Here is a 72,089-nt window from a genome sequence, read left to right as displayed (position 1 = left end):
TCACCCTCCCCTGTGCCACTGTTGGAATGAAAACAACATAAAACAAACAGCAATGGTGTGATTATTGATTAATAGAAAGAGTGATTTTCACATTGGTTGAGGAGAACCATACAGCAGGCCTTGTAGTTTTAGTTGTTTTGTAGGACAAAACAAAGGTTGATTTCTCATGTAACTCATCATTAAAACATGACAAAGTGCAGACTTCTACCCGAGAGAGACTTGGAGTAGAACCGCTGCTCCTTAACTTGGAAAGGAGTAAGTTTAGGTGGTTCGGGCATCTAGTACGGATGCCCCCCGAGCGCCTTCCTAGGAAGGTCCTCGATGCACGTCCCACTGGGAGGAGACCCCGTGGCAGACCTAATGCCTCATTCACACTACAGATATATAGTTGAACGTTTTGCTTGGTAATTCAATGTAATCTCAATGGAAACCAGCTTTAAAGATGCAGGAGATGCTCAGAACAAAGCTTTGAAAGCTTTAAAGCTGGTTTCCATTGAGATTACATTGAATTACCAAGCTAAACGTTCAACTATATATCTGTAGTGTGAATGAGGCATTAGACCAGATGGAAGGATTATATCTCCAGACTGGCTTGGGAACGCCTTGGTATACTCCCAGAGGGAGTGGAGGAAGTTGCGCAGGATAAGGAAATCTGGAAGTCTCAGTTGGAACTGTTACCCCCGCGACCCGATTCCGGATAAGCGGTTGAAGATGGATGGATGGATGGATGTTCAGATACTGGTTTCTGATTGGCTTAAAACAGTGGTAAATCAGTCAACAACCTTGAGTTGGCTCATGGACCCCGCCCACTGTTGTGGATCCCGCCCTCTTTTTGGGGGCTGTCCGGCCTGTCCGGGGGGGGTTTTATAAAATCCTTAAAATGTCCGGGGTTTTGAGTTTGTATAGCGTCTACTTTATCAGCGCACCACAGACAATTGTATTTACCATAAACGTTCAGTTATTCGTCTGGGAACACACTCTGAGAGGCGGAGTTCCACCCCGAACCACGGAACGTTTATTCATTCAATAAGTGCAGTGCCTCGTTCTCTGCTCCTCCTCCTGCGCTCTCCTCTCCTCTCAGTTCAGGAAAAGCCACTGAGTTGAACGCACGCACAGTCTGCCAAAATACCGAAACGCAAGTGCGACTTCACGGATGAAATGCGAAAAAAGTACCCGTGTTTTCGTCCCGGTCGTGACAAGTGAGAAGCAGTGTACTGTTTGCAAAGCAGGCACGTATGTATCGGTGGCTAGAGCTCGTCTGCAAATCTGACAAAGTACTTTGTGCGACCTGGGAAAGCAGAATATATGGTCAATGCAGATGAGGGTGCTTTAGCCTTTCACACTGTAAAACAGCCCTGCAGCTACAGGTCGATGGATTGCACTAGTAAATTGCTGAAAACGGCATTCCCAGATTCAAACAGCAAAAAAAAAAAAAAAAAAAAAATCTCAAGTGCACGTACCAAAACAGAGGCCATTGTCAACAGTGTTATAGTGCCACGCTCTGTTGAAATCGCGCTGGAGGCACTCAAAGACATACAGTACTGTGGCATTGCTACTGATGGTAGTAACCATGGGGCAGAAAAGATATTCCCAATAATAATCCAGTACTTTGACTGGAAGAAAGGTGGTGTACAATCAAAATTGATTGAGGTAAAAGACACACCCAATGAGACAGCAGACACCATTGCCCAGTAGTTGATTGACACATTAAAACAAATATTTGTCTGATAAATGCGTTGCATTTACTGGTGACAATTGCAAAACAAATTTTGGATGAATCAGACGTGATTTTCTTTCATTTATATGGTAGAAGTGGTAGAAAAGCAAATTACCATTCGAGAGTCGTGGGTTGTTACTCAGCTTTGCCTCGTGGCACAGCCCTGAAACAGTGGTAAATCAGCCAACAACCCACCCCTTCTCATGGTAAATGGCTTACATCCTCAACAGACTTCCACAGACAAGGATGTTACATTCAGTCAGATTTATTGCAGTTGTTCTTTCATCACATGTTAATGGTATTAGTCTAGTAAATCTAGGGAAAAAATACACTCAGGTTGGACACATTTTATTATTTAGTTTTTCAACTGATTCTGACAGGAAATTAGGTCTACTAGCCAGGATAAAAAATCTACCATGATCTGCTCACTGCAAATACCCACAGTGGGTCTAACTAGGGGTTTGACATGATGCTGAATCCATTGCAAGCATTTGTTTTGCAATGGCCCCAGAAAATGATGGTTTAGTGATTTTTCCACAGTTTTGTGGGCGTTTTATGGGGCCAATGAATGTTTTTGTGCAAAACAAATGCTTGCAATGGATTCAGCATCAAGACAAACCCCTAGTTAGACCCCTCACACTCTACTTAAAGCAGATTTATTTTTCTGGGTATTTTCCTGTATAGAAAGTCGATGGGAGCCCAACTTGATTTGGCCACTGTGGGTATTTGCAGTGAGCAGATCATGGTAGATTTTTTATCCTGGCTAGTAGACCTAATTTCCTGTCAGAATCAGTTGAAAAACTAAATAATAAAATGTTGTCCAACCTCAGCCTTATTTTTACTGGACTATATTTACAGTGACACAGAGCAGCTCATATGATCACAACACATCATGTCTGCTTGTACTTCTCCCTCTCATCCATGTGTTCTTTGTTATTTCTCCCTGTCTTCTCCCTCTCTACTTCCAGTGTCCATCAGAGTGTCTCCTGAAAGAGTCCAGTTCTTTAAAAAGGAGCTCATCTCACTGACCTGTGAGGAAGGAAACTCTACGCTGGGATGGTCTGTTAGACGACAGAGCAATGATGGAACCTGTGGCAAAGACTTTGGAACCAAAGGTAGAGAGAGAGAGAGAGAGAGAGAGAGAGAGAGAGAGAGAGAGAGAGAGAGAGAGAGAGAGAGAGAGAGAGAGAGAGAGAGAGAGAGAGAGAGAGAGATCGATCCTGGGCTCCCCCAGAGTTAGTGTGGAAGAGTCCTTGAGCAAGACTCTGAACCCCTAACTGCTCCTGATGAGCAGGTTGGTGCCAAGCATGGTTTCCTCTGACATCACTGTATGAATGTGTGTGTGTGTGTGTGAATGTAATGAATGTGTGTGTGAATGGGTGAATGTAATGAATGTGTGTGTATGTAATGCATAATCTATAAGTGCCTTGGATAAAAAGCACTATATACTGTAAATGCAACATTGATAACTGACAACTGATCTCTCTTTGTTTTCATTGTCATTGCAGAAGGCGGATCATCCTGTACCCTAACCCTGTATGATCCGGATGGAGGAGTTTACTGGTGTCAGTCTGGATCAGAAGTCAGTCCATCCATCAACATCGCCATCTCTGGTACAATCAATATCATTGTACAGCACATCCTTATAATCTCGATAATGTGTAGACATGGGTATACAGATCCATCTCAAAGAATTACTATATTGTTTAGTAAATCTTCTTGAAACTTTCATATATTTCTTGAAACTTTCATATATTACACATGTAGTGAATTATTCCAAAGCTTTTTTGTTAAAATGTTCTTTTTCTTTTAATGGCATACAGCTCATGAATATCAAAAGTCAAAATATTACAATATTACAAAAGACCACTCAAAACAAGGATTTATAATAGAGAAATGTCAACCATGATTTCAATTATGATTTGGGGTGCTATGGCATCTGCAATGATTTTCTACACAATATTCTAATCTTTTTAGATGGATCAATATGTATCCTGACTTTTTTTAACATTCAAAAATGTAAACATTTCAGGCGCACATGCCAGTTGTATTAAAAGCAGTATTTCTGTTGACAAATCCAACAGCTCATTAAAATAAAGAGCCTGCCCATTGGTGCTCAACACCACAGTTTGTGGGTTAGAATCCGTATAGATGCTTTGTTGAGTGTCTACTCTATATGAACACAATGGGCCGTGTTCAGGGGAGGGAAGCCAGGGGAGGTATTTTAGCACGACACGTAGGCTACTCCTACAGGCTTATTATGATTGTTGTTCCACTGAATGACAGCTGTGTAGTGAAATTATAAATATTAAAGCTATACTGTGTAAGTTGCTCAACCAGTGGTCAGTAGCTCTATAGCAAAACTCGGTCGCGTCCGCGTCTTTCGGCCGTTTTTTCGCCGCGGACCGGGCCTCACAACCCCCGCCGCGTCTGCCTCCACCTCGCCGAGATCTATCTTTAGAGGGGTCCCTGGTTCCTGTGCGTTCAGGCATTCCGGATAAACGACTTCTTCACCCATGCTTCACCGTTCACTCGAGTATAGAGACACACGGGAGACTACAAGTATGGCCACCCTAGCGACCCCACTTCAAGATGCGCTGTGATTGGCCGGCAGTGTATAACCCTCGCTGTGATTGGCCGGTAGTGATGATGACGCAATTTTGCCGCGAAATTCTCCCCCCCTCACGGCTCATAGAAAACATATAAAGAGAAGGCTTTTGAAGCTGAAAATAACGGAGTGGGTGTTCTAAAACTTTAGCGATTTAACAGTTAGGACAATTTTAAGATTTGTTTTATAAAAAAAGTTACATGGTATAACTTTAAATATAGCTGCAAGCAGCGATAAAGTGGCCAAGCCAGAAAAAGCAGGAAGCAAAAAAGCAGCAAGGGAAAGCAAGGGATAAGTGGGAAAGAAAAAAAAAAAAAAAAAAAAAAAAACTAGAAGCAGTGCTCTTCCGAGCACTATAATATGCAATTTAAATAGTCTGCATGAGGTGAGACTTGACCATCCGTGTTGAAGACACATAAAACACTGACTGGAACCTGTAAAACAACCTCTAAAATATCTTGTGCACATTACGTTTACAGGAGGAAAAATACCATGGTGAGAGTACCACCTTTTTTATGTAAACCTGACAGTGCTTAGCAAGTATGACCTATTTGTTCTATTCTTATTGCTTTGATAATACAATAAACGTAGGTAGATCAAGCTACGGGGGAATGCGTGTGTGTGTACAAAGTGCCAATTTTAGGGGTGCCGGAGAAATATTCAGCAGTGGTCACAACCCACAACAGTTCAATGAATGAACACCAAATAAATAAATGACATTTATTTATTTGGTGTTCATTCATTGCCACATGCATGTCAAGTTCCCACAGATTTTAGTTCCAAAGAACTCCAAGGTTTAACTCTCAATATCTTTATTTTCCAACTTGTTCATTTGTAGTCTTTATTGAAGAGTTGTATCAGGTTGTAAACCTTCAAAACAGAAGGTTAACACCTTGCCATTTTCAACAACGTAAGCATGTCTTTAAATCACTCAAGTCTTCAAAACAATGTTTTCAAATAATTCAAGTAGTACATGTCTTTAGATAAAGTTTTTAAACTAAGTATTGTGAAGTCTGAACCCAAACCAGCACACGGAAACAGTTCTCAAGGTGAAAACACAATTAGCATTGTTTTATTCAAGGGGGCGTTCCCCTAAAACATGAAATAATTATTCCCAAAACCGGGGCTTTTAACTCAAAATATGCTTCTTTCCAGAACTTAACAAACAGGTGTTACGTTCGAAACACATGTTTCACAGTATGCCGTTGCTTCCATAAACACATGCCATTTCTCTTCCAAGATTCAGATGCGGCTCCTAATTTGCCTACAATGGAAACAGATAGAACCACCATTAGCAATGTGGCAAAATACAGAGCAAATGTGCGACAGAAGAGAACAGGGAAGTTTTGCTTACTGCCCGATGGAAGAGTCCCTTCGAGAGCCAGCTACACAGTGAAGCAGAGCTCAGTGCTTAAGAGCCAAACATTTGGATTGCCAGACTCGGAGAAGCTGTGTTGCGGCCAGGTGCTGACATATCAACACAAAAATGTGTTTTGCAAAAAATGGTCTTATGGTGGCGCTAGAAGAGGTGCATGTGAGAAATCAGGGACAGAGGTTGTGATTTGCCATCCAATTTGCCTGATTTTAGGCCAACATCTGTAGAAGCAGTGTTGAAAAATGTGTTTTGCAAAAATCTGTCTGATGGTGGCGCTAGAGAGGGGCATGTGAGAAATCAGGGACGGAGGTTGTGATTTGACAATACATTTGCGTGATTTTAGGCCAAAATATGTAGGAGCAGTGTTCAAAAATATGTTTTTGTAAGAATCAGCCTCATGGTGGCGCTGGAGGGCCACGTGAGAAATCAGGCAGCCAAGGAGTGTGTGCAAAGTTTGGCATGGATAGGGGCAATGGTAGCAGAGATATGAGTAGTGTGATGTCACACGGACAGCCGGTGGAGGTTTCGATAGTAACTGCGACCTAACAGTCGCAATAATACTCACATCTCTTTAGTTAAATGCTTACATTAAAGAAAGAGATGAGGCCACACCCCAAACAATAATGGACACAGGCAATCATCCACAACTGCACACTCCTGACAATATAAAACACATTCTCACTGTAAACCATAGAACCAAAATAACACAGTAAAATGGTAAAAGAGACCATGCAAAACACAAGCAAACAGTCTTACTGGTTAACAGAGCAGCACACACATCCTCCTCTCTACATCATGCAACCAGCAGTGTTTTGCTTCAACTGTTCTTCAGGTGGATTCAATCAGCCGACGCCTAACAAGCAACCATCTTAGCTGCTGCATTCTGGGAAATGTAGTTTTTCTGAAAACCAAACAAAGCCATCATTTAGATTCAGCTCACAGGCAAAAAACCTGACCTGCATAAAAAAATAAAAATCAACTAATCAGCCAATCTACAAGGTTAAAACAAAATAAAGTCGACAAATCTGCTGATCTACAAGCTTGCCATTGAACTCAAAATACATCAATAATCAACATAGCAGCTTATCTACAAGCAATAATTACATTCCCGAGATGAATCTTTTTACATTCCAATCCCAAAACCAGATACAAACATTTCTGAGCCACATGTTCACTTACCAATTATCTTAGTCACACAGCCTCAGTGTCAATATCAGAGTTGGTCAGGTGGATCTAAAAGCCAAATATAGTGTGGGTTAAGCATAAATGAAGTAATGCTGTTAGAAATTGGAATAGCATTGAAATGAAATGTGTACAAACCTGCAGCAGCTCTCCAGTGAGGTTACTGAACAAACTGAAGAAAGACTGGCTTTATACAGGGTGTGGTGATTACCAATGCTCAGCAGCTGTGGCTGATTGTGACTTAGGGACCGTGGTCAAAATATTGCATGTGAAAAAATAAGAATATGTTCCATTTGAAAAATAAAATAAAATTACTGTAATTCCAGCTGAACCCTGGGTTACAGTGCACAAGTGCACAGTACACTAACCTACATTATTGCAAAATGTGATGAAAATGTGACTTTGCATGTATGTTTTAGAGGCAGAAGAATAATTTGCATAAGACTGCAATATTCATTGAATTATTAAAAAAGAACGTTTCAATAAAAAAAAAATCCGATGTGACAGATCTTTAGATATTGGTCCAAAAAAAGTTCTGTGCACGTGACGTGAAAATTTCTGAATAAAAGCGAGTTTAAGTGTTTTACAAACTGCTCAAAATGGCGGAAAATCTAAGGGCGGAGCTTACTTAACAAAGACACAGATGTCTTCCGCTTGTGTCAAGGCACGCATGTAAGCAAGTTGCATGTCTTCAAACGAAACGAGGCATGACTTATGCCCCTTTAAAGTTTGAGTTTTCAAACGCTTTGTATAGCGCCCCCCTTTGGCCAATTGGAGTAAGATTGCTTTCAGTGATATTTGGACTAACCCTCTACATATTTGCCAAATGCCATGAACGTGTCACTTTGCATGTATGATTTAGAGGCAGAAGAATAATTTGCATGCAACTGCAATATTCAGTGAATTATTAAAAAATAATGTTTCACTTTAAAAAAGATCCGCCGATACAGATCTGACCGTATTGGTCCAAAGTTCATGTAAAAAATGTTTTGCGCACGTGGCGCGAAAATCCCAGGAGGAGATAGATGTTTACTGTTTTTCATATAATTCAAAATGGTGGGAGAAGTAAAGGTCAGGGGTCAAAAGTCAGAGTGTAAAAGTTGTTCGGCATGAGGAGACGCATAAGTGGATTGATTGGTCAATCTGAAATCTGTGGTGTTATTTCTGCATAATAACTGATCAGCTCTATAACAATGTCTGATCAAAGACTCAGATCACCTGCTGCACTGCATGAATATAATGCTATGTTGGTTCTATAGTTGTTCATAAGTCACTGTTGCTGCTTCTAGGTGGAGATGTGATCCTAGAGAGTCCTGTACATCCTGTGCCAGAGGGAAATGAGGTCACACTGCGCTGCCTGTCTAAAGACCTGACCTCTGACAGTCCAGCTGACTTCTATAAAGATGGCTCCCTCTTCAGGGCTGAGTCTACAGGACAGATGACCATCCTCCATGTCTCCAAGTCTGATGAAGGATTCTACAAGTGTTCCATCTCTGACCTTGGAAAGTCTCCAGAGATCTGGATGGAAGTGACACGTGAGTCTTGAAACTTTTACAGATAATATGATAATCCTACTAATAAAAGACTGATGAATGTCTGTCTGATATATCTGACATGACTGATACTAAACCGTGCCCACATTTGGAGATACCGGACATCACTGATACCGCCGCCTGTACTGCGCATGCGTCTGTGCCATGGTAACAGCCACATGCTGAAACAATGCCCACATTTGGAGATGACTGACATCACTGATACGTCTGGGTTCTACAGCATTACTTCATTCAATCCCACCTACACTGTACACACCACATAACCCACACTCTGCACATAATTCAGAGCACATATTAAATGTTCGAACGGGCAAGGACAGGTGTTATATAATTGTGTCTGGAAACTGAAAGCAATTGTTGTCTCTACAGATCCATCTTCCACCTCTGATCCAAACTCTGAGCCTGCAGAAGAACCTCTCATCACAACGACCCACCTGATCATGAAGCTGCTGGTGTTCACTCTTTATCTGGTGTCAACCTTCCTCTACTTCTCTATCCTGAGAGACAGAGCTAGAGGTGAGTTCTATTAAACCTTCTACTAGAGACAGAGCTAGAGGTGAGTTAGAAAATCACATTAAAGGAGTAGTTCATCCCCAAAATGTTTGTTTTCTTTTTTTTAGATGTGTTTTTGGGCTTAAATGCCTTTATTGATAGGACAGTAGACTGACAGGAAATGGGGAGAGAGAGATGAGGAGTGACACGCAGCAAAGGTCATGGGGATTCAACACACTGTCAGGCATTAGACCGGTAGGCCAGCAGGTGCCCCAAAATGCCTTTTTTTCTCCTATTGATTACTCACACCATGGAGACTTGAGTTCAATAATATTTTGTGTTTTGTCGCATTCCTAAGAAGAGAATAATTTGATTACAAAAAATGTTACCCCCATTGATTCCAGATGGGGTCAATTTACTACTAGTAAGACACCTCAGGGTGACATGCGAGGTCATGCCAATTCTTGGCCATCTGGCCAGTGATGTGTATACGACCAGTTACTCATATATGGAGAACCCTGCATGCTAGTCAACAATGTTATGTCAAAACATGCCCATATATGGGCATTACCAAATATGGGCATTCCCAGATATGTCCTTAATATTGATAACATAATATCCTTAATATTAACTTTTTTGGCCTGGGATTGATGGCATCAGAAATCTCCATATGTGTGCATAAAAGGGATTTTGTTTCTGGGAATGACCATATAATAAATATATATTTGTTCTATCCTTTATTAATAATAATAATATGTATCCATATACATACAATATATTTTATGCCCATACATGGAGATCCCTATCTGAACCAGCCACACAGATATGGGCCATGCCTTTGCCATCTGGAAAGTGATATATATCAATGACATCAGGGATCTTCATATATGGGCGTAACACCCATATATGTCACTGTGATATCACCTGTGATGTCACAGTGACAGTATGAATATCCAGGGTTTGATCTTTGATGAGGTGATGTCACATGACATCACTTCCTGTACGGAAGGACGGAAGGAAGGACGGACGGAAGGAAGGACAAGCTACAACATTTCTCATGGTATACTGCGACATTCGGTCGCAATAATCAAATTACACACCCATGGGTTTGATATTCTACGGTTTACCTATAAGGCATACAAAGGCCAAAAATATCTAAATACAAATAAAACCCAACTGCCGTGCTATGCGCCAATACATAGCTGGTGTGGGGCCACTAGGATCTGTACTTGTTATAATCTGTTTGTACAAAAAACACATAGTGAATGAAATTACTCTGATTCTGAAGTTTATAATAAACTGTTATAGGAACTTATACCCGGCTTGGTTGAATGCTTGATTCTGATTGGTCGAGCGCTGAAATCAGCTGTGAATTATGAGCGTATAATGACCACTCCGCTCTATAATTCACCGCTGCCTAATCAAAGGCTCAGAGCAGCTGCAGCATTCAGGCTGCACTGCGTGGATTTCGTGCCGTATCCAACATGTCAGCCATGTAAACAAACACACAGCGACATTTACAACCAAACGTTGCTCTGAAGAATGTCTTTAAAAACATTTGAGGCGAGAAATAGACGACGCAGTAACAGAAAATGGATTCTATTTGATCAGCACTTCCTTGTTTTCCAAGGCGACGTGTTGCGCTCGGGGGGACGCACTTTCAGGCGTCTGTAAACAAGGAAACACTTTGTTTTGATTTTAGTTTTGAGTCAAATTGTTAATTTTATGTATTAGCTGGGTAATAAGTGCTATAAGGTCTTGCTGCTTGGTCATTACGGCTTATATGGACACTTCAGGCTGATAATTCCCCTCAGCTCCGCCTCTGGGAATTATTACCCCGTCGTGTCCATATAAGCCATAATGACCGCGCAGCAAGACCTTATTGCATACATAATAACTTCACTTGTTGCCAGAGTTGTAGCTATTAATGAAGAGAATATTCAGGATAAGTATGCGATAACGTCTTGCTGCGCGGTCATTATGGCTTATATGGACACCTCAGGCTGATAATTATCAGTCTGAAGTGTCCATATAAGTCATAATGACCGCGCAGCAAGACGTTATAGCACTTATTAATAAATACAATTAATAATTTGACTCAAAACTAAAAACAAAGTATTCCCTGAAAGTGCGTCCTCCCAGCGCAACACGGTCGCCTTGGAAAACAAGGAAGTGCTGATCAAATAGAATCCATTTTCTGTTACTGCGTCGTCTATTTCTCGCCTCAAATGTTTTTAAAAACATTCTTCAGAGCAACATTTAGTTGTAAATGACGCTGTGTGTTTGTTTACATGGTAGACATGTTGGATAGGCTACTGCACAAAATTCACGCAGTGCAGCCTGAATACAGCAACTGCTCTGAGCCGTTGATGAGCAGCGGTGAAGTACAGAGCGGAGCGGTCTTTATACACCTATAATTCACCGCTGATTTCAGCGCTCGACCAATCAGAATCAAGCATTAAACCAAGCCGGGTAATAATTGATAATATTAACCTTTCTGTCTGTTTGTCACATCTCTCTCTCTCTCTCTGTCCGTCTCTATGGCTCTCTCTCTCTCAGCGAGGAGGGAGGGAGACAACAATGATGTCATCATGGTGGTAGCTGTGTAGCCAATCAGAAGAGCACGGCATTATAAACGTTATTCACACCGCGGCCATCATGGATCACATGACCACATGGGGTGGCAACACATCTGAGCCTGCATTACAAACCATTGTAATGAAGTAATACACAGCATTATGGTGTCCTTAACATATGAAGTATTACAGCATTATGGCTGTCTGGCCCTCTCAATCAAGTCAGCATTACATTCAAATCATAATGTTTGCTCCCTCATGAGGGAGCACTTCGTTTTTTATTATCAACAATCAATCAATCAATATTCAATATTCTTTACCCACTGGTGGCGCTATAACAGGCCAATGTGAGAAGGGTGGCATCTGTTCCTTGACCTAGTGGGAATGTGCGTGCAAAGTTTCACGCACATCACAGGCTGTGTTCATGATTTGATGCGTTTTGGCCACTTTATCGCCGCTTGCAGCTATATTTATTATTATTATTTTATTTTTATTTTTTGTGTGCACTTCATAGGCATGTTAGATAAAGGTCCTTAGATTGCGTGTAGAATGTTTCATGCTTTCATTGCTAAACAATCCCAGGATAAAAACGGGTTAAGCGTTTCACAAACAGCTCAAAATGATATAGCGCCCACCTTTGGCCAATTGGGGTAAGATTGGTTTCAGTGATATTTGGACTAACCCTCTACAGTAGTTCATCATGGAAATGTGACTTTGCATGTATGTTTTAGAGGCAGAAGAATAATTTGCATAAAACTGCAATATTCATTGAATAATAATAAAAAAAAGTGTTTCAATTAAAAAAGAATTGATCAGACAGATCTTTAGATATTGGTCCAAAGTTCATGTAAAAAAGGTTCTGTGCATGTGACGCAAAAATCCCAGGATAAAAACGTGTTTAAGCGTTTTACAAACTGCTCAAAATGGCGGAAAATCTAAGGGCGTAGCTTACTTAACAAAGACACAGATGTGTTCCTCTTGAGTCAAAGCACGCGTGTAAGCAAGTTGCATGTCTTCAAGCCAAACGAGGCATGACTTATTGATTTTTTTTGCGCCCCCTTTTGGCCAATTGGAATAAGATTGGTTTCAGTGATACTTTGACTAACCCTCTACATCTTTGCCAAATGTCATGAACATGTGACTTTGTATCTATGATTTAGAGGCAGAAGAATAATTTGCATAAAACTGCAATATTCATTGAATTATAAAAAAAAAACATTATTTAACATACAAACTTCTCACCCCATAGTCTGTGTAGATATAGGTCCAAATTGTGAAAAAGGTTTTGTGCGCATAACGCAAAAATCCCAGGAGGAGATGGATTTTGGTTTTCATATAATTCAAAAGGTAAGAGGTCAAAAGTCAGAGCGTAACAGTTGTTCGGCATGAGGAGACGCATAAGTGTATACAGGTTTCATGGCTGTACGTCAAACAGAGCATGAGCTATACCTGTTCAAAGTTTGCACTTTCAAAGGCTTCCTACAGCGCCACCCTTTGGCCTATTGTTGTAAAAAGTAATAGCACACGTCACCACAGTAAGCTGAACACATTGATGTTTGAATGATGATTTTCTGTAGTTTTGAGGAGAACTTAATATAGTATAGTATAGTATATAAATAATGAGGATAACATACGTGTGCTCGCTTTCAGCGAGCCCACAATAATAAGCCTTCCCTTACCTGAGTTCCCTTTTAGTTGACCTTGTACCAGTGAACTGTATTGTCATGAAACTGTATCTTTCCCTATGTAAACTTATTGATAAATAATTAATTCAATCAATCAATCGATCAATTAAATCAATCAATCAATCAATCAATCAATCCTCCTAGACAACAAGCTGTGACATCTGCCACATTGTCATTATTTGCAGGTGATGAAACATATGAACTTATGTCCTTAACTAGTAGGACAACAGTTCTGTTGTGCCTAGCAAGCTGTGACTGTGGTCACCGTGCAGACAATGAGGAGCAAACTATTAGGGAACTGCAGGTTGAAGGTCATTGATAATTGAGGTGTTTCTGTATCAAATCTGCCGCTTACACCTTTAATAGCATTTACTGGTATAATGGTAAGTAATTTAGCAGGGAACCCACTGGTCTGGAACCCTCTCAAGGACCCCTGGGGGTCCCTGCACCCCACATTGAGAACCACTGAATAGTTTCATGGTTCATCATCAACAGGCATTCTGAGCTTCAATAATATTTCCATTGGCAGCCCTTGGGAAAATGGTTATTTGGTGCCACCTGCTGGAGGAACTGAATGATGGTGTCACATTTCATTTGACAGTGGATATTTGACCTGGGGTTTTTAACGAGGATTGTGGTCTAACCAGAGCGAGGAGAGGCGATGGTGGGACCAGGGCCAGATTCTGCGGTCGATAAGAGCTACTTTGCAGACAAGGATGAGCAAGTGCTGTACTTCACTGGGCTTGCAAGGTTTGCTCAGTTGATGCAGGAGGTGAACTACTTACTTCCCACCCTGGAGCCGATGAGTCGAAAACTGTCTGCTTTTCAGGTGCTCTTACTGACACTAATGCGACTTGGACTGAATATACTGTTCCTGTAAGAGCCATTTGGAGCCATGTCATTATTTTGATGATGTCAAGCCTATCAAGGCCAAGGTTGGGTTGCCATGGTTACAGGGCAGGTATTTAAACATATCCCTAATTAGACACATGTGTTATTGATAGGAGAGGCAAACAGTTTTGTAACTGTGTTCATTAGGCTGTGAGCTTCATTTGTTTGTTGTATTTTATGTTAATGCAAGTAACTGACAACTACTATGCTGAAACTAAGATCATAAATATCATCTTTTTTTTATAAATTCAACAGACATCTGGACAGCAGTTTCTTGGCACACGTTAACTTTAATCCCCGACTGTCAGCAGCCAGTAGCACCAAGTATAGGATTTGGGCGCAAATACCAATCGAAGCTCTTGCATTCCTGTTCGACATACAAGAACCACTGCATCCAGGATTTTTGACACGGTCATACATTTGCTTTACACAAGGCTTGGTGGGTTTGTGATGTGGCCAACGAGAGTAGCCTAGTAAACTAGACTCCTGCTACCTTCGAAATGAATTGGAATCAGAAGGCAGGAGGAGCCTGGTTTACGAGGCTACAACCAGAGGTTTTGTACCACAACATTCCTCCCCAGTTTGTGGGGGCGTTTGGCAGGAATGTTGTAGTTATCATAGACTGCTTCAAATATGCTAGCTAAAGCACAGACATTTTAACATTACAAACATGAGCACAGCTAAATATCTCACTGGCATCACACCATGGGGACTCTTGGGGAGCTGTGTGATTCATTTCCAACGGAGGTCGTGCTTTCTTGACAATCTACTGCCAGGTGACATTGTGTTAGCCGACCAAGGGTTTAACACGGAAGAGAGTGTAGGGATGAAATATGCAAAAGTACAAATCCCTGCTAAAACCAGAGGATGCTCTCAGCTCTCTGCAAAAGATGTGGAGGAGACACGAGGTGAGGTACTCACCTGTCGTTGTGTAACGACTGCCTCCCCTTGGCGAGGCAGCCCTTCATGAATTCCGCCCCCTGATAGGCTACTGAAGTAGAGGTCTTCGGACCTGCCCGAGATCCGAAATTACCCGGGATCCGACCCGCCCCGAGCCGGGTAACTGGGCCATTTCCGAGCATTTACCACGGGGCGGGCCGTTACCGTCTGCCCCTGGTTCACGGGTATCTGATAGTGAAATCGCCGCTTCCTGTTACCCGAGTGGAGCCGAGTCAGCCGAGATTGAATGAAAGAGAACGCACCAACTGCACCAAATAGATCAAGCCACAAGATGGCACTAAAGATGCAGCATGTAATCTGATGCATTGGTTGTGAGAAGTTGTTTAGAACTCACTCACAGTCACGACACTCTATGTATGGAAACTCAAAGCAGACAGATATAATAAACAACACATGCGACAGAAAATTATAGCATTAGCATTGGCTAGCCTAAGAAGAAGGAATAAAGAAAACATGGATTTATTTATATTTACAAACTGTCCGCATTGACTGGTCTGGGAAAAGATCTTTTTGCGACGAGAGGCACAGCGCCGCTGACAGCAAAAGCACAGCTGCAACCATGGTGACGTTATAGGTAAGAAAGACGTCTCATACAACTCTTAATATAATAACGTTGGCATTCTTTCATTTCGGGGCCACAGGTTCGGGTCTCGGACCTCTCTTTCTGCGCGGGTATCGGATCTAATTTGCCTAATAATAGTACGGGGCCGTCGGACCGGGTCCGTCACGTTTCGGGGCTGCTCGGGTAACGGTTCTGAAATTCCAAATTATAGACAGGTCCCTTTGGGTTCGGGTAGTTAAAATTGGATGCGTGAAGACCTCTATACTGAAGGCTGACAGACAGTAAAATGCACATTTTCTCAAAGCGCAAATGGTCTGAGAGTGAGAGTGTGAAATGAGTCTACCCTGCATGCCTGTTGCCTGCCCATTCATTAATTCACAGAACCAGTTTTCTGAGTGGGTCTGAGTGCCATCTATCTCGGGACAATCCATTTCATGAAGGGGACGTCCTGAAGAAGATATGAAAAACTATCTACTGGTATGTCCTGTTTTGTTCTACCCCGGGGGAGGGGGGAGGGGCTGTGGGCTCCTCCTCCTACATGGAGCAGACCCAGAGAACTCAACAGGAAATCACTGAGTTCATTCAAGGTTACACACACACAGTTTACAGTTTACAGTTTAGGCATTTATCAGACGCTTTTAATCCAAAGCGACTTACAATAAGCAGGTAATACATCACTATAATAAATGTAGATAATATAGATAATATGTCAGAACATCAACAGCAATATAACAAATGCATATGAATATCAATCTAGAAAAATAATATAATCAGTAAAGAAAAAAGGTATGGTTTTTTGTATGGTCATTGAGTGTTTCAGTAGTGCTATGGGTTTAGGTGGAGTCTTAAAAGGAGAGTCTTCAGTCCACGGCGGAAGCTAGCGAGTGAGTCTGTTGTTCTAATGGAAGCTAGTGAGTGAGTCTGTTGTTCTAAGTGCGACAGGGAGTTTATTCCACAGTTTGGGGGCCAGGAGGGTGAATTCTTGAGGAAAAGTGAATTTTTGTCCTGGGGTTTTTAGCCAGGGTTCTGTCAGCATCCCGGTGTTGGCTGATCTAAGTGCACGGGTGGGGGTGTAGGGGTTGATCAGGTTTTGGAGGTAAGGAGGAGCCGTACCTTTGGCTGCTTTGAAGGTCAGCATCAGTGTTTTGTATTCAGTGCGGGCCGCAACACACACACACACGCACAAACACGCACACACGCACACACGCACGCACACACATGCACAGACACAGACACAGTCTTCATGCGTGCTCAGTGCTTGCTTTCTCACACCAAGGCGGTCGATTTGTCAGGGGGGGTTAGAATTTGCATGGCTAAGCAAATGTTCCTTGTTGCTAAACTCTAATCAGCTCCTATATCTCTACTTGTACTTGCTGCTTTTTGGTGACACGTAAAATGGATCTACAAGCTCACAGCGTGCCACCATGCGACACGTTGTGAGCTTGTAGATCTGCTATTTAAAAAGGTTACTTTAGGCACTTGAAGTACATTCTGATGCCAACACTAATACTTTTACTCAATACATTTTGAATTCCAGGCTTTTACTTGTATCAAAGTATTTGTATGTTTCAGTATTGATACTTTTATTTAAGCAATGAATTTGAGTATTTTTTCCACCACTGTACATGACAAAAAGCTTACATTTTATTATGAATAGCACATTTAATCAATTGCATCTCTGTAGGCATCACTGTCACCATGTATGACATGTAAAGAAATATTTGTAATATTCATTGTTACTGTCGAATCTTTACTGTGACACACACTTTACTTTAATTTATTTATAATATTTTTTGTTCTGAAATGGAGGTTTCATGTCACTGCAGCGCAGACAGACTCTACTGCTGTGGAGTACAAACTACAAGTGAACACAGCTGTGTGGGATTGCATCATGGCCTTTCTCTCCTATTGGTTGGCAGTTGAACCCTGCCCTTCTGTCTCATCAAGTGCAGCTTGTCTGCCCTCTACTGCATGCTTACAACTGTCCCTGTGCGTGTTCTAAGCAAGTTGGATGGTGTTCCATGCATGCTCTGTGCAAACACAGAACACCAAAGGACTTGCAAAGGACTTCAAACCATGTGACTTCCATCGGGAATGAATTGTGCTGTCTCTGCCCCCCGCCTCCCCCCAGAACTCTGAAAGAACAAAAGTTCTTAATGTCTGTAGCCAGCCTCAGACACCTGGCCAGAGAAGAGAGGAGAGAAAAAAAACCTTAATATGCAAAACAATCCGCCCTCACCCTCCCACGCCCGCTCACCTGGTGTTTCGTTGTGCACACACGACTTCAGTAGCTCTGGCATCTTGCCAACTGAACCGGTCCAGCGTTTTTTTTGAGGTAGGGAGAAGTGTTTGTTGTCAGGTGTGTGTGTGTGTGTGTGTGTGTGTGTGTGTGTGTGTGTGTGTGTGTGTGTGTGTGTGTGTGTGTGTGTGTGTGTGTGTGTGTGTGTGTGTGTGTGTGTGTGTGTGTGTGTGTGTGTGTGTGTGTGTGCGTGCTGATGCACCCACATAGAATGAGCTCCTGATCATTTTCCTGTCTGATCAGAGGAGTGCCTCACTGGACCGGTAAAGTTACAATCCTTTAGGAAAGTCATGTTTACAGGAATCCAAGGGTTCATTTGAGGTATCTCTTTCTCTTTACTTGTATTCCATAAAAGTAGTTTCCATCTCAATCATACATTTGAGGGAATGTGTGTGTGTGTGTGTGTGTGTGTGTGTGTGTGTGTGTGTGTGTGTGTGTGTGTGTGTGTGTGTGTGTGTGTGTGTGTGTGTGTGTGTGTGTGTGTGTGTGTGTGTGTGTGTGTGTACCAAGACATCAGAGACACATACTCCCCACATCATAACCACCCAAGGAGAGTTTGAAAACTCAACCAATGATGAAAAACTCCCATACCTGCTGGGTGAAGTAAAACAATGTGCAAACACAGCAGCAAGATTCGTGAGCTGCTGTGATAAGAGAAGGATATCAAATGGAACCCAACCACCTTAAAAACCATTGTATATATCACTGCTCTGCCTGCACGTTACCGTGATGCATGAAAACTGTTTTCACCTGTACATATTTTGTTCTGATTATATTGTATTGTGTACACTTCTGCTTTGGCAATGTAAATGTATGTTTTCTCATGCCAATAAAAGCCCTTTGAATTGAATTGTGTGAGTGAGTGCGGTGAACGGGGAGGCGGGGCTACCGGGGGAGGGGCGAAACTAAAGAATGCCTGCCGGGGGGGTGAATCTGTGGGTGGTTTAACTGGAAACCATGGGTTCATTTGAGGTTTCTCTAGGCTATATAGCCTGCACTCAGCCTGCATTCTCTGATCTCTGTTCACATGAAGATAACGGCGCTTCAGGACTGCAGCTATAATTAAAGTTTATCTGCTTCGTGTCGTAGCTTTAAAATCCAAATCATGATGATGTGGATAAAGATCAACATTGTGCTGGTATTATGGACAAGCTGCTACACTTCTGTGTCAGGTAACGTTACGTTGTGTTATTGAAAAAACGTTGGTGTGCATTTATTTTATTATTCTCTTGATCTTTATGAACTATAGTCCATATCTGGGATGTGTGCAGTAAACTGTTATTAACATGTTATGATGACGTTGAGCATTATTGTGATGCTGGTTTGCTTTGAACTCACCTTTTTGAAATGAAGTGCCATGTTTTTATTTTCTAAAGTCAGTGTTTACAGAGTAAACTTGAACCTTTCCAAAAGACCAAGTGGGAATGTTACAGTTACACGTCTGTCTGCACTCCATACCCATATACACTAGGGGAGAGCCTGCACGATTGTAACGTTTTTCACATTTCAATATTTTACTCAGAGATTTTCACCTACATAGGCCTATGTAATATTTTCAGGCAAAGGACTTACACATGGACGCTGTTCCGATGTTACATTTGAAGCCCACATGGGATTAATTGTAACAGCATGATTTACAAATGTAACACAGCTAAAGAACCGCATTAAACACATTTAAACAAATCTTTTTTGTTTAAATCAATTATATTTCATTCAAGCAACTTTACATTGTTTTCATACCAAGGATGTGATAAAGATACTATATCATACTTTAGGAAAATATTAAATATTACAAGATGTACCAGTTTAAGTGTTTGAGTGAATTCCATGGGAAAATACATTGATTACCTAAATAAATAGCAAGTTTGATTAATGCAACATGTTATACATCCCATGTACACTGTAATTGAATGTCAGCTGACTGAACACAATATTGGCCAATATGTCAAATACTTCAATATGATATCATCATGTTAAATTGTGTTTTGGCACCCCTGCTTTGACGTTGCCTACAGAACAGAACTAACATGCAAGTTAAAACGATGTAAACTAATGAAGAACAGATATACTTGCAGACAACCATCTAGATTTTATCTCAGCAACATTAAAGAAAAGATTTGCAGACCAAAGATACTCAAGGTGAACATTTTTACGCATTTTGAGAAATAGTTTTTCTGCAATAACTCGGTCTAGACTGGATAAAAATAATTCTTACTCCCTGGATACGTTCATTACGGCCCTGGTCACATGGCATTGACCAATCAAGAGATAATGTGCTTGTTACAATTATGAAGCATTACAAATGAGGTGGCTCTCCTACAGTAGGCCTACTGTCTACACTTAAAGGATTAGTTCACCCAAAGGAATAAACCTTATTCTATTGTTTACTTACCCTGTGATGTTTATGACCCATGGAGAATATTTGTTTTTAAAACATCCCTTAATGGTAAATCCAGAATCTGCGGAACAGCGCAACTAGCGGCCAATCATAGGAAGTTTTAGTTCCGTATTGGAGTCATTTTAAATCGGTCCTGATAACATTGAATGACAGACAGATAGAACACAGTAGGCCACTATGTGACTCTAGCCATAATTAATAACGCTCCTAAGAGAACTTTTATTTTGAAGAAGTTTTCCCTCTTACGAGGTTAAAACGAACAGTTGCAATTGACTGTCGGTGAGCCTGTTTGATCCCCTTTACTCAGTAACATGAACCAGGGCATTAAACAACCGCTTAAATCGTTAGTTTTGTAATGTTTTCCCATTCAACAGGAACTATTAGTACTGGCAACAGCTGTTGCCAGTACTGTAGTCTTGCGTAGCCAGGGAGCATTTGCAAATCGCGTTAGGCAACAGTCTGGCCACGCGAGACTACACCAGGGGCTTTTCTGAATTTAATGAGACTAAATAAGCGATTTAAACCATTTTCCCAACGCCATGGTGCATGTTTTATGTACCGTGGGATGGAAAACCATAGTCTGTGAGCTCGGAACTACCTTTACTTTTTGGATAAAATGTTGTTACGAGGTCCGGGCCAGCACTCGGGTACCTTTATAGGACCTCATCTCGGAGCACAACAAGTATGCAGCGAAGGGTGAGGTTCTATGGAGCTACGGAAACCCAGGCTTATTTAATCAGACAGTAGAGCTTTAACGTTGTACAAAATAAACACTGTTTATTTCTTATCTTCATCATTATACAACATTATAGTTAAACTGTGTTGAGTAGCTATAAATAACATGACTGCACTAGATTCCATTCCATATAAAGACCATATAAGTGAGAAAATCTATATTGCAGGTTCTATATCTATATTTGTCATGACAAATAGTGTTTTTAACTATTACATTTTATTAATGTGTTATTCACAAACAATCTTAACTCTGATACCAAACCATCAACCATGTCTGCCCAAAGATGCTCAGACTTTAGATGATGCAGTCATAAGATTATTGTTAAAGACTATTATTTTATAGTAGAACACCAACATTGGCAACACGTATCCTGAACTGAGCTAAGGTGACCACTAGGGGGAAGCAAAATTGTAATAATATATTTGGAAAATGACACATGCACAGTAGGCCTATGTCATTATCAGACCTACATGTATCCTTGAACTTACTGTTTATACCCACAATGATTGTATAGAACCTACTGGTTTTGTAGCAATTATAGAAATATTAGACCTTATTATTTATTTATTTTTAACATTTTGGAAAAAATAGCCAGTTTTACATCAAGGTGCCACCTCCTCCTTAGTGCCCCTCATCCATCCATCTCTCTGAGACAGATGTAACTCCAGACAAGGACCCATGTATTACCCTGCTTATTGTAAGTCGCTCTGAGCGTCAGCTAAATGCCTAAACCAGGGGTCAGCAAGCTTTTTTTTTTTACCTCAAGTGCCATGTTTTAATTTATTTGATAGTCAGTGTGCCATATCAAAAATTAAGTTTAATTATGACATACTGATTTTGACTGTCCATGGGCTATACATTACATTTCTTTCTTTCTCTACATTTTCTTTCACATCAGGTTGTAATGATCATTACAGCAGTCCCAACCCACTTAGGCCTATCTCCCAGAATTTAGGAGTTAATCATGTGCAGGATGTAATTTGAATATAGATGTGAGTGGACTTTATTTGACTGACTTAATCTGTTTTTTATGTATTTAATTTAAATAAATACTCTCTCTCTCACACTCCTGCCAGTGTGCCAGTGATCACCCTCCACTGTGCCAATGTTGGCACCATGGCTAAGGTTGCCCAGGGGGCACCCAACAGCCAGTCGCGACTCAGGCACCAAAAGGTCTTGTGGCGGCCCTGTGCCCAGCCCTGGCCTAAACCCTACACTGATTCACATCTTCACCACGGTCAGGCATATTCGCCTTTGACAAATTCGCCAAAATGCATTGGTCCTTTCGCATGGCACTTTCGCCGTGGAGGAGAGTCTTTTCACCAGCCTGTCTGGCCATTTTGCCTACCCTCAGACCGTCCATGTTTGCATGACAGTGGTGTTACCTGTCAAACGGTGACCATGACCACTACATGCTGCTATCCTAAGCACTCCATAGAAATCACATCAATACAGATTAGAGCTATTGGAATCAGGTGCGTCCAAATAACTCAATGATACGTGCAATGGGAGGCACGCAGATCCTCCCACAGCATAAAAAAGACAGACCATATAGTCTAGAACATTTAAAAAGCGCACAGGACTCCAGAACGAAAATAGCTAAAATAGCAGATCAGGTGTTGTGATCCTGGATCTGTTCGACCACCCAATACAGCCATTTCAATGGAATTGAATTTGGAATGGAATTTAAATAACAACCAGTCATTCCAACCAGGATCAATGACAATAATAATAGTCCCCCTCCCTCCCTGTAGTCTAGTGCTTGTCTGCTTTAATAATGTAATAATAGCATATCTTTCTTCCTATTGGCTTCTTCCATATGAATTCACCGTTTGTCAGCCTTCTGATTGGTCCCTGAGACTCCCTGACTGGCCAACCAGAAAAAAACATTCACTTTTCGCTACCGGGGGTGGTTCTTGAATACATCAGATTCTTCTGATGCACCTGAATACATCATCAGTGATTTAACCTGAGGTCGTCAGATGTTTCGGGTCTTTCAACATCAGACATCCTCACTCAGGCGACCCAGCCGTGGTTGATCAAACCGCGGCTTGTGTTCTGGTGGAATTCACTTGTCCCCATGGTTCTCCTCTCCGAATCCAGAGCCATCTCGAAGCTTTCTCAGCTGCTTCGGTGATGTTCTTGATGGCTCTGCTCCTTGCTGTTCCTGTGATGCCCAGGGCACTTAGGGCTTTGTGGAGTGAGTGCCCCACAAATCCTCTACTGCCAACTTCGATGGGCATACACCTTGCCTTCCAGCCCTGTGAACGACAGTCGATGACCAGATGTTCGTATTTGGTCCTCTTCCTTTCATGGGCCTCCCCCAAGCGGTCCTCCCACGGCACTGTCAGCTCCATGATTATGATGTTCCTTGTGCTCTCTGAGACCAGAAGGATATCTGGCCTCAGGGCGGAGCGGACAATGTGCTGGGGGAACCTCAACTGCTTCTCCAGATCTACAGAGAGCTGCCAGTCCTGGGCAGTTGCCAGGATCCCTGCTGGTGGCTTCTTACGACCTGCCTTTGGCGTTGCGCGCTCGGCCACAGCTGCTGATGCCTTTGCTGATGGCTTCTGCAATCGGCTTCAGCACCTGGTTGTGGCGCCAGGTGTAACGGCCCTGGCCGAGTGCTTTTGGGCAGGAGCTCAGGATGTGTTCCAGAGTGCCTCTTCCTGAACACAGTTGGCAGATCCTGGCAGGTTGCCTCGACAGATGAAGAGTCTTTGAGGCTGCTGTCAAAGACTTTGTCCAAGCTCTTCACTGGCTTCTCTGAGACTGATGGTATCATGGACCCTTCGATGTTGAAACGGAACCTGTCCGTGACCTTGCCCTTCTTCACCACTAGAGATCTGGACTTAGCTGGTTTGAATCCCACCCGCGCCCAACGGATGAGTCTTTCCAGCCCTTGGAGGATCCACCTGCATCCTGGCACGGACTCTGTGGTGACTGTCAGGTCATCCATGAAAGCTCTGATTGGAAGTGAGCCTGATTGGGTCCGGGGGCCCCTGCACTCTGGCTCCGCAGACTTCACAATCATGTTCATTGCCAGCGCGAACAAGGTCACGGAGATGGTGCAACCTGTGATTATCCCCACCTCCAACTTACTTATGCCACTCTGATGTTACTTCTGTCGTTGTGTGGCACATGATGCTTGGTCATGGTGGTCTGGACCAATCTGTGGGGGATGGAGCCATATGCATTGGCTAGGTCTAACCACATCACAGTGAGGTCTCCCTTGTACTCCCTGGCTGCCCGGATGAGCTGAGTCACCACTCCAGTGTGTTCTAGACACCCCGGCACTCCTGAGATCCCTCCCCTTTTCACCGACGTGTCTATGTAGTTGTTACTGGAGAGGAAGTCCGCCAGCCGCCTTGCTACTATGCTGAAGAAAATCTTTCCTTCCACGCTCAGCAGTGAGATTATCCTGAACTGGTCACTCTTCTTGGAATCCTTCTCTTTGGGGATCCAGACACCTTCAGCGAATCTCCACTGCAAGCCACCTTCCCTCTCCTCCATATGACCCTAAGCATCTTCCAGAGTCGCATAAGTAGCAATGGACAGTTCTTATAGACCTTGTACGGGACACCACTTGGTCCCGGGGCTGAGCTAGCTCTTGCCTTCTTCACAACCTCCTGGACCTCTTTCAGAAGTGGCTCCCTGGTGTCGAAATCCTTGGTAGGAGGTGGTGGTTCTACAAAGATATCTCACTGGCCCAGATCTTCCTGTCTGCAAGGGTCACTGTAGGTGTTGTGGAGATGCAGGTCTATTTCCTCCTTGGAGCAGTCCAGGTTCCCATCCCGTTTCTGCCCCAGCAGCTGTTTGGTGAAGCCAAAGGGGTTGGCTATGAATGAAGCATGCTTCCTGGATCTTTCTTTCCGGCGCCTTCGGTGCCACTCAGCTCTGCGCAGGGTCATCAGCCTTTTCCTAAAGATGTCCCACAGCCCTGCCAGTGGGGGGCACTGCTCCTCACTGGCTTCCTTGTGCTGCTTTCTGAGGGACTTCAATTCCTGTCGGATTTTGTGGATCTCCGCAGCCCTTTGGTTCATGGCGTAGGGTGTCCGAGCTGGTCTCTTCTCCTCTGCACCAAACCTCTCCTGGGCCAGACTAATGATGATGGTCGTCATTGCCTGGAGCTTTCGATCCACATCTCCCTTTGCAGATGCTTCAAGCACCTTATCGACGTCCTCGTCAAACTGCTCCCAAACTGTCGTCTTACAGGCCAGTGGCCACTTGATTCGAACCTTTGCCAGGGGCTGAATTGGGAGAACAGGTAATGCCACATGGAGGCTCTGGGCTCTGTGGGGTGCTTCCTGGCCAGGCTCCTCCTGCGTCTCATCAGATGTGTTATCTGTGCGCTGTGACATGTTCTCCTCGACTAAACACCTCATCCTGGCCTGATCCCGTAGTCGATTGTCCGTCGCCATTGGTCGGCATCCTTGGATCCGTCAGATTGGGGTGCTCATCCTCCCCCCCTCTCGGGCACCCCTGGGGGTACTTTTCCATGAGTCGATCTGTAGCTTTATGATGGGTTTCCTCCTCTCGGAGGAAGCGGTTTGGGCTGCCGACCCTCCCCGCCCCGGTTGCTGTCTTTCGGTTGCTGGGGTGGAGTTATGCAGTGGGAGAATGTTGCTTCAGTCTTCACCGTGGTGCCGTGATGCGGAGCACGGCCGGCACGCAGTACGGCGCTGCACGGTCATAGCGATTTCAATGATTATAATGAACTAGAAGCTGAGCCGCCCGACCTGGCCAACTCGGAACAATGTAAATAGGGAATGAATGCCCCGCCCTTTAATGCAAACCCCATTATACCTGTTTTCATAGGACCCGTTTTGACCATTTGTCTGCCTGTGTCCATTTATGCCCATATATGGAGATATCTGTATCTGTTTGTCTGTCGGTGTCCATTTTATGTCCATATATGGAGATCACTGCAGTTATAGTTCTGGGTCCATTTTATGCCCATATATGCCCATATATGGAGATATCTGTCTATCTGCGTCCATTTTATGCCCATATATGGAGATCTCTGTATCTGTCTGTCTGTGTCCCTTTTATGCCCGTATATGGAGATCTTTGTGATTCTGCATCCATTGTATGCCCATATATGCCATATATGGAGATATCTGTTTATCTGCGTCCATTTTATGCCCATATATGAGATTTCTGTCGCTTTTTCAAACAGATGGTCAAAACGGGTCCTATGACAACAGGTATAATGGGGTTTGCATTAAAAGGGGAACCGGCACTGTGTCTGCAACACAGTCGGTGGCACAGACAGATACAGAGATCTCCATAATGGGAATAAAGGGACACAGACAAACAGATGGAGGAGGAGACAAACTTAATGCAAACCCCATTATACCTGTTAGGACCCGTTTTGACCATCTGTTTGCCTGTGTCCATTTATGCCCATATATGGAGATATCTGTATCTGTCTGTCTGCGTCCACTTTATGCCCATATATGGAGATCTTTGACCATCTGTTTGCCTGTGTCCATTTATGCCCATATATGGAGATATCTGTATTTGTCTGTCTGCATCCATTTTATGCCCATATATGGAGATCTATGCAGACACAGTGCCAGTTCCGGAAAATCCTGATGTCAGACATCAGAATCCGAACCTTTCGTGCTGGTTCCAGAAAATCGTGTATCGGGTCGGGTCGGGTCGAGGCCGAGCACTGCACTACCTGCTGCGGTGGGGAACGCACGTGCCGAATTTGAAATAGGGAATGAATGCCCCACCCTTTAATGCAAACCCCATGAATGCCCCACCCTTTAATGCAAACCCCAATATACCTGTCATAGGACCCGTTTTGACCATCTGTTTGTCTTTGTCCACTTATGCCCATATATGAAGATCTCTGCACACACAGTACCGGTTGCAGAAAACTCTGATGTCAGACTTTATGCCCATATCTGGAGAACGCGCGTGCCGGTGGGAAGAAGGGTTCTCGAGATACGCGGATTACATACATACATACACATTCACAGAGATTTTGTGTTGACTCATGTGGCGTACGTGATGTCAGAGCCTTTTATGAAGTGATGTCACAATGACTCAGCGCTTGCGCCGATTTCCTCCGGAACAGCCTGATGTCAACAAAGGAGATTCCGAACGTTTCGCGGCGGTTTCGGAAAACCGCGAGTCGGGTCGGGTCGAGGCCCGGCACTGCACTCCGCGCGGCGGCGGGGAATGCGCGTGCCGAATCTGAAGCCGGTGGGACGAACGGTTCTCGAGATACGCGGATTACAAACAAACAGACAGAGATTTGTCGCATTTATAGATAGATAAGCTTCAACAGACTGGTTCACATGAACCAGTCTGATGTAACTAAGAGTTTCGATTGGGTAATATATTTTAAATGGGCAGAATTACAATTAAACATTACAATGTTATGTTGACAGTCAGCCTATAATTCCACAACTTCCTACCCAAGATGCACTGCACTTTCTCTCATCTCTATATCCTCTGCCTGTTTCAGAGGATTAAACTAATTAAAACATGTATTTTCGGGGGGGAAAACACTGTTTTGCAATGTAACTACTGTACTTTTTTCTTCCCTTTTTATTAATATCACGCAGATGTGTTTCTTTTGGTACTTTAAATAGCAATAATGAGGCTATGAAAAATCTTTTTTCCCCATTAATTTCCAATATAAAAACAATCTGCCCTGGTTTTTCTGTCCCACTGGGATTAAACAATATAGCAATAACGAGGCTATGAAAAATATCCCCCCCTTCTGTTCACCACATTCATAGCTTATTTGGATCATTTGATTTCTAAATGATATAATATATTATAATGCAATGTGTCTGTGTGAGGTGATCGATATATTGGCCATATTGCGTAGCCTATAGCCTAGTCACTTCTAATTTTTCTGTTATCATACATGATTTCTCAATAGGGCAGGCTAAAGTAGGCTACAACACATTGATTGATTCTGCTTCAAAATAATCAAAAGAAACTCTTCCCGAAACATGCCAGCACACGCACGCACGCACGCACGCGCGCGCGCTCGAGCTCCGCCCCTCTCGTTCACTTACTTCACACACACACACACACACACACACACACACACACACGGTCTCGTCTCTGCACGGATCATTCAGTTGTAGAAGCTAGCTAGTACAGTAGAAGCTAACACTGTTAGCCTCGTCGCAGGCAGGTTGACTATGGAGAATGAATGGATTATGAGCGCTGCTTTTGGATTACTCTGCGTGCCGTTTGGGTTTCATTGACTGATTGAAGACTTTAATAGAAGTTGGCACAGGAAAAGGTACAGTTTCACAAGGTACATTAAGGGTAGAAGGACATTTGTAAGCTCCTTCATGTATCTTATATAACTATAGGCTTTATAAACTATATAGGCTATTAACATTGATTCCACCACAGAAGTTATGATGAATACCAAACCATTCGCCCTCCCGGCCATTCAGACTTGTTACGGTAGTTATGGAACAGTCGCACGGGTGCTCCCAAATATATTTTTAGGTCGCACAGACTAAATTTCTGTTGCATTTGCGACCAAAACGGTCGCAATTTTGAGCTGCATTTAACCATGCCTGAATGCATGCTTAATACACACTAACATGTGATGTGTGTACACGTGAACAGCATACAACTGCATTATCTAATGAATAATTTTTATTTTTATTTTAAAGGACAACCTCGGGTCATCGGGTCTTCTCAGCCTGTGCTCTTCAGAGAAGGGGAGGATGTCATCCTTCCATGTCACATTGATCCACGAAAACCACCTGTCAACATGGAGAACAGGACAGTGGAGTGGACCAGACCTGACCTGACGCCGCCATTTGTGCACCTTCGCCAAGATGGACGTTATGCATTCAAGGAGACCAACCCGCAGTACAAACAGAGGACATCCCTGTTTAATGAAAAGTTGTCTGATGGTAACATCTCACTGAAGCTGTACGGGGCGAGGCTCTCAGACGAGGGGAAGTACATGTGTTCTGCAATAACCCCGGACGTTCCAACCAGGCGCAGAAGAAGTGAGGTCTGGCTCATTGCTGGTAAGATTTAGTGTTCAAAACATGGATATAGGGGGAACAAAAAGCCTTCATCCCCGATCCCATATAGAGCCATAGTCCTCCAACGGGCCAGGTATCCGTGGGGACACGATGGGTACCCGCGTTTGACGGGTGAAAACAGGCAGAATATATAGGCTACCATAAATTTGCAGGTGCTGGGTTATGGGCTGTGCGCGACTAAACACGGGTGGGTGACATTTTATTGTGAAAATCAGATAACTGTTTCTGCCCAAACAACGTCACAGGAGCGCAGGACAGAACCACGGCATACAGCTCTGTTTCCGCCTAATAGTGGGGGGAAATAAGGGCAAAAAATTGCCAAACCGTTATGCGTTGGATACAAGCACCAAATTTGGTACAGATAGCCCTTGGGTCATCCTAAAACATCCTAGAAGGGGTGCCCAAAAAAATCTTAAACAGGAAGTGAGTTATGGACAAAAATTAAAATGGCTGCCTAAACTGCTGACTGTTGACTCAAAAGACACCAAAATAATCTCCAAAAGACATGAAATTTGGTACACGTGGGTAATCCTAAATCATCCTAGAAGTGCCCAAAGAAATCTTAAACAGAAAGTGAATTAATGACAATATTGAAAATGGCCGCCTACAGTATTGGCGATTTACTCAAAAGACAACTTAAGAATCTCATAAAAGCATACAATTTGGCATACATGTCCCATGGGTTATCCTAAGACATCCTAGAAGAGGTGCCCAAAATAATCTGAAACAGGAAGTGAGTTATTGACTAAATTAAAAAAAATGGCCGCATACAGTGTTGACAGATGAAGCAAAGACACCTAAAGAATCTCATAAAAGTTCAAGTTACTTTTATTGCCACACAACCAGGTTGGTGGTATTTCGTTTCAGCACATAAACTGTTAAAGCTCTGACAAAAACAAGGAACAAGACAAGTACATGTAGACATTTGCACCATTTCCACAACCAACACTAAAAACATGATAAACTGAAAAAGGACAGACAACCATTTAGCTAGTGTGAGGAGGGAGTGGGGTACTGAGGGAGTTTACAGTTCGTATGAATGATAAAAGCATGCAATGTGGTACAAATGTCCCTTGGGTGATCTCGACACATCCTAATGTTTGCCCAAAAAGGGACTTCATAAAAGCCTATATAACTTGGTACACATTGAGTACTGCTTATTATCCTAGAAGGGGTTATTTATTTGTATGGTTAATCGTTTTGAAGCGTTCACCCAAAAATCAAACAGTTTTACTGTGCTTGAAATATACACCTGTGTTCTGTATGACAAGACAAGTGACATTGAAAATGTCAATGATAAGGAGGGACCTGTTATCTCAAAATTGTCTCTCAATGGAAACCATTCCTCCCATATAGGCTGCACTGCTACAACATTCAAATCGAGCAGTTTACCAATCTGGCATTTGGTCCAGAAACCTGCAATCTCTACCATCTCCTGAAAAATATGGATGAGTTGCTGATTCATGGACACCTATGGACGCTCTTGCAAGCTAGAGGCTGCCAAAGATGTAGGGTTCGATCATGTTTTGAAGGCATGGAGGATTGGAGGTGCCATACTTTTGGCTGCTTTGAAGGACAGCATCAGTATTTACTGGAGCCAGTGGAGGGAGCTTAGAAGGGGGGAGATGATGTACACAGAAGGTAGACTGGAAAATACACCAGGTTTATGCAGACTGTGCAGTTGTCAACTGTCTAAACAGCCACATTTCTTCAATATGGTCCCTTCCCAAACAAATAAATAACCCCTTCTGGGATATAATAAGGAACACGTAATGTACAGTACATGCCAAATAATTTCCCTTTACGTTTTCTTTTGTGTCAACTGCTTTAGGTGCATGGTCATAGACAAAAACTCACTTCCTGTTTAAAACGTATTTGGGCACCCCTTGTAGGATCACCCAAGGGACATTTGTACCATATTTTATGCCTTTATGACATTCATTAAGGTGTCTTTGCTTCATATGTCAACACTGTAGGTGGCCATTTTAAATTAGTCAATAACTCACTTCCTGTTTCAGATTATTTTGGAAAACCCTACTAGTATGTGTTAGGATGACACAAGGGACATTTGTGCCCAGTTTTATGCTTTTATGAGATTCTTTAGTTGTCTTGAGTAAATCGCCAATACTATGGGTGGCCATTTTCAATATTGTCATTAATTCACTTCCTGTTTAAGATTTTTTTGGGCACCCCTTCTAGGATATTTTAGGATGACCCAAGGGACATGTGTACCAAATTTGGTGCTTGTATCCAACGCGTAACGGTTCAACCCTTATTTCCCCCTACTATAAACGTCAAGTCACACATAAGAGTGGCTGGAGCGCACACAGTCACAGTGAGCATCAGCCTGCTGCTGGAAGGACATACACAATACACAGACTGACACAACCACAGCACAAACAAGAAGATATGTTGTCAGGGTCAGGCCATACATTTGAAAACATATTTTTATTTAAATCAATATAGTCTTCAGTTCGTGTAGGATTATTTTAATATTAGGCTAACCACAGTTGAATTGCAATGACTTTCTATGGACTGTCTTGCTGTACACCGTTCTCCCTTACCCGAAGCGGGGCCACTGTTTCAATTGTGGGCGTGAATTTGTAGGCGCCTGTGTGTGTCTATACACCTAAGGCTGTGGGTGTGGCTAACTTCAGCTGGGTGCATACGGAAATGCGCACTCAACGCACTGGTGTGCCATGTTAGTGTTCGGAAATCCAGTGCGCTGCGCACCGGGTGTGCTGAGTGCACGCACTGACCATCCCTACTCAGAAGATGGGGTTTGACGGTGTGGTGCATCAGTGCAGTGTTTTGATTGGTTGGTTTTCATCATGTTTTAGGGGAGAAAGAATCATGGCCCTGCATCTTTAACCATTTTTTGGGGAGAGGTAGCTGGAAGTTGACCACGCTTCCTTGCGCTCGCAGGCCCTCGATATGCGCCAATGCACTTGCAATGCATTGTGGGACTTCTAGTATTATGGTGGTGCGTTCAATATATCCGAGGGCTGGTTCTGATAGTAATCAAATATCATCAAGCGGGCCAAAGATAATTCGTTCACGGTCGGCACGATTTGTCCCCCTGGCCTTGAGTTTGACATGGTCAAAATACAAAACCTCCTATCTGAAACATACACTTTGTTGGGAATGAAAAAGAAAAATGCGTGTTCAGCACTAAATCTACTGTTTCTACTATTTCTAGGTAAAAACATCCTATCTGCAGTCGACAACATGCAGATAGGTTTTTACCTAGAAATAGTTAGGCATGTTTTTTGTTAAATAACACTTTTTACAGCACTTAATTATGCTCCTTTTGAGATCAAGACATTCTACAGGTCTTTTACAAGTATTACCATTTACATTTTTTATCAACTCACCCTCTTGGGGGCCTTTTCCACCGGCAGAAGAACCAGTTCCAGAACCAGTGCCGGTTCAACTTTCTTGGAACCTTGGTTCGTTCTTGCGAACCGGCTTGCGTTTCCACCAGATTGAACCATGATTGAACCAGAGGAACCAAGGATGTTGTGGTTCCCGTTCTGAACCAACTTTTACAGTTCAGAACCAACTCCGGTTCTCGGTGGAAAAGCTCACCTCTGGTTCATCCCATAGGCCTTGGTGTGGTAAAAGTTTCACCACCTGACACCAATCATTAGCAATCAGCAGATAGGAGGTTTTGATGTGCAGCATAGCCTGTTGTCCTCATTTCAAGTGAATTTTGGCCATCGATATGTGCTCTATAGCAATTATTACTGTCACAATATAAAGCTATTTACCGTAACACTGTTACTGAATTGAATGAACACTCTATAGGGCATGGCCGTCTCAATTATTTTAAGCCTAGAATCAAGCCATTCAGGATCCTGGTGAATCATTACCATAACACATTTGATTTGAGAAAAATGTTAAAACCACAAATATCTTTTTTCACCATTCATTTTTACCATAGACCTTTCCAAAAAATATTTATATAAATAATTTTAAGCCTAGAATCATGCCATCTAGGTCAGGATCCTGATGAATCTAAACAAAGGGTACTGGGAGCTGACCAGCAGGGATGTAGTGGGGGGTACAAGTCACGTCGCGCCCACGCGCATTGACGCGCGTGCACAAGTGATGCGCGGGCCGGCAGGCTGGCTGCTGGTCCGTGTCATCAAATACCTACTGTACCGCAGACAGAGTGTAGAAGCCAGGCAAGTGCAGAGCAGACTGTCCACCGATTGGTTGTAATATCGCCATGACAACCAACAACCAATACCAACAAGCTGACTGCCCCTTCGGGCTATGGGATAAGACTCACTGACCAATAACCAACTACACAGTCTGTGTTTACTTCTTCAAACTTTAAGCGGTGCGTAGCCTGCAGCAGTTTGTTTGTTTGTTGTGAATTTTTGTTACCTTGGATTACCGAGTATTATTCCAGTCAAACATGCAGACACCACCAGCACTGTCTGTACAACAGCAACGTGGTGCATTCTCATCAGCTACTAAACGTGAGTAAATAAACATGTCTTATTCTTATTGGAGGGCTGGTTAGGTAAGACATAATGCTTATATTAAAACTATTATATTAAGCCTAAAACGGTTCTGTTATGCCGCTGTGCATTAACCGTGTGAAATATCTCTTGTGAAAAGTCTCTAGGAAATATTGATATTACAGGTCGTTCTGACCCAGCAATTGGTTGAAATAGGCTCGCCAGGCAGTGCTGAAATGAGCAGAAGGTAATAGAAGATTTGAGAATGGATTAATGAAATATCAGTTGTGCAGCTATTTTGCATGGTTTAGCTGATGATCTGGTCATCAAATTAATGGTTGAGAATGAGAACCACTGGTCAAGGCTATTTCTGCCGCCGCACAGACCCGTTTTAACCCACCGAAATGCGCGTGCACACCCGCACATCCAAATTTAGCACTACAACACTGCTGACCAGTACAACCATAGTGTGTTACTGTTGTACTGAGAGCTGACCGGTACAACCACAGTGTGTTACTGTTGTACTGGGAGCTGACCGGTACAACCACAGTGTGTTACTGTTGTACAGAGAGCTGACCAGTACAACCACAGTGTGTTACTGTTGTACTGGGAGCTGACCAGTACAACCACAGTGTGTTATTGTTGTACTGGGAGCCGACCAGTACAACCACAGTGTGTTACTCTTGTACTGGGAGCTGACCAGTACAACCACAGTGTGTTACTGTTGTACTGGGAGCTGACCAGTACAACCACAGTGTGTTACTGTTGTACTGGGAGCTGACCAGTACAACCACAGTGTGTTACTCTTGTACTGGGAGCTGACCAGTACAACCACAGTGTGTTACTGTTGTACTGGGAGCTGACCAGTACAACCACAGTGTGTTACTGTTGTACTGGGAGCTGACCAGTACAACCACAGTGTGTTACTGTTGTACTGGGAGCTGACCAGTACAACCTCATGCATAGGCGATTTTAAGGGGTGTCCTAGGGTGCACGTGCACCCCCTGGCCGCCTGGCGGCCATTTTGATTTTTTTTTTTTCTTTTTGTAATGTAACTTTATTTTATAATTATTAAATAAAACAGTGATCGTGATTTGTAAAATGTGCGCAAAAAGAGAGGTGGAGGGGCAAGACAATTGACCAATTCTTTATAAAAAAAGAGCAAACCCAGTGCCACAACCGATAATTCATCATCAGGAAATGTGAACACGGGTTCACTCGACACTGACAGTAATGCTAATGAACGTGAACCAGAGGAGGTGGACGGAGCTTGCAGCAGCAGTGATCCAGCCACCGACATCACTGTGGAAGGCTCGCCGTTGCCGGAGACCGAGGCCCCGGTTCCTCCACAGCAAGCAAGCCCCACTCCAGACTCAACTGTTGTTACCCCAGGCCCAGACCCAGAGGAGCCAAATGAAGCCAACTTTGTTCATGAAAGAGACCCTTGCCATGGCCCGGATAAAGCCAAGCAGTTTTTGGCTTTGGGTCCATATCAGCCAGAAGATGTAGAATGTCCATTAAAGGCCGCTGGCGAAAAACAACGCAAATTCAGAAAGGAGTGGTTTAAAGATTTTGCCTGGCTGGAGTATAGCGTGCGCCATGACCGGGCGTTCTGCTTTCCATGTCGGGCCTTTGGTTCTGAGAACGCCGAGCAAGCTTTCAGGAGGACAGGTACATAAAGACACATCTCTGTTTACACAATGCTGTTGTACTCCCTCCAAGTGCATAGTCTATTATGTTATGAGCGCAGTTTCTCTACTTTGAGACAACTAAAAACGTATTTACGGACAACCATGACTGATAAAAGAGTGTCAGATATAGGCATTTTACAGATTGAGAAAATACACGAAATTAAAGTGCAGAAAATAATTGAAAGGTTTGCAAGTGCCAAAACCCGGAGGCTGCAGTTCATTGTGTAATAAGGATGTGTCTACTATTTGTTTTTGTGAAATGCTTATTTGACACTGTAAATGACTGCTTGATTGCTTGATGAATGATGATTAACTTGATGTTTGGCTTCCTGGCTGTGCTGCCTCTGTCTGCAAAATAAGTAAATAAATCCTATAGATAGACATATGGTGTCTAGAAAAAGAAGCACCTGTTTTACACTTTTTTTTGTTTATATTGTGTTACATTTGGGTACAAAATTAACTGCAGAAATCCGCTAAAACAACATTACAAAACCGCTAATATCCGCAATTTTTTTCGCGCGCACGCGAGCGTCGTGCACGCGCGCTGCGCGCGTGCATGAGGTAATAGAGGTCGTGCACCCCCTGCTGGAAGAGGCTAGAATCGCCTATGACCTCATGTATGCATCGCAGTGAGCTTGTAGTTTGGTTATTTTTCTGAACATTTGCTCAAGTGAAAAAAAAAAAAAATGTATCCGCACTGCTAAATAATTAGTCCCGGTCAGAAGACTGTTGCTGACTGCTTTAAATGTTAAAATTCTTCTCTCCTCAGCTCAACATGTGATTTACATTCCACCACAAGGAGTCGTTCGCTTGCTTCCAGATCCCAGCTCTGTTCCTAAACTCATCACTAGCATCCTGTGGAAACATGGATCCAATAAAGCCGCAGAATGGGATACGGTTCTTGGTCCTGTTGTGGATTACTACGGGACATTTAAAAAACGCACAGAACTGGATAAAGAAACTGGACAGTTGGTCATCAACAATATGACCAAAGCAGACGGTGGAAATTACTCTGTGGAGATCAACGGTCAACCGCTGAGCAAGTCTTTCATTGTTAAACTGATGAGTGAGTATGAACTGTGTCTATGAAGGTCATGTGTCATCACAGGTCTGTCATAATATATGTTTTCTGTCCACAGAAATTGAAATTTTGGTTAATAGAGCGTGTTGGGGTGGGGGATCCAGAAAGAAAATGGGGAAAAAAGAAAGTAACAATGGGAAGATTGTTTTGTACAGTCTGTTACTGATGCTGAAGAGAATCAGTGCTCTGCGCTGTTCTATAAGCTGTAAAAGACCAGAACCTGTCAGGTTAAACTGATCTGGGAACAGCTGCATATGAAAAGAACACGTATTGTGACTCATTGCAGTGTGACTATGAGTTTAACCATAACAGCACACATACATGTCAGCAGTGAATCACATTGTTCAAAATGTGAATCCCTCTAGAACAGTCTGGCCCGTGTGATGATTTTCAGAAAAGAAAAACATAACAGCCTTTAATGATGCCACTAACCTCACCTCTCACTGCTTCTATAGAAAATGAATATAAATCTATCTTCACCATAATAACCCTTACCTGAGGAAGATCACACAGCCAACATGTGTTTTGTTTTTAACTGCAGTCTGGAGACAACATCAGCACTAAGTTATATTCATTGTGTTTGCTCAACAGAGAAAGTCCCAAAGCCAGTGGCCACCAAGGCACCTTGTGATTCTAACTCCACCAGCTGTGAAGTGCACTGTATCTTTCTTGAGGACGACACAGTTGTCACAGAGTCAGGGACAATCACGTATCGCTGGAAGAAAGATGAAGGGGAATGGATGGAGTCTGACTCTGGACCAAACTCTAACCGGCTGATTGTCACCAAGGATAAAGATGGGAAAGTTAAAACATTAACCTGTGAAGTGAAGAACGAGTTCAGCATGGAGTGGAGTGATCCTGAACCCAACCCGCTTTATCCTGAAGGTATGTAGTTTACTACATCATGTGAATACATTGAATCACTGTTACAGTCTTTATCATGAAGGTATGTAGTTTACTACATCATGTGAACACATTGAATCACTGTTACAGTCTTTATCATGAAGGTATGTAGTTTACTACATCATGTGAACACATTGAATCACTGTTACAGTCTTTATCATGAAGGTATGTAGTTTACTACATCATGTGAACACATTGAATCACTGTTACAGTCTTTATCATGAAGGTATGTAGTTTACTACATCATGTGAACACATTGAATCACTGTTACAGTCTTTATCATGAAGGTATGTAGTTTACTACATCATGTGAACACATTGAATCACTGTTACAGTCTTTATCATGAAGGTATGTAGTTTACTACATCATGTGAATACATTGAATCACTGTTACAGTCTTTATCATGAAGGTATGTAGTTTACTACATCATGTTGTGTTACAGTCTGCAGTGTTGACCTTTTGACATATTTAAGCTCCTAACAGAAATCATTAAACCTCTCCTCAGAACCTCCACCTGAACCTACATCCATGGGAGCCATTGTTGGATACGTCACTCTTGGTATCATCGTTACTCTCATCGGTACGGTGCTGTGGAAATGTCGTGGTAAGTTTCTCATCATATTTTAAGTTCCACATAACAGACAACATGCTTACTGAGTTACTGCTCAGCAATGACATGCAATTAACCCATTAAGACCTGAGGCCCATTCTAAAAAATGTCTTCTAAATCTGAAAACCCTATATCAGTTGTGCTCATTTCATGTCAAGGACCCCTGAAATTACATGAATTTGGCTACGGACCCCCATCTCAAAATATGTTGTTCCACTGACCCGTGACAGCGCAATGGAGACACCTGATGGTGGAATCAAACAAGTGGTTCTCAACCTTTTCAGGCTGTGACCCCCAAAATAATCATATTGTAACTGGGGACCCCCCACCCTGACAAGCACTTTGTATAACACAGTTATATTGTGAAAATAGACGATCTACATGCTCACAACGCCTCACGTTTCAAGGCGTTGTGAGCATGTAGATCGGCTATAAAACAATGTTGCACATTAAGTTAGTCATCTGAGGACCCCCCAAAATAATTTGGGGACCCATAGGTTGAGAACCACTGCATTATACAACTGTAGAATTGAAGAAACTTAGAGAATTAATTATTTTTGCACAAACATGTCACACTTAAGAACTCAAAGGCCATCCTAAGAGTGTTCCTCCAATGTGCGTAGATTCAGATCTTACCTAAGAACAGATAAAAAAAACGTCCTAAGTGTGTCTAAGAAGAAATGTCTTTGTAAGAACTGTTGATGAATATGACGTTTTGATGTGGTGTCATAATTAAACTAAATGTTGATATGACACTCTGACTGTCAAGGACATGAAAACATGGAACTTCATTTCAGAAAGGCTGACGACCCCTGATGTACAGTATGTCATGTCATGTTGTCACTGTGTTTGAATTTCATCTCAGATCGTATAAGGAAGATGATTCCATGTTTTCCTCAGCCTGATCCGAGGCATAATGGAGAAGGTGAGTTTGAGAACTTTATTTAAGCAGTTGAACCTCCTACTAATTAATAATAATGATGATGATAAAACAATTCACTTTCATTTCAACCTTCATTTATTTCTCTGAAAACACACTGAGGGCTGAGAGCCTCTTTTACAACAACAACACAAAACACAACAATAATATGAAAAGAAAAAATATACACAAATGATGTAAATTAATAAAATAACATGATTAAGAGAACACATGATTTATCAGCGTCAATAAAAACAATAGTATTTAGATTGACCCAAGTTGATGATTGATCTGATTTTAAAGTGACCTACAGTAGAGGAACAAGAGAACTTATTTAACTGAATCATGTAAGGCAGGAGTCTTCAACAGGGGGTCCGGGACCCCTAGGGGGTCCTCAGAGTTTATACAGGGGGTCCTCCAAATCTTTGAGGACCCTAGTGTCCATATTCTGAGAACTGCGCTGCGAGGCGTTGTGAGCTTGTAGATCAGCTATTTTCAGCAAAGAGGTTTGGTGTCGAGGGGAAAAAGAGCAGACTAAGTACAGAGTGAAAGGCCAAGTTTATTAAGTATTGACGGTTCAAGTGGTTAAATATCTGAAAACACAAATTGACATGAATCCAAAATACACTGATGATTGTGCTGTCAAACAATGAAACTATATGGAATCTATGAACAGGTTGTGGGGGTCCCTGCTTCATCTCTCTCTCAACTAAGGGGTCCTTGGCCTGAAAACATCGAAGACCCCTGCTGTAAGGTGTTCTAGTTATGTCAGGCGTATGTACTGTATGTACAGTATGATGAGTGGTCAAGGCTATGTTGGGTGGAGAGAGAGTCTCTTCACTCTGAGAACAAAGGTTACAATGTAACTGAATGAGGTGTGTGTGCTTACAGAGATATTAGTCATTGTGCTAGTGTCATGACCTGCCTCAAATCATGACAAATATGGGAGACGACACACAGGATAAAAATGCAAAATGTCTTTATTTATAACTAAATCAAACCTAACTTAAACTTAATTGTGCAATATGTTGGCAATAGTCAGTAAGATCAGTAATGTAGTGCATGTGTGGATGTGTGATAATGTAATGTATGTGCAAAGGCAGAACAAAGCAAGAGCTAAACTAAAAAAGAACCAAACACCACCATTGTTCCCTGGGTAGGAGAGAGAGGGAGAATGGCTCTGACCAGCCTGCTTAAATACTCTAGTGAACGAGCCAGGTGCCAGGTGTGCCTGCAGGCTGGTCCCCTCCTCCTACACCTGAACAGAGAACAAGTCCATTAGACATCAATGAGATGGGTCATCACAGCTAGCTAGGAGCGCTACTTGATTAGCTAAATGTGTAGGACCTGTTGCTTCATGCTGCTTCAATGGTAACTCCACTGGACGTGGGTCAAATTGTAACTATATTCATTTATTTGACCCTACCTCCAGAACACAGACTTAGCGAGCTGCAGGCACACTTACAAATTACTCTTTTTCAGCTTGGTTTCCCTCATATGAAAATTGTATGGTGTGTTTATGATCCGTTTTCTCTATCCTAATCATATTGGATATTTTGTTAGATTGATGAGTAGTTTGGTCCAGTCAGATCCATCAACATTCCATGAAGCTCAAAAGTAAACTCTCATTTCTACACTCATCTACTGCAGTGGTTCTCAACCTCCCCAAATTATTTTGGGGGGTCCCCAGATGATTAACTTAATGTGCAACATTGTTTTCTCACTCAACAGTAAACAAACCAACAAAGTTTAAGTGTATAGAGGGTATCTGCACATTTCTAAAGTGACTTTTTATACCTCTAAAATGACATTGGCCAAATTGTCAAATATTAGAGAAATTGTGAAAATACATGCTATGCCTCACGCTGCGAGGCGTTGTGAGCATGTAGATCTGCTATTTTCACAATAGAACCGTGTTCTACAAAATGTAATGCCTCAACTCTTAGTGCTCGTCAGGGTGGGGGGGATTGGGGGGGGGGGGGGGGGGATCCCAGTTAAACTATGATTATTTTGGGGGTTACAGCCTGAAAAGGTTGAGAACCACTGATTTACTGGTAGACTGACGTCTAGTGTTGGTTTAAGTAATGATCTCTCTCTCTCTCTCTCTCTCTCTCTCTCTCTCTCTCTCTCTCTCTCTCTCTCTCTCTCTCTCTCTCTCTCTTCAGGACCATCCAAACTAGAGGAACACGGTAAATGAATATTTACTAATCATTGCTCGTTGTTGTGTTGTGTACTGAGGTGAAAGTATCACTCATAGGATAGTAGGTAATGTTTCATTTTCAACAGGAGGTTCAGGCTAATCAGTCAGTGTGCTCAGTACAAGTATGTTTTTCCCCCAAAACGAACAGTATGTGTGAAATACTCATTTTAATAATTGTGTCTGTTAAAATGTATTTTTCAAGTTAGCCAAAAGCCTATGTGGTATTTGTTGTTGTTTTTAACAGTAGCATATAATCATGCTGTTGCATTAACTGTATTGTAGTCAGGCCTGAATCATTCTGTACTTAACTGCACATTTAATGTAACATATTTAATACATGTTGCTCATTGTTGGACAGAAAGGTGTGTGTGTGTGTGTGTGTGTGTGTGTGTGTGTGTGTGTGTGTGTGTGTGTGTGTGTGTGTGTGTGTGTGTGTGTGTGTGTGTGTGTGTGTGTGTGTGTGTGTGTGTGTGTGTGTGTGTGTGTGTGTGTGTGTGTGTGTGTGTGTGTGTGTGTGTGTGTGAATATTGTAATATAGAATGTGTTCCAGGGGCTGGATTAGGCCTGTGTGCCACCAATTGAAAATTCATTCATAATATAGACTAATTTTATATTACTATATAATGATATAACAATATATAATGATATTTATCAGTGCATACTGGGATGTTCTTTAAATACATTCACAATGTGATTATTTATTGCTCCAACAGCCTATGATGATCTGGTACATTTTAAAGGTGGACGGTGACTGTGTCTGATTATTATGAATGTATTTATCTTGATGATGAGTTCACTCTAGTCCTCTGACTCCTCTTATAAGCACAATAAGCTTAAGCTTCAGCTTACTCCTTTTTTGGTCTGTTTATTATTTATGTTTATGTGAATGAAATTAATGCAAATGCATTGCATTATAACAATGACCAAAATAAAACTACTACTACTACTAAACTACTACTACTACTATAGAGAGCAGGGAGTAATGAATTCAGATCATACCATAAGCTCCAGATATAGACAGTAATGAATTCAGATCATAAGCTCCAGATATAGACAGTAATGAATTCATACCATAAGATCCAGGTATAGACAGTAATGAATTCATATCATAAGCTCCAGATATAGACAGTAATGAATTCAGATCATAAGCTCCAGATATGATAGTAGACTGATGTCTCTCTCTCTCTCTCTCTTTCTCTCTCTCTCTCTCTCTCTCTCGCTCTCTCTCTCTCTCTTTCTCTCTCTCTCTCTCTCTCTCTCTCTCTCTCTCTCTCTCTCTCTCTCTCTCTCCAGGGGATGATGAAGAGACCAAACCAGAGACAAACGGTAAATGAATATTTACTAGTCGTTGCATGTTGTTGTGTTGTGTACTGAGGTGAAAGTATGGTCTAGAATTTAAGACGTATCATTAATGTCAGTCATCACAGCCTCCACAGGAAGGTAATGTTTCATTTATTTCAGGAGGAGGTTCAGGTTAATCAGTCAGTTTGGTCAGTAAAGGGCTTTGCTCACAGGACCGTTGCGTTTCTTTCCTTTTGCTGCATGATTAAAACACATTGGATTTGGTGTGCAAGGCTGTGAGGAATCCACACTGCGGATCTGAAGAGGAGTCATAAAAGGAGTCAATGAGTTTTTACCGCATGCGACAAGACGCACACATCCAACTGGGTTCAATCGGGAAAAAATGCCACAGCCACAGCCACCTGCCACATGGCAAATTCTGAGCCGGTGTGCAAGAGGTCATAGAGAATCATTGTTTTCTTTAAAAAAAAAGAATCGTCTGTTTTTTCTTTGAGAAAATAACATGTCTGTGTGCAAAGCCCTTTAATGTATGTCTTTTCCCCAAAAAGTATTTGTGAAATAATAATAATTAATAATTGTCTGTTCAAAATGTATTGTAAATTGTTTAAGGTAGTTTGTGCGTGTGTGTGTGTTTGATGATATTTTATAGTAACACAATCATGAAAATAATTCAAATGGTCATCCTGTACAAGCAACCTAATAATAATATTTTTTTAAATATTGGAATATAGAATATAGAATGTGTTCCAGGGGCCTCAAGAAATCTCTACAGCGGCCGGATTTGGCCCGTGTGCCACCACTTGAATATCATTCATATAGACTCATTTTATATTTATATAATGATATAACAATATGTAATGCTATTTATCAGTGCATACTGGAATGTTCTTTCACAATGTGATTATTTATTTACAGCCTATGCTGATCTGGTTCCAGTACTATGCACTGATACATAGCATTACATATGTTTATTTATTAACAGCCTATGATGATCTGATACGTTTAAAGGTGGACGCCGACCTGAGTAGTGTCTGATTATTATGAATGTATTTATTATTGATGATGAGTTCACTCTAGTCCTCTGACTCCTCTTATTAGACAGTAATGAATTCAGATCATACCTTAAGCTCCAGATATAGACAGTAATGAATTCAGATCATAAGCTCCAGATATAGACAGTAATGAATTCAGATCATAAGCTCCAGATATAGACAGTAATGAATTCAGATCATAAGCTCCAGATATAGACAGTAATGAATTCAGATCATAAGCTCCAGATATATACAGTAATGAATTCATATCATAAGCTCCAGATATAGACAGTAATGAATTCAGATCATATTTAAGCTCCAGTAAAAGTCCCTCCAGTGCAGATCAATACACATGATTTAACTCCAACATTAAGTGTTCTTCTCTCTGCCTTTTCAGAAATGAAAAAAAATCAAAACAATGCTGCGCACTCAGGTGAGATCTCTGTTTTTTGGATGGACTAATATTCAACTTAAATGTGTGTGTGTGTGTGTGTGTGTGTGTGTGTGTGTGTGTGTGTGTGTGTGTGTGTGTGTGTGTGTGTGTGTGTGTGTGTGTGTGTGTGTGTGTGTGTGTGTGTGTGTGTGTGTGTGTGTGTGTGTGGCATGATATTTTATAGTAACACAATTATTAAAAACATAGTCATCCTGTACAAGCAACCACCTAATAATAATTTTCTACATTTATTTTTAAATTGGAATGTAGAATATAGTGTTCCAGGGGCTGGATTTGACCTGTGTGCCACCACTTGAATATCATTCATATAAACTGATTGTATATACTATATAATGCCATTCATCATTGCATACCTGAATGTTATTTTAATACATTCACAATATGATTAATATGTTTATTTATTGATGCTGATCTGGTATGTTTTAAAGGTGCATCAGTGATGATAATAATAGTATTTATTATTGATGAAAGGTTCACTCTAGTCCTCTGACTCCTCTCATAGGGAGCAGGGAGTAATGAATTCAGATCATACCATAATTTCCAGTAAAAGTCCTTCCAGTGCAGATCAATACACATGATTTAACGCTAACATTAAGTGTTCTTCTCTCTGATGTTTCAGAACTGGAACTATTGAATTCAAATATGATCCCAGCGGTCACAGGTGAGTTCTCTGTTTTATGGATGGATTAATATTCAAGTTCCTCATCAGATTTGCAGTTCCACATACAACATGCTTACAGAGTTACTGCTCAGCAATGACATGCAATTAACCTATTAAGACCTGAGGACCATTCTAAAAGAAATGTCTCTAAATCCCAACAGTTTTCTGAAGAAATGTATGACATCAGTTGTACTCGTTTCATGTCAAGGACCGCTGAAATTATATGAATTTGGCCGCAGACCACCATCTCAAAATATGTTGTTCCACTGACCTGGGACCCCCAGAAGTAATTATTTGAGTTCAAAAACAAAAAAAGTTTTTTTGGGCCTTCCTTCTTCCTAGATTTCTTCTTCCTAGATTTATTCCTAAAGGCCCTCTTACATCTAACAACTTTGAAAAGATTTCTAAAAGACTACCCTCTCACACTATAAGATTTGAAAAAGACTCCCCAAAGACTTTTTTTTATCAGATTTCAGTTGTTAAATGTGAGATGCCTCTAAAGATTTTGTAAAGACTGGTTCAAGATTCCCTTTTATTTACTGAAATAGGCCTTAATAGGCCCTATTATAGCCATGCCCATGTGTTCATATTCCTCTGACTAGCTCCCACTCCACCCTCCTCCCTCAGCCCTATCTCTCTCCTCGCCTCTCCATAGCCGGCACAGATTGATCTTATCAACTTATTGTCAACTTCTTATGTTTGGAATAATGTACTATTATGATACACGGTGAAATAAAGGGCTGCCATAGCCGCACCAACAGCTACTAGTGGCGAGTCGACCAGGCTGGCAGCTCAGCGTCTTGGAGAATGAATGGCTTTTGTTTTGGCTCAAAGCGTTCTGTTTTGGTTGTTACGTCATTGTACTCGACATTCAGTCAGACTCAGCCCCAATTTGTGAAAATATCAAACCAGTTTAATATTCTCGCAACAGAATCTGGGTCTCAAGTCGGGGGAAAATCGAGTCAGACCACTACCTCACATTTAACGATTGAGTAACGATCGAATCACGGGAGCGCGCCTCGATTTTATTACGACTGAGAAATCTTTTCAGAGTTGTTAGGTGTAAGGCTCGCTTAAGTGAATTCCTAATAGAAGTTTAGTCTGTCAGATTCATGAAATGTTCTTGTAAAGGCAGAATTGTTCGTAACTATGTTCTTATCATGATGAATCCCAATCCTCATAACTTGAAGGGGTGTGCCAGTTAATCCTAATTATCATAGGTAGACACCCCACGTATCCCAAATTGGTGACGCCCACCAATCTCCATATAAGGCATGATTGCATGGCCCTGCCTGCAGTCACACCTGTGTGTGATTTCTGCACACAGAAGAAATGAAGCTGAGAGAATGAAGTCAAGAATACCTAAACGGAGGGGCACGGTGGTGCAGTGGTTAGCACTTCGCCTCACAGTTCGAAGGTCCTGGGTTCGATTCCCGCCAGGGGAAGCTGTGGGCGCTGGGGGCGTGTTCCTCCACCCGCGTCATCAGCGCCCACACCCTAGGTGGGGTTGGCGATAGGGCCTTTCTGTGGTGAGTTTGCATGTTCTCCCTGTGTCTCCTTGGGCATAGGCCCTCACACAAAAACATGCAGTAGTCCTGGTTTCTATACTACCTCCCCCTAGCCAGCCGGGTGCTCCCCAATGTCCCCTGGCGCGGCAGGGGGAGAGCGGAAACCAGGACTACAGGTTAGGTAGTCACCGGGTGAGAAAAAATGGGTTGCAAAACCGTGGGATAAAAAACATAAAAAAAAAAAAAAAAGAATACCTAAACTAAAGTGTAAAGATGGTGGAACACCAGACTCCAAACATAAATGGTAAATGGTAAATGGTGCATTTATATAGCGCTTTTATCCAAGGCGCTTTACATAGATTGTGCATAACATTCACCCATTCACGCACACATTCATACACCGGTGGAGGAGGAAACCATGCAAGGCACCAACCTGCTCACCGGGAGCAATAGGCTCTATGCACAGCAGCCATTTTAGAGAGAAGTTGGATGGTCTTCTCACTTCCTTCAGAGGTGTTACCAATAATACTAATGAAACCTCTGTTCCATTCTGCTCAAACAGAGTCAGGGTGCTGATATTGTGCATGTTGGCTCACTGGAAACACTCTGCTACATCAGGGGGTCTCAAAGTGTGGTCCAGGGATCCTTGTGCTTTCTTGGGGGTTTCAAATGACCCCTTAAAAGGTGTTACTCTGAGAGTGTTCAAATGGAACCAAATGCAGGCGTAAAAGGTTTGAGAACCACTGTGCAACATGAAATGGAACAGAGCCTTCATTAGTATCATTGTTAACACCCTTGAAGGAAGTGAGAAGACCATCCAACTTCCCTCCAAAATGGCTGCTGCGCATATAGCCCTGAATACAGGTCATATACATGACCGTCCTGGTGCCGCCTCAACTTGAGGAGTAGTGGGCAATCGAGCCCTTAACGGTTTGAGCTAGGAACGACAGATTTCAAAAATAAAGTGCCTACCTAAGCCAACTTTGATAACAATTTGACGCCGCACAACGTTCATTACACGCCGCTACCGGATTGTTGAATAAAAAGCATTTTTGTCAGAAATTATTTTGCTTAACATAGGACTTCCACCTCTAGTGGACAGTCGCGTCATCGCATCATCTCCGTTCACTACAATGATCAACCGGAGATGACGCGACTGTCCACTAGAGGCGGAAGTCCTATGTTAAGCAAAATAATTTCTGACAAAAATGCTTTTTATTCAACAATCCGGTAGCGGCGTGTAATGAACGTTGGGCGGTGTCAAATTGTTATCAAAGTTGGCTTAGGTAAGCACTTTATTTTTGAAATCTGACGTTCCTAGCTCAAACCGTTAAGGGCTTGATTGCCCACTACTCCTCAAGTTGAGGCGGCACCAGGACGGTCATGTATATGACCGTCCTGTATTCAGGGCTACTGCGCATAGAGCCTATTAGGCGTTCAGAGTCTTGCTCAAGGACTCTTCGACATTACCTCAGGGGGAGCCTGGATTTGAACTGGGAACCCTTCGGGAACCCTTTGTGCTCTAATAACGGTTTCTCTACTCCTGAACTATGCCGCCCCTACGCCCAAACATAGAACAATATCAATACTTCTGTGGCGGTACTAACAAAGTGAACAGCGAATTATTTGTATTTATTTAATGTATTTTATTATTTCTCATTAATCAACATATCACCACTAGACATACATGTACATTTGCTGAAATTATCCATATTATCCATATTTCATGTTCAGGAGTAGTGTTAGTAGTGGATATAAAACATTGTATTACTGAAAGCTAGTGGGTGGGTATAGATAGATAGATAGATAGATAGATAGATAGATAGATAGATAGATACCTTTATTATCCCAGGGGGGGAAATCCGTTGCCCAGAGGCAGCACAGCAGTATAAGCAGTGCTTAATTTGTGCCGGAACAAGCCGGATCTTGTTCCGGTACCTCACTTTTTCTGACCGGCACCTATTTGATTGGATCCGCCACCTATTTGATTTTGAATCAAGGATCCGGGACCTTCCCTGTCAATAAAAAAATATAGATAAACAGTTTTTTTTTATCTATGTTCTCTGTTTTATTTTGTTCTGATGTGACCCTTGTTTGGTTATTTTTTAATATTTGTATGCGTTTTAATACGAAAAACAAAAGAGGGGTTTGACAGACATCAATCACGTGATGACACAGGTTCACGCAACTAGTTGTTTTGTTTCCGCCTCGGCCGCATGCTGCACTGCACACTGCACAGGGAGTTTACCGGCAACAAAATAACACACGCAAGCAAGCGGCTGCTAAAATGTATAAGCGACCAACTAAACTTTTAACGTTCTTCAAACCAGTAGGTCAGCCGGACCCCAAACAGGCCAAAGTTATTTCGCCAGGCGAGTCTGGCGACAGCACGGCAGCAGCGGGGCTCTGTGCTGTAAGCAGCGGCACAGATGATGAGAAGGAGGAGGGGGCAGCCTCGGGCATAACACCCGATGACCAGCTCGGGGAACGAGAAAATGAGGATAAATCAGAGAGGGAGGATGAAGGAGGCGGTGAGGAGGACAGGACGGCAGCGACAGGTGAAGGGGGGCTCCTTACTGCTGGGGAGATTTGGACCCAGGCTCAGTGCAATGCCAAAAAAGGCTTTTAAGCACACGTTGTTAACTTGTTTGCATTTATCTTGTGCAGTGTTATTGATTTAGAGCCATGAGTAAATTAGTTTGTGCTGTGAATGAGTGTGAAAATGTCCCATCGCTGTGTGGGTATGATTAGCGTGAGTCGTGACATTGCTTTTTTTTGTGTGTGTGTGTGTGTGCGTGTGCGTGTGTGCGCGTTGATGGACAGTGAATGGACAGAGAAGTGAGAGAACGTGTCACCCAGTTTAGGCTTGCTTTTTAAAATAAAACGTCCAGTCCTAATTATAGGCTATGTCCCCTCCATTGAAGGGAAACCACATTAAATGAGGACTGGAGGACAGGAGAGCCAGTGAGAGTACTGTGAGACCTTTGTGATGATGACTTGTCTTTATTACAATACAAAAGAAAAACTCATAGAACTGATTGCAACAAAAAGATGTCGTGTCTGAATTTGCAAGCATATGAAGAGGATTCAGTTAGTCATGGACAAAACACACGAGAACAAGAAAAGACTGTAGTGCATACTGGAATGTTCTTTTAATACATTCACATGTGATTATTTATTGCTCCAACAGCCTATGCTGATCTGGTTCCAGTATGCACTGATAAATGTTTATTTGTTAACAGCCTATCATGATCTGATACATTTAAAGGTGGATGGCAACCTGAGTAGTGTCTCATTATTATGAATGTATTTATTATTGATGATGAGTTCACTCTAGTCCTCTGACTCCATGGGAGATGGGAGTAATGAATTCAGATCATACCATAAGCTCCAGATATAGACAGTAATGAATTCAGATCATACCATAAGCTCCAGATATAGACAGTAATGAATTCAGATCATATCATAAGCTCCAGATATAGACAGTAATGCATTCAGATCATATCATAAGCTCCAGATATAGACAGTAATGAATTCAGATCATATCATAAGCTCCAGATATAGACAGTAATGCATTCAGATCATACCATAAGCTCCAGATATAGACAGTAATGCATTCAGATCATACCATAAGCTCCAGATATAGACAGTAATGCATTCAGATCATATCATAAGCTCCAGATATAGACAGTAATGCATTCAGATCATATAAGCTCCAGATATAGAGTAATGAATTCAGATCATATCATACGCTCCAGATATAGAGAGTAATGAATTCAGATCATATCATAAGCTCCAGATATAGACAGTAATGAATTCAGATCATACCATAATCTCCAGATATAGACAGTAATGAATTCAGATCATACCATAATCTCCAGATATAGACAGTAATGAATTCAGATCATACCATAATCTCCAGATATAGAGAGTAATGAATTCAGATCATAAGCTCCAGATATAGACAGTAATGAATTCAGATCATAAGCTCCAGATATAGACAGTAATGAATTCAGATCATATTTAAGCTCCAGTAAAAGACCCTCCAGTGCAGATCAATACACATGATTTAACTCCATCATGAAGTGTTCTTCTCTCTGCTGTTTCAGTAACGGATCCATTGGTGAAACCACCTGATGAGAAGCCAGTGCCCCCAGGTGAGTTCTCTGTTTTATTGATGGACTAATATTCAACTTTACTCTGTATATGATATTACGTGTGTGTGTGTGTGTGTGTGTGTGTGTGTGTGTGTGTGTGTGTGTGTGTGTGTGTGTGTGTGTGTGTGTGTGTGTGTGTGTGTGTGCGTGTGCGTGTGTGTGTGCATGTGCGTGTGTGCACGCTCTCACACACACACACACACACACACACGTGTGAGCGTGCGTGCGTGCGTTAACCTGTGTAGGAGCCTGTGGCTAAATAATAACTACACTGGATCCATTGTCTGTCTGTGTCTAACCTGTCTAACCTTTTCTGTCTGTCTGTCTGTCTGTCTGTCTGTCTGTCTTTCTCTCTCCTTTTAGCTCAAGAGGAAGCCTGATAGCGAGTCACCCGTTACCCCTTATTCTCACCCTATACTCGCCTTGCTCTGTCCCTAAATGATATTCTGAGGATGCTATACCCGCTGCCCATTATGCCCACTCTGTTATTCATGCATGGAGGTGTGGCCGTAGGTGTGTTGTTGCTATTTCCACAACATTTTTATTTTGGCAACACAGATTTAGGAAAGTGTATTTCAGATCCTAAACCCACCCTCTGTGCCCACTTTGTTTGGTAGAGTGCTCGCCTGGGTGGAGTGGGCGCACATTAGGACAACATTCAGTCTCCTTCTGACCTACTGGTAATCATCCATAAATCTCAGTGGTTCTATGTTTCCTATAATCAGTTGACGCGTGAGTGTCATTCCTTGTGTAATTTGTGTTTATAAAAGATAGTCTATTCAAAGAAGACAATGATTTGCTGTGAACGTCAGGCCAATGCCAATCGCTCTGTCAGTTCATTGCGCAGGAAATGAAGACCTGATTAGAGGGTATGTGCATGCACAAAATGAAAGGCATATCCAGTGGCAAAGTGAGGTTAATGTTGTTTACCGTAATGCAATCAGATAGGACTGTTCTGTGTGGATGTTTGGACTGTCAAGGCCAGAAAGCATGTTTTTGCCACTCAGTAGGCGTTCCCGTATAACTTCCTGGTATGATGATGATGTCACGCGCATACCCTCTATTAAATAAACTTCTCTATAATCAGTAGTGTGTAGGAGGTGATAGTTACAACCATCACATATGATTTTATGTAAAGCCAATCAAAGCTCAGATCTTTCATGTTGGGAAATGTCCACTTTGGAGCGCCTCACTGGCGAGCTTGTAGATCTAATGTCCAAAGTTTAAATATTTACAGATTCTTCTTCTCATCGTTTTGTTTGTCTGTATTCTTTCAGTTTAGTCCTAATCCACAGGTTAGACTCCTGCTCTGCTCTCAGAATAGTTCTGTCCCTGTGGATCCTCTACCCAGTGTCCCTGTCAGATGGTCTGCTGTACGCTACTCTACACAGGGTAACCTCCTGTTGGTCCAACCACCTAAACTTAACCTTAACCCTTAATATGCCTAAACCTAATCCTAACCCTAATCTCAGTAAAGATATGCCTAAACCTAACCTTAACTTCAGTAAAACTATGCCTAAACCTAACCTTAACCCTAACCCTAATCTCAGTACAACTATGATTAAACTTAATCTCAGTAAAACTATGCCTTAACCTAACCCTGAACCCTAAATCTGATTTATAAATCCTTAGAGGTCAGATTTAAAAGTTCTCTATAGCCAGCAATGTATGTGTAATGAGTGAGAGCGCAAGGGTAGGAGCGAGTTCATTGTTGTTTTTTTTATTCATTTGTTGCATGAACAACATTAAGTCAGGGTAGCTTAATTTAATTTACACACACATGTTTTATGAAAAGGTAAATACAAAACTGTCAGCAGAGGAATGTGGTGCCACCTGGTGGATTCATGTTTCAACAAATGCTTCTTAAAAATATATAAATATACAAATGAGCCAGTCTTTTGAACGGCTCTTTGAAAGGAAAGCATCCCAGAGATCTGGCTCACTTCAAAGAGCCATAAATCCCATCTCTAGATGTCAATCACTGGGTTCTTTCAAAACTGGGAGGAAAATAAAAATAATCTATCAGGTGGTAAATGTAATTTCCACATCTCCTTTGTACCGTATCGTGTTTGTATTTACTTAATTACATGTATTGTAAACTTTTTTATGATGGTTTTTCTTCTTATTTTTTTAAATATAGTTTCGAGTAGCCAATTCTTTTTAGCCCTCTTTCTCCCCGATTTAGTCGTTGTGCAATTCATTCTTCTCCACACATTTACGTGTTTTGTAACAACTGTTGTGTCGTACCGAGCCTCCACCAGGAGTACGTAGAGCCTTCATCCTCCTCCTCCTGCCCAACATGCTCAGCCTGTAGTATTATTAACCCCCTCCTCCCCAACACAGTGAATTGGGTTTGCAAAGACGCTCCACAAAGCTGGCTGCACCACACAGTGGATTAGAACTTTCTTTAGGCCACAATGGAAACAAATTACCAGGACTTTCTGTTATCCTTTTAGCCTTACATATCGTGTTATCCTTTTAGCCTTACATATCGTGTTATCCTTTTAGCCTTACATATCGTGTTATCCTTTTAGCCTTACATAATCGTGCTAAAGTATTCCATCCATTACCTCACTGTGAGAAGCAGTTGGTTAGAGGGGGAAAGGGGGGGCACCCAGTATAGACCCATGTGGGACCCCAATCAACACAGTATGTAAGATTTAAAGTGTTTAAAATGCATGTTTGCAGACTTAATAAATGAATCTGTGATTGGAGAATAGATCTTAGTTCCAATCAGCCAACAGTGTCCAGACAGCCTTATTATCTGGAAATGAGATCAAATAAGATGTCAAAATGTGACAGTGAGGGTATCAGGATGTCATGAATCTACACTGTATTTAATGTACTTGTGTTTGAACCTGAGTCCTGATTAGAGATGGAGCTTGTTAATTTTTATTGATAATGTAATGAGCATCTTATTGATCCTGCTTATTGAGCCAGGCTTTTATCCAGACCACTATTTTTTTGTTTGTTTGTTTTTTGAAAGACGTGAACAGAAGAACTGGTATATTTTTGTATTGTCCAGTTGTTGTGAATGAGTTTGTGGCAGACCACCATCTATGAAGATGACAATTGACAACAAATATTAATTAAATATCATTAAAACAATCATTCCTTAATGTGAAATAAGTGTTAAATGGCATTATAATATGAATAGTACTGTAATATTTTCTTGATTGTTTAAACATGACATCATGGGCTGCTATGCTCGATAACAAGCTTGATAAGCTCAAAGATTATTGATACGTGATACTCAATAAATGTGTTATGGAGTTTGTATGGAGTTGTTTAAGCTCCAACCCTAGTCCTGATACTCTCTGCACCTTAATACAATGTATAACATGGTTATATTTATACCTTTATGACATGTATAACATGGTTATATTTATACCTTAATGTCATGTACAACATGCTGGTATGTATTATTCTTGTGCCGTAACTAACATCCACTTTATACAATTTACAATGTAAGCATTTAGCAGACTCTTAATCCAGAGAGATTTACAGTAATCAACATAAGATAATACATTAACTTCATAGAAACAGTAATCTAAGCTCATAATGTAGGTAAACCTAGAAGTATCTGATCTATGCTAAAGCATCTCAGTTAAAAACTGCACCAAATACATGTACTGTATGTTTAAATGTGAAGATACATTGTCATTGTTGTTGTTTTTAAGATATCTCTATTTTTATATTACATTTTTATTGTTTTATCTTGCAACATATCTGATGGTGTTTTAAATATACAAATGTTATTTTTTTAAGGATTGTGAATGAATTTTGTATGTTTTTCATTTGTTAACAAGGACCAAAAGTTAAATAATTCATTCATTCATTCCTTGTGTTTATTTCAGTAGGGAGGGTTTATCAAGGTGCTCTGAGTTCCAGCCTGTGAACAGCAGAATGATACGCCTCTGTTTTAACACACATGTTACCTTTACCTTCTTTATATTTTATACTATTGCTCTACCCTGTATCACTGAGTTTAAATAAAACAAATTTTCTATGAGAGAAGTAAGAGTTGAATTCTTCCAGGGACCTGTGGGTTAAACTTCCTCTGTGTGTGTGTGTGTGTGTGTGTGTGTGTGTGTGTGTGTGTGTGTGTGTGTGTGTGTGTGTGTGTGTGTGTGTGTGTGTGTGTGTGTGTGTGTGTGTGTGTGTGTGTGTGTGTGTGTGTGTGTGTGTGTGTGTGTGTGTGTGTGTGTGTCGCGCGCGCGCGCGCGCAGTGTCTATTAATAGAATAAGTGCATGTAGTGTTTGCCTATAGGCCTACAGTAATCCCCATACTCCTAGTTTGACGGTTACACTCAACCTGAGATATTTCTGTTTAGGAGTATTTAAGCCAAGACATATTTTAACACTTTGGTGTTAATAAGTCTTTGAGCAAACTGTCTATCGGACACAGCCAGAATACTGTGGCATTTCAGGCTCAGGCTTCACAGGTTGTGACAAACCTCTCAAGTCGTCACATTCATCTGAACATAATGTAGGACAGTTGTTTAACCTTGATAATATAACACATATACAGTATATAACACATCATAAATATAACACATCATATACAGTATATAACACATCATAAATATAACATCACATAAATATAACACATCATATATATAACACATCATAAATACAACACCATAAATATAACATTCATGGGAACATAATGTAGGGAAGTGTAACACATTACTGCTGGGTAACATTGATAATAGAGGGTATGCGTGTGACATCATCATCATAGACAGAAGTTATGCAGGAACGCCTACTGAGTGGCAAACACAACTTTCTGGTCTTGACAGCCCATACATCCACACAGAAAAGTCCTGTCTGATTGCATTAAACTACGTTAAAACAACAATAAACATTGCCACTGATTGCCTGGAACCCTGAGATGGTTGATGATACTGTGAGCTTTATGGTGATAACTGTGTATTGAACATGTGGTATGGATGTACTGTGAGCTTTATGGTGATAACTGTGTATTGAACATGTGGTATGGATGTACTGTGAGCTTTATGGTGATAACTGTGTATTAAACATGTGGTATGGATGTACTGTGAGCTTTATGGTGATAACTGTGTATTAAACATGTGGTATGGATGTACTGTGAGCTTTATGGTGATAACTGTGTATTAAACATGTGGTATGGATGTACTGTGAGCTTTATGGTGATAACTGTGTATTAAACATGTGGTATGGATGTACTGTGAGCTTTATGGTGATAACTGTGTATTAAACATGTGGTATGGATGTACTGTGAGCTTTATGGTGATAACTGTGTATTGAACATGTGGTATGGATGTACTGTGAGCTTTATGGTGATAACTGTGTATTGAACATGTGGTATGGATGTACTGTGAGCTTTATGGTGATAACTGTGTATTGAACATGTGGTATGGATGTACTGTGAGCTTTATGGTGATAACTGTGTATTGAACATGTGGTATGGATGTACTGTGAGCTTTATGGTGATAACTGTGTATTAAACATGTGGTATGGATGTACTGTGAGCTTTATGGTGATAACTGTGTATTGAACATGTGGTATGGATGTACTGTGAGCTTTATGGTGATAACTGTGTATTAAACATGTGGTATGGATGTACTGTGAGCTTTATGGTGATAACTGTGTATTGAACATGTGGTATGGATGTACTGTGAGCTTTATGGTGATAACTGTGTATTGAACATGTGGTATGGATGTACTGTGAGCTTTATGGTGATAACTGTGTATTAAACATGTGGTATGGATGTACTGTGAGCTTTATGGTGATAACTGTGTATTGAACATGTGGTATGGATGTACTGTGAGCTTTATGGTGATAACTGTGACAGGGCATGAATGGCCAAGGTGGAGTGAAGTGGTTGAAAAGTGGAGTCGTCATCAGACTGAGACGCACAGATCAATGTCATGACCGTTGCTTTGAATCTGAGGATTCTGTTTGTTTCATTTTCTACCCTTTTTTCCAAAAATATCAAAATGCTCTTCCTGTTCTTGTTCTTTGGCTACCATTTGTTTCAGCTTCTGCAGTTGGATCTCATTTACAGTTAACCTCCCTTTTCATTTGACTCCTCCTCCCCCCTTCTTCCTGCCACTGCTGCTTGCTCTAGATCAGTGGTTCTCAACCTGTGGGTCAGGAGTCTCGGGACCCCCAGATGATTAACTTAATGTGCAACATTGTTTTCTCACTCAACAGTAAACAAATTAACATAAAACTCAAGTGTATAGAGGTTATAGTATGTACATTTCTAAAGTAACAATTTAATACCTCTAGTATTCTAAAGTAAATAGCAGATAGTAAATAACAGATCTACACGCGCTGTGAGCTTGTATATCTGCTATTTTTTCAATAGCTAATTAAAGTATAGAATAGTTAAGGCCCCCTCCACCTTGGGCCCTAGTAACTCAGTCTCTTGAGGAAACCACAAACTTCCTATCTGCCTTAAAAACAACTGCTGGTCTGAATTCTACCTTTCAGCAGCTTTGAATGCAACAGAGATTCATTTAATTTAGTTTAGAATTTAAGATTTAGGAAAATCCAATGTGTTGCATGAATCATATATATGAATCATCTCTCCTCCACACGCATACGCTTTCAGTCTCACTTACACTACAGACTGGTTTAACCAGTTTTCACATGCACACTCATGAACTCACATGAACTGTGTCACACACACACACACACACACACACACACACACACACACACACACACACACACACACACACACACACACACACACACACACACACACACACACACACACACACACAGCTATTATCAGGATGACACATTGTACTGTAGCATTTCATCAGTTGGTAGTTGGTACATTGCCAAAGCAACATCCTGGAGGTTAGACTACTTATTCCAGGGCCAGAAGGTCAATTTAATTTATGTTTTTGTTGCTTAGAGAGGGTAACACAGGGTTAAAACATCATCTAGAACATGAACCAGCTCATCAGTCTCCTCTCTTGTTACCAGGACAACAGAAACAGCACAGATAACTGAACTCTTAACGCTTTGTGTACAGATCTGGAAAACAACACTTCAGACCAATTCAGACCACATGCTGAGTGCAGTACAATGTTCCCCAATAGGCGGCCCGCGGGGGGCTACTGTCTGGCCCCCACCAACCCCAGTAATAATGGTGGTATAAGAGCAGCAACAACACTAGTATATCGTCATTGTCGGGTGGAAAACCTGTATCTCAAAATGTGTACGTTCTTTCGCAAAGTAAACCCCTGCTTTATCAAACAAGGCCGTCACACAAAAGTAGTGAAAACAGCAGATCTACAAGCACACAACGCCTCGTGGTGCGAGGCGTTGTGTGCTTGTAGATCGGCTGTTTTCACTAGTTTAAATCATTTTTTAAATGATAAATGCAAAACGAACGGTTTTGGACATACAAGGTTTTCACCCGACAACGATGATATCTGAACTGTCACTGGAGTAGCGGGAACGCCACCGTCGCCCCCTGCAATGTTGTGGCCCTCGGCTTGGTACCCTAGACATAGTTTGGCCCTTGGGGAAAACTAATTGGGGAACCCTGTAGTACACTGTATCAATGCATGTTAGATGAGGTTCAGTAACACTGTATCAATGCATGTTAGATGAGGTTCAGTAACACTGTATCAATGCTTCTAAGATGAGGATCAGTGCAGCCATGCTTTATCTTTTTCTCAGGTTCTTCTTTGACTTCTCTTTTCTTGTAAGGCGAGGCCCACGGCACCAACAGGAAGCCTTGCTACTGTGCACTGAGGAGAGAAAGAACGCCCATCCAAAACACACACAAGAATGTTTTCTTTTTTCTTCACCACGCAGTGACGTCTACATATAGAACAGCATGCAGCATCTCAGAAGGCCAGACAGGAAGTCAACACATGCTGGTGAGCCACTATCACTGCTGGTGTGGGTTGGCAGTCAATGTGTTCTAGGCTATAAGCTACACTATCATTGTACAGTCAATGTGTTCTAGGCTATAAGTTACACTATCATTGTACAGTCAATGTGTTCTAGGCTATAAGTTACACTATCATTGTATAGTCAATGTGTTCTAGGCTATAAGCTACACTATCATTGTACAGTCAATGTGTTCTAGGCTATAAGTTACACTATCATTGTACAGTCAATGTGTTCTAGGCTATAAGCTACACTATCATTGTACAGTCAATGTGTTCTAGGCTATAAGTTACACTATCATTGTATAGTCAATGTGTTCTAGGCTATAAGCTACACTATCATTGTATAGTCAATGTGTTCTAGGCTATATAAGCTACACTATCATTGTATAGTCAATGTGTTCTAGGCTATAAGCTACACTATCATTGTACAGTCAATGTGTTCTAGGCTATAAGCTACACTATCATTGTACAGTCAATGTGTTCTAGGCTATAAGCTACACTATCATTGTATAGTCAATGTGTTCTAGGCTATAAGCTACACTATCATTGTATAGTCAATGTGTTCTAGGCTATAAGCTACACTATCATTGTATAGTCAAAGTGTTCTAGGCTATAAGCTACAGCCTTGCACTTGCAGGCGCAGCCATCATAATCTGCTGGGCTGCCCCAGGCAATTTTCCTAGCGATAAGTTGCATACAAACTATACAAACCTTGGCATTTGGACAGTCCTCATTGCCCATGGGCAAGGTAAGGGATTCTCCCACATCCTAGGCTCCGGGTAGAATCCCAGGCTCCCCAACACCACGTTTATGAGTTGTAGGCAGTGACTGTCTGCAGGGTTCCCACCCATTTTTACCAATTAATTTCCAAAACTTTTCCAAAACCTTTCCAGAATATTTAACCCAATTTCCAGGACTAAATAACAATAATTCAGCTCATTAACAAGTCGCTTACTCCTATGCGCAATGCCCAAAGACAGGTAGTGTATGCCAGTGGTTCTCAACCTTTTCAGGCTGTGACCCCTGAAATAATCATATTTGAACTGGGGACCCCGGCACCCTGACGAGCACTACGAGTTGAGGAATTTTGTATAACACGGTTCTATTGTGAAAATAGCCGATCTACATGCTTGTAGATCGGCTATTTTCACAATTTCTGCCTCTAATATTTGACAATTAGGCCAAAGTTAAATTTGTCATTTCAGAGGTATTAACAAAATCAATAACCAAAGACAATGCATAGCTATTTTTTCCGGGACCTTCCAGGACCCTTAATCAATTCCAAAACGTTTCCAGTACCGGATTTTTTTTTTCTCTAATTTCTAAAACATTTCCAGGAATGTCATGACCGTGGGAACCCTGTGTCAGTGTAGTGGACAGGTTTACCAGGTGGCTGTATGAGACCTGCATGGCTGTGTAATGTAGTTTAGCCTCTCAGACTCCCCACCAGGTCCACTTCCTCGGTCACCCAAACAACATTTCACCTCCTAAAAGAACAACAGGTTATGCATAACCACTTTCTACAGTCAGCATACAGTAATACCTCTAACATATGGGTCATCATCAGCTGCCCTGGGTTTGGGTTAGTCAATAATCTGAGTTTTCAGTTATGTTGAGTGATGGGTTAAAACCATTTTAATATCTATTATATTTAAAACACCAACTTCAGTGTTAAAAGTGTCAAGGTTTTTGAACAAATAACTAATGCATGTGATGAGATGTCTCCACTGCGCCAAGCCATATCTGGCATATGTCCTTCTTGCTACTGGGCCCAAGACACAAAAACATCTGATATCCATGGTTATGTTATAATTGTCCAATCTGTAACTCTATATATCTGTGACATTATGTTTTGTATAGGCAGAAGGCACTATGGGTGAATTGCTGTACTGTACGTTGAACTCTGAACTATTCTTTCAATACAACTAAGAGAACAAACTGACCTGCACTGGTTGTGGTCTCATTTCTTGTGTGGGAGTAATCTTTAATCATTATGGGATGTTCTTTGACTCTGACTGACTGTGGTTTTACTCTTCTGGGAAAGGATAACTTTCTAAAGGAATTAATACATGGGAATTAATCAAAAACCCATCATTGAGTATCTCCTTAAGTAACGCAGCCACATGTAGTTATGTCCACATGTTTATAATTATGTCCACATGTTTACAATTATGTCCACATGTTTACAGTTATGTCCAGATGTTTGCATCAATATGGTGGTGATGTGGACATGGTCCATTCTATGGTGTTACACTGCCATCTACTGACCAAACACATTAATGATCTAAATATTATTCTGCACAAAGTCAGTCAAGGACACTTCAGTTTACAATAATTCCACACTAGTGATATTCATCACAGGTCTGGTGACAGCAAATTGCAACACTAGATTTCTTTTGAATATGTTGAATCTAGGGTTGCAATACCTCCCACTGGCAGCCAATGCATCAAATCATTTTTTTGCTAACTGATTGTATTAAACGACGTCAAACTCGACAACATTGCAGCTGTACGGAAATTACAGATTAAATTAGGCCAATAAAAGATCTAGTGTTGCAATTTGCGTCATAATGAAGAGATTTACTGTATACAATATGCAAAGTTACATTTCACTACTGTTATGTACTTCATGTCCCCATATTAAAGTCATTATGACAATACTTTGTTTCTGTTAAAACAAGTGTTTTATATTGTGACAGTAATCATTGCTATAGAGTGTTCAGTAACAGGGATTTACTCATCCCGAACAGAAAATTTACATTTTCAGGTCAGGCCAATTTCATCCATGAACAGAACTACACGATACAACACGTGAAATTGAAAGTGAGAAGAGAAATGTGTAACTGGAACAATATAAAATACTACTGAAGATGTAGAACTTATGGGATGGAATTGGCAACCTCCCTGACAATGTATTTCCTTCTGTTGGGGAGACAGGGAGACCTCTGGTTACTGAGCAAAACAAATCAATTGTATGACTTTTAAATCATTCAAACTGTCTACATTTTAATGTATTTTTTCTCTCTCCATGAAATTCACATTTGGCCTGGTATGGTTGGCTACATTCATTATTGAACACAAATGTAAACTGGGTTAGGATACTGAAAAGTTGCTCTTTAGACTAGAGCCTACACTTGAAGAAGTATAGCCTACCAGCCTACCTACCCACCAGTCAGTCAGTCAGTCAGTCAGTCAGTCAGTCAGCCAGTCAGCCAGCCAGCCAGCCAGCCAGCCAGCCAGCCAGCCAGTCAGCCAGCCAGCCAGCCAGCCAGCCAGCCAGCCAGCCAGTCAGTCAGTCAGTCAGTCAGTCAGTCAGTCAGTCAGCCAGTCAGTCAGTCAGTCAGTCAGTCAGTCAGTCAGTCAGTCAGTCAGTCAGTCAGTCAGCCAGCCAGCCAGTCAGTCAGTCAGTCAGTCAGTCAGTCAGTCAGTCAGTAGGTTAATGTCTCTCCTGTCCTACTAAAACCATAGAGTTATACGAAGAACTAAAACACCCTGGACTCCATGTCTGCTGCTAGAGGTGGGATTTATGGTTCTGTGAAGTGAGCCGGATCTCTCAGATCCGTTCCTTTCAAAGAGCCGTTCAAAAGACTGGCTCATTTTAGTTACTTTGTAGATTTTGATTACGATTGCAAATCACTTCAAGCCTATAGGCCTATACATGTTGGCCATAGGATACATTTCTGCCATTTGAAAATAGCCGATCTACAAGCTCACAATGTGTCACAACGTGACGCATTGTGAGCTTGTAGATCTGCTATTTTCAAATGATTTTTCTACATTTTATTAATTGGAAAACTTGTGAAATGAGAAATTCTGCATAATGAGTACTTTCTACTATTGGTACTCTAAGTGCATTTTGATACCAATACTTTTGTACTTTTGCTCAAGTACATTTTAATTTCAAACTTCTGCTTGTGGCAGAGTATTTCCACATTGATTGCAGTATTGATATTTTTATTAAATTTCTTTAAAAGAAATTGAGTACTTTTCCTACCACTCTTCATTTACAAAAGGAACGGCTCCCTACTGTGAACCGGATCCCATCGTTCATTTCAAAGAGCCGTTCAAAAGACTCGATTCGTTGGCGAACGTCCCACCGCCTGCATGCCGCTCCATGCTCACTGCGCTGGAAACAAACAAGTAGGTAGGTTAAACACAGCTTTATGTATTTAATAATGTTATGGTGTTAAAACAGCCACATTAAAGCTGTGTTCAACACAGGCTATATTCACAGCCCAGTTCAAAACAAAAGGAGACACGATTCATCTGACTGACAACAAGAGTCTCCCACTTTCATTCTGCTCTTTCAACTTGAGATGATCTGTTCTGACGTCTTTTAACGTTTCTATAGTCTATGGTTTGAAGCGTCCAGTCCAGTAGAAAGTATTGTTTATGTCCATAGTTAGTAGCTGCTGTCTACAGCCAAGAGACAACAGTAGGGTGACTGACCATATTTCCAGCCCCTCAAACCGGGACGTAAAACACTGTTGCGTAAACTGGGCGCAGGGTTGCATACAGGCAGTGAGTGATTGACAAAAAGCCTCAGCGTTGAATTCAGAGCAATGAATTTGTTCCTTTTTTCTGATTGGTTAGATGAGCATGTTTTCATGAAAAGAACATGATAAATGTCTATGCAACCACTGAAAACAGCTACTATTATTTTAATTCTGGCGAAAACCGGGACAATGTTGCAGTGAATGTTGAAAAGCGGGACATATTAGTGTTTTAGAACTATTTGTCGGGACACCGGGACACGTAGCTTGAAAACGGGACTGTCCCGGGTAAAACGGGACGTCTGGTCACCCTAGACAACAGTTCTGCCAACCGGGCTCAGGGGGAAAACTTAACTTCGCATAGCGCGGCTCATCTTGCAAAGCAACGTGGAAGACTGAGGATGGCTGTCTCTGCCAAGTGGCAAACAGGCTGAGCAGTGGAGCTCTGCTCCTGAACATGCAGTGTGGAAAAAGTACTCACATGTTTTACCTGCTAAAGTATTGTTTATGTCCATAGTTTATGATCGTTAGTAGCTGCTACAGCCGAGCTCAGCTAAGCCAAGACACAACAGTTCTGCCAACCGGGCTCAGAGGGAAAACTTAACTTCACATAGCGCTCATCTTGCAGAGAAAGGGGATGAGGATGGCTTTGCTCTGCCAAGTGGCAAAACATGACGGCCATATGACCGTCATGTTTCCACCTCAACCATGCTTCTAGCGAGGTAAACAAAGAGCCCCGGCAGGCTAAACAAACGTTCAGATTTAAAAAATAAAGTGCTTAACCAAGACTAATGTGTGTCAGAATAGATGCCGCTCAACCAGAATTACATGCAACTCCCTTATTGTTTAATAAAAAGCATTTTTCGGTTTTCCCTTGTATTTCCTGTTTTTTCCCATGCGCACCAGCCCCATCTATGGCCACTGAGATGTGGGCGTGGCTTCACAAAAACAGGTCTGAAAATACAGACGACGATCGTCTGTTTCCCCCATTTTATTAAACAATACGGGAGCGCCATGTAATTCTGATTGAGCGGCATCTATTCTGACACAAACAAGCCTTGGGTAAGCACTTTATTTTTAAAATTTGAACGTGTCTTTAGCCTGCCGAGGCTCTTTGTCAACCTCGCTAGAAGCATGTTTGAGGTGGAAGCATGACGGCCGGGCATGTCATATCACCGCCGTCTTGTTTCAGGGCTACGCTTTTATTCTGCTCTGGTTTCTAACACAGTCAAAGTTAACTTGAGATGCGATCTGTTCTTCTGACGTCTTTTAACGTTTCTATAGTCTATGGTTTGAAGCGTCCAGTCCAGTAGAAAGTATTGTTTATGTCCATAGTTAGTAGCTGCTGTCTACAGCCAAGAGACAACAGTTCTGCCAACCGGGCTCAGAGGGAGAATCGCATAGCGCGGCTCATCTTCTTTACAGCAAAGTGCGAGGCTGAAAAGAGATGAGTCTGCTGCTCTGCCAAGTGGCTCAACGGGCTGTGCATTGGTCTGACGAGGGGAGCCTCGGGTTCAAGTCCATATTATAGTCAGTAGCTGCTGTCTACAGCCAAGAGCCAGCACACAACAGTCTGCCAACCTCAGGCTAACCTGGCATAGCCTCATCTAGCAGAGAAAGGGATGATGATGGATTTCTGCTGCCTCTGCCAAGTGGCAACAGGCTGAGCAGTGTAGCTCTGCTCCTGAACACGCAGTGGTGGAAAAGTACTCACGTTTTACCCAGTAAAGTATTGTAGAAGTATTGTTTATGTCCATAGTTAGCCTAGGCTACTACAGCCACGATGCAGAGCACAACAGTCTGGCAACCAGGCTCAGGGGGAAAACCTCGCATAGCCTCATCTTCTATGCCAAAGAGATGAGGATGAGTCAGTCAGTCTGGCTGCTGCTCTGCCAAGTCAGTGGCACAACGGGCTGTGCGTTGGTCTGTCGAGGGGAGCCTCGGATGCAAGTCCCAACTCCACACATCATTTAATTCAGATGAACTGGATCAATTCAATTCTATTCAAAGGAGCTTTATTGGCATGAGAAAACATAACGTTTACATTGTCAAAGCACGTTTCAAATCATAGTAAAAACAGTTGAAATGGGTAAAGTTGGGGAAGGGGATAGCCTAATGCTGCATTCACACTGAGAGAAGCCAAGCTAATGGTTGGCTTGGTAATTCAATGTAATCTCAATGCAAACCAGCTTTTAAAATTTCCATGCTCGAAAAAAATTATTTGTGACACTTGCTTTGGCAATGTAAACGTATGTTTTCTCATGCCAATAAAGCTCCTTTGAATTGAATTGAATTGTAATCCTTCGGGTGGTTGTATTCAATTCTGTAGCCTTCTTTTCTCACATCAGTTCACCCTGCTGTGTTCACACATTGTTGTTTTTCTCCCAGTAGGTATGGGAGTTTTTTGTCTTTGGTCATGTTTTCAAACTCACTTCGGGTGTGTGTAATCTGTGGGAAGTATGTGTCTCTGATGTCTTGGTAGGTGGTTAGAAAGTGTAGCTCTGTTTCTACCACATCTTGTGTGCAGTGGGTGCATATCCTGTCTTCCCTTTGGGAGCAGGGTCTGTCTGTGGCGGCCTTTCTCTATGGCAAGGCTGTGTTCGCTGAGTCTGTACCTAGTCAAGGCTTTCCTGAGTTTTGGGTCGTTTACTGTGCTCAGATATTCTGCCAATGTATATTTTCTTTTTAGTGCTAGATAGCATTCCATTTGCTTTGGTTTTGGGTTCTCTTTCCAGTATGTCAGGTAGCTTTCTTTTTGTTTTCTTATAATCTGGTTTGGTCCAAAGTGTTTTCCGTCTGCTAGTTGTGCTTGTGTTTGTGCCCAGAGTCCCTGGACCAGCTGACTCAGTGGACATCCAGTCCCTGGGCCAGCTGACTCAGTGGGCATCCCTGTAGGTTTTCACTGTGGTTGAGGGCCATGTTATGAAGCGTGTCTGGGTTGCCTTCTTTTAGATGTTTATAACATTGAAGTGCTCTCTTTTTTACTTTGATAATGAGTGGGTATCATCCTAATTCTGCTAGTATTGTTTGTTGTTTTAAGTCGGGTGCAGAGTTCTTGTTACTGACGATTCCCTATGAAAAGTACTGTGCTCTATCCATCTGTGTTTCAGTGCTCTATGAGATACATAATGACCATCTTTAATGTGTGTTTTAATGTTGTCTTGTAGATCTCAGCTGTTCCAGGAGTTCTGGCCTTGTTGGCCTCACAGAGGAAAAACCCTATACTGGTAAGTAGACAATAACTAGCCCTTACCCGTTCAAATCAGCTCTGAAATGATGTGCAGTGTGTGGGTTATGGGGTGTGCACTGTGCACACAGTATATGAGGGATGGAAAGTAACTTTAACTGGTGCTTACATGATAATATGTAGGAGCATCAATGTAAGAAATACCCGTTTCGTTTAATGGCTACAGAGATACTGTGTACCGATCTGCATGATTTTTGGACAACATTTGTAACAGGGCCAGACACCCCCTCCCCGCCTGCGCGCGCGCACACACACACACACACACACACACACACACACACACACACACACACACACACACACACACACACACACACACACACACACACACACACACACAGCTGGTTAAACATGTTGCCTCATGCTAGATGCAGAATAGATAAGCCTCATGCTAGATGCAGAATAGATAGTAGATACACCATAAAAATGCTAATATACAGCATACGATTTGTGAAAGTGCCAAACGGGCTTCACAGTTATGTTAGATGTGTTCATATGCTAATGGTGATGCAATTTCAGATCAATTGCTCCAGCCACTGAGGAGAAACGCTGTGACAGACACTCAGACAGACAGACAGACAGACAGACAGACACTCAGACAGACAGACAGACAGACAGACAGACAGACAGACAGACAGACAGACAGACAGACATTTGGAAAATGATATGTTTGATACTGTATGTGTTTGTGTATAGGCTACTAACACTAAACCCTCACTGGTAAGTAAACAATAATACTGTATGTGTTTGTGTATAGGCTACTAACACTAAACCCTCACTGGTAAGTAGACACTAATACTGTATGTGTTTGTGTATAGGCTACTAACACTAAACCCTCACTGGTAAGTAAACAATAATACTGTATGTGTTTGTGTATAGGCTACTAACACTAAACCCTCACTGGTAAGTAAACAATAATACTGTATGTGTTTGTGTATAGGCTACTAACACTAAACCCTCACTGGTAAGTAGACAATAATACTGTATGTGTTTGTGTATAGGCTACTAACACTAAACCCTCACTGGTAAGTAAACAATAATACTGTATGTGTTTGTGTATAGGCTACTAACACTAAACCCTCACTGGTAAGTAAACAATACTACTGTATGTGTTTGTGTATAGGCTACTAACACTAAACCCTCACTGGTAAGTAAACAATAATACTGTATGTGTTTGTGTATAGGCTACTAACACTAAACCCTCACTGGTAAGTAGACAATAATACTGTATGTGTTTGTGTATAGGCTACTAACACTAAACCCTCACTGGTAAGTAGACACTATATACTGATTCATAAAACACAGGATATGATGTTGTTATCCAAAGTGCCGTGGACTCTGCATGGCAGGGACGTCCTTCTCCCTGAGCCAAACTTGCTCCTGACCGCATACCTTTGAATAGGATTGATGATAATACTCGAAGCACCACTGTGGGGTGTTCAGATGAGTGATGGCATCCTTTGGGTCGTCAGGTGGGCGCCCTCCTTCTTGGGTGTTTCGCTGACAGGCCCACGACACCTCCAGAGGGTTCAGCAGCCAATCCCAGCGTCCTGGGTTCACTCCCTAGATGTCATCAACTCATCTGAAGGCCCACGTGGAGTCCTTTCTCTTCATCCACACCCACTGGCTCCCCTTTTCAGCAGCCCTGGAGAGGTCCTTGACTGCCTGCCGGTGGGCCTTCCCTCGCACTCCCATCTCTCTGAGTAGCCTAGTTGTTGAGGTGGCTACAAACCCTCTGCAACCTACTTCCACTGGGCAGACCTTCACTTTCCAGCCTTGTTGTTGAGCATCTGCTGCGAGTTCGGCGTATCTCAGCTTCTTCCGCTCGTAGGCCTCCTCCACTGCACCCTCCCAGGGTACAGTGAGCTCGATGATGTAGACAAGCTTGAGTGAGGCTGACCACAAAACAAGGTCTGGTCGCAGGTTGGTAGATGCGATCTCAGCTGGGAAGCAGAGTTTCGTGTCCAGGTCTGCCAGCATCTTCCAGTCCCGTGCTCTGCCCAGCTGCCCCGTGTCTGGTCTTGTGGTGGTGAGGCTAGCTCGACCCTTGCCCTCCCGAACAAATGGTGTTGGCTTCCAACGGGATGACGGGGGAGGAAGGGAGTTCACGCTTGTCCGGTGACTTTCCAGCACTGCTGCAAGACACTTTAGCACCTGGTTGTGCTGCCAGGTGTAGCGGCCTTGGGTGAGGCTGGTCTTGCATCCCACTAAGATGTGCTTCAGTGTTGCTGGACTTGGACATAGAGGGCACGTGGGTAAGTAGACACTATATACTGTACACTAACTCAATTATAAACCCTCACTGGTAAGTAGACACTATATACTGTACACTAACTAAATGATAAACCTACACTGGTAAGTAGACACTATATACTGTACACTAACTAAATGATAAACCTACACTGGTAAGTAGACAGTAACTAGTCCTGTGCACACTCACAGTATATGAGGGAATGAATGTAGGAGACTCAGAAGTAATGTTGGAGAACCCAGACCGGTGCCCATTGGGCAGAACAGTCAATTCAATTTGCAATTCAATGGAGCTTTATTGGCATGAGAAAACATACATTTACATTGCCAAAGCAAGTATCACAAATACAATAAAAATCACACCCAATGTGAAGTGAGCGGTGGTCGTGCTTGCATAACGTCTTCAGACTAGGATTTGAGTCTAGGATGTACAGGGTATGCTACACACACACACACACACACACACACACACACACACACACACACACACACACACACACACACACACACACACACACACACACACACGTTTTGCTATGGCAAAATGCTGAGGAAAAAGGCTACAGACACACGATGATGACATCACTAGACAAACATGATGCTCTGTGTAGAGCCCTACACAGAGCTGTGTTCCTGGCAGGGTAAGAGACACTGGTGTTGTACAGATATGACGACCAACTAAATGCACACAATGCACCTGGAGTGTTTAATCTGGTGTTTTGGCATTCTGCTTTGCAGTTTCTCTCAACTTGACTACAATGTTAACAATGTTATTTATATAGCATATTGTTTAGACAGATGCTAGGTCCTTGTTTACCTGATCCTTTAGTTTTAAAAGTAGGTTCTTGGTTTATCTATGATCCTAGTTAATTGAGACACTACGCTGTCTCTCTGCATTCTATGATCCTATAGTTTACTGAGACACTACGCTGTCTCTCTGCATTCTATGATCCTATAGTTTACTGAGACGCTACGCTGTCTTTCTGCTTTCTATGATCCTATAGTTTACTGAGACGCTACGCTGTCTCTCTGCGTTCTATGATCCTATAGTTTACCGAGACGCTACGCTGTCTCTCTGCGTTCCTACTATAGTTTACTGAGACGCTACGCTGTCTCTCTGCATTCTATGATCCTATAGTTTACTGAGACGCTACACTGTCTCTCTGCATTCTATGATCCTATAGTTGATCCTATAGTTTACTGAGACACTACGCTGTCTCTCTGCATTCTATGATCCTATAGTTTACTGAGACGCTACGCTGTCTCTCTGCATTCTATGATCCTATAGTTTACTGAGACGCTACGCTGTCTCTCTGCATTCTATGATCCTATAGTTTACTGAGACGCTACACTGTCTCTCTGCATTCTATGATCCTATAGTTGATCCTATAGTTTACTGAGACACTACGCTGTCTCTCTGCATTCTATGATCCTATAGTTTACTGAGACGCTACGCTGTCTCTCTGCATTCTATGATCCTATAGTTTACTGAGACGCTACACTGTCTCTCTGCATTCTATGATCATATAGTTTACTGAGGCACTGCACTCTCTCTGCATTCTATGATCCTATAGTTTACTGAGACGCTACGCTGTCTCTCTGCATTCTATGATCCTATAGTTTACTGAGACGCTACGCTGTCTCTCTGCATTCTATGATCCTATAGTTTACTGAGACGCTATGCTGTCTCTGCATTCTATGATCATATAGTTTACTGAGGCACTGCACTCTCTCTGCATTCTATGATCCTATAGTTTACTGAGACGCTACGCTGTCTCTCTGCGTTCTATGATCCTATAGTTTACTGAGACGCTACGCTGTCTCTCTGCGTTCTATGATCCTATAGTTTACTGAGACGCTATGCTGTCTCTGCATTCTATGATCATATAGTTTACTGAGGCACTGCACTCTCTCTGCATTCTATGATCCTATAGTTTACTGAGACGCTACGCTGTCTCTCTGCGTTCTATGATCCTATAGTTTACTGAGACGCTACGCTGTCTCTCTGCATTCTATGATCCTATAGTTTACTCAGTATGATCCTATAGTTTAGTCAGTGTGTTTGTTGTGTTTAGTGTTCATGGAACTGCTGAAATATCCTGCTTCTTGGCCAGTTCATAAAATATGTATTTTTACTGATGAAATAAAGGTTATATATTTGAGATTCGCCGATCTACAAGCTCACAATGTGATGCGTTCTGAGCTTCATACGTGTACATTTATGTACATGTATTAATGTTGTATCAACATGAACAACAACTACTCTGAAACATTGTAATGTGTTCTGATCTTCATATGTGTACATTTATGTACATGTATTAATGTTGTATCAACATGAACAACAACTACTCTGAAACATTGTATTAATGTTGTATCAACATGAACAACAACTACTCTGAAACATTGTATTAATGTTGTATCAACATGAACAACAACTACTCTGAAACATTGTATTAATGTTGTATCAACATGAACAACAACTACTCTGAAACATTGTATTAATGTTGTATCAACATGAACAACAACTACTCTGAAACATTGTATTAATGTTGTATCAACATGAACAACAACTACTCTGAAACATTGTATTAATGTTGTATCAACATGAACAACAACTACTCTGAAACATGTATTAATGTTGTATCAACATGAACAACAACTACTCTGAAACATTGTGAACTGAAGATGATATGAAGAGAAAACTGCTCCAGTCTGGAGACAGTAACTCCTTGAAGGCTGCAGTTGCTCGATATAACCAGCAGGTGTCATCAGAAAACCATTTCATTGACTATTGATGGAAGACTTCATTAGAAGTTTGCATAGGGAAAAGGTACAGTTTGATGACAGTACAGTTCATTGGTACAAGGTCAACTAAAAGGATAAACATCACAAGAAATATGAAAACATAGGTTTTGTTTTCTTTTACCAGTTTGGAGTAGCAGCCTCCTGTAAGTGACTTTTCAGAGCGGTTTTAAAGGAGGGAAGCAATTTACACTCTTTTAAGGCCTTCAGTAGGGCGTTCCACATTTTATGCGGCATAGTAGGAGACCACATTTAAACCTTTGTTTGAGCCAAACAAAGGGTTTGTGTGTGTGTGTGTGTGTGTGTGTGTGTGTGTGTGTGTGTGTGTGTGTGTGTGTGTGTGTGTGTGTGTGTGTGTGTGTGTGTGTGTGTGTGTGTGTGTGTGTGTGTGTGTGTGTGTGCGCGTGTGTGTGTGTCACTAATCATTGGACTCCCAACCCACACCTGGTGGCAATTTTTACGCCAACTGCGGACATTTTTTTCTTTTGCTGACCAAGTATAGTTTTAGACCGCGACGGAGGCGCGCCGTCTCAGGTGAACTTGAGCCACGTGAGGCCCTGCAGAGCGAGCTAAAGCGAGCGAGTCTCCGGGCAGAGTGTTGCAAAGTTCACTTGAGCCGACTCACTGGTCTTGATGCAGATTCTCACCGTTTTCTATTTCCTGTTGTTTTCACACTCTCAGACTGCATCCTGTCTCTGTAGAAAAGGACGTGGACCGTTTGTGGTCACACAAGAGCTCATACAACTGATCTATAGGCTCATAAAACTGATCTATAGGCTCATACAACTGATCTATAGGCTCATACAACTGATCTATAGGCTCATACAACTGAACTATAGGCTCATACAACTGATCTATAGGCTCATACAACTGATCTATAGGCTCATACGAGAGCATAGATTGCTGAGAATAATACATTACGTATGTTCTGTAAGAACTTCCAGACATGAAACAGTTAACATGGTGAGTTCTGCAGAAACAGGTTTTTTTTTTCACACACATTAAAACCACATCATCCAGACTACCCACAATGCAACACTACGTAGAGAGCAGTCTCCTGCCTGGCAGTCAGAGCTTGTTGTCATGAAACGGATGAAAGTCTGTGGTCAACATTAGTTTCAATACTGAGAACAATGGAGGGGGGAGGGGGGGGGGGGGGGGCTAACAGTGCCAGTTAAGGACAGGATGTTTACTCTAACACACACACGTGTGTATACACACACACACACACACACACACACACACACACACACACACACACACACACACACACACACACACACACACACACAGCAGATGTTATGAACAGGAATCATGTTACAGCTTG

General features: G+C 41.9%; 1 protein-coding gene across 3 annotated transcripts; it reads left to right on the top strand.

Annotated features, from left to right (window-relative positions):
• The first annotated feature begins 18,932 nt into the window (after nucleotides 1-18,932).
• On the top strand, nucleotides 18,933-50,565 carry LOC308302123 (uncharacterized protein). Of its 3 annotated transcripts, none has more exons than XM_080746328.1 (13): nucleotides 18,933-19,072; nucleotides 28,696-29,061; nucleotides 36,009-36,305; nucleotides 36,912-37,205; nucleotides 37,729-37,827; nucleotides 38,699-38,758; nucleotides 40,918-40,941; nucleotides 42,246-42,278; nucleotides 43,683-43,718; nucleotides 44,359-44,400; nucleotides 48,242-48,466; nucleotides 50,018-50,065; nucleotides 50,429-50,565. In XM_080746328.1, exons 1-13 carry the CDS (start codon nucleotides 19,006-19,008, stop codon nucleotides 50,443-50,445), a joined length of 1,608 nt encoding a protein of 535 aa, XP_080602454.1. In that variant the 5' UTR covers nucleotides 18,933-19,005; the 3' UTR covers nucleotides 50,446-50,565. The 3 variants fall into 3 exon arrangements, with proteins under 3 accessions (XP_080602454.1, XP_080602453.1, XP_080602455.1); XM_080746327.1 differs by having other exon boundaries at nucleotides 48,239-48,466; XM_080746329.1 differs by lacking the exon at nucleotides 28,696-29,061 and having other exon boundaries at nucleotides 18,945-19,072; nucleotides 48,239-48,466.
• The last annotated feature ends 21,524 nt before the right edge of the window (nucleotides 50,566-72,089 follow it).

Source organism: Nannobrachium achirus (assembly GCF_963921795.1).
Source record: "Nannobrachium achirus genome assembly, chromosome: 17".
NCBI classification, from domain to species: domain Eukaryota; kingdom Metazoa; phylum Chordata; class Actinopteri; order Myctophiformes; family Myctophidae; genus Nannobrachium; species Nannobrachium achirus.
Note: the sequence above shows the minus strand (reverse complement) of the source record. Positions and strands in the feature narration are given on the sequence as shown.

Bases quoted from the DNA above. Each gene is read 5' to 3' on its own strand.
- LOC308302123 (XM_080746327.1), top strand. From the start codon at position 19,006: ATGATGATGTGGATAAAGATCAACATTGTGCTGGTATTATGGACAAGC. The intron at 37,828-38,698 runs GTAAGTTTCTCA...ATTTCATCTCAG, and splicing joins GGTGCTGTGGAAATGTCGTG to ATCGTATAAGGAAGATGATT. The intron at 48,467-50,017 runs GTGAAGGGGGGC...CTGCTGTTTCAG, and splicing joins GGACAGGACGGCAGCGACAG to TAACGGATCCATTGGTGAAA.